General features: G+C 42.6%; 1 protein-coding gene across 2 annotated transcripts; it reads left to right on the top strand.

Moving 5' to 3' along the window:
• The first annotated feature begins 34,866 nt into the window (after positions 1-34,866).
• On the top strand, positions 34,867-47,411 carry LOC148522284 (immunoglobulin alpha-2 heavy chain-like). Of its 2 annotated transcripts, none has more exons than XM_088474202.1 (5): positions 34,867-34,906; positions 40,951-41,283; positions 43,188-43,490; positions 44,242-44,285; positions 47,355-47,411. In XM_088474202.1, the coding sequence occupies exons 1-5, from the start codon at positions 34,873-34,875 to the stop codon at positions 47,409-47,411; spliced, it is 771 nt and encodes a 256-aa protein (XP_088330328.1). In that variant the 5' UTR covers positions 34,867-34,872. The 2 variants fall into 2 exon arrangements, with proteins under 2 accessions (XP_088330328.1, XP_088330327.1); XM_088474201.1 differs by lacking the exon at positions 34,867-34,906 and adding an exon at positions 43,882-43,983 and having other exon boundaries at positions 40,965-41,283.
• Positions 47,412-72,089: the final 24,678 nt, after the last annotated feature.

The following is a 72,089-nucleotide window of genomic DNA, read 5'->3' as shown; positions in this document are numbered from 1 at the left end:
TCCATATGAGAGCGGTGTATGACCTGCACTGAGTGACCATGATCACATACTGTCCTCTCTATGTCGTCTGGTGTCCTGGCTGCCTGGGATAAGTTCCTTCTTCCCTCTATACTGCTAATTAATACATTACAGCCAGGGGCATATTTACAGAGGATGGGGCCCGTGTTCACTCACCGTCCGGGGTCCCCTCCTCTCTCACCGGTGGCCACGGTGCACTGACAGGTTCAGTAGACTCTGAGCACTAGTCTGTGCCCGGAGTCTACTGCGCATGTGCAGGACACTGGAAAAATGGCGCGGAAGCCATTTTCCTGGCGATTGCCCTACTGTGCATGCGCAGAATGCTGGGAAAATGGCCATGGTGGCCATTTTCCAGGCATCCTGTGTAGCGCCTCTCCAGCCAATGTGGGACCTCGGAGAAGTAAGTATTACAAAGTTTGGGTGCAGGGTGTGCGGTATGGGCCCCCCGTGTCCCGTGTGCCCCCCACACACCTTGCACCCATTATAGAAATGCCCCTGATTACAGCTGCTGATGGTACTGTTGTCTGCCCTCATTAGCTCAATTCTAACTAATAACAGCGACATTTCAGGGACAAATCATTGAAAGCTGGGACTCGGGACCTGAAATTCGGGATAGTTGGCAATTATAATAGTGTACAAAGCCAGAATGTGAGATAATTACCTGTATCCTAGGTAACCTCAGTGCCTCGCCTGCTGCGGGATGAGGTACCTTCAGGCTATTTGGTTTTATACCCTGTGTCCTCGGGTTTAGTCTCACAGGGTGAACAATGACCTCCAGGTGTGGTGGACATCCTGTGGTTCTCCGATGTAACTGAGAAACCTGTAACACAGGGACACAGTTACCATAATAATAAATACACTGTACAGCAGAACACAGGTAGGTGACCAGCACGGTGTCACCATGACAATGTAACTTGCTACCTCTCATCAGGCTTTTTATCTGCCCTAGTAACACTCTGGCTGCACAAGCTGTATGGTGCCACCAGTTAGGGCCACAGCAGCTATGAGACCAGGTATCTGCCAGTTATTGATGCCAGACCTGAGCGTATGCTATACATAATTATACATAATGTAGTATATAGTTGTGCTCACTGTCATTTATCAGTAGGTCTATGGCATGAGATCCTGCACAGTTTACAGATGCAGAATTTGTGATGAATATATAAAAACAACAGGGAAATAACATTAATCAGCACAACTTACCAGACTGGAAGTCTGAGCTCCTAGAAACGAGCGCAGGAATCCTGGGTCTCGTCGTTCCGAAGAGAACTTATCAATCGCTTTCGCAGCGGACATCGTTCTGTGGCCATTCGGCCTGAATTGAGGAAACATCCCTCAATCAAAGTGTTGTGTCCTTCCTCCTCCACTACTAGACTCACACTCAATGGTGCTTTGTATGGTCAGGTGCTTTGGACAACTCTGATCAGCTGCCCCTGTGACATCACAATACTGCAGAACATGCTGTGATGTCACAAGGCTCTATTGATGGATTACATACTGTAAGAGACATTATACAGCATTATGTACAGTAACACACAGGGGCAGATTGGGAATTTACAGTGGCCATGGAGATATTCTAAAAAAAAATATATATATATATATATATATACAGTATATATATATATATATATATATATATATATATATAACATTTATGTTAACTAGCATTAATAAAGGAAATAAACTCTTAACCCAAAACTTGTGATTGCACTATAGCTATTTATAGTTTTATTGATGTTATAGATTAATATTATGGGGCCTATTCATGATGTTAATTATCTGGACCCCGATAATTAACATTCTGACTCGCCGCGGCTACCGGAGCAATTCATCATTGCTCCGGCCAGGTGACAGCTGATGCGATATCCGCTGACCCCGCGAGCGGCTTCACTGCTCCTTGTTGTTGTTCCAAATAAAGTTTCTCTCCCAAAACCACTTAGATTAATGAAGCTTGGAGTAACTCTGGTCCACATGGCTGATCTTAGTGTCTGTAAATAATATCTTTCATAAAATGATAAAGTTATGGTCAAGGATCAAATCAATATTTTCTAAACTAACTGACTTCAAAGTGTTCTAAATTACCCTATTTTTATTTATAAAATATTTGAAGCCTGGTGCTCCCTGAGAGTGTTTGATACAGTTATATAATGAGGATGGGTGTGGTATGATTGGTCGGCACACAGCATGTCAACATGGTCGACACACAGCATGTCAACATGTTTAGCATTCGGAGCTTGCGCAATTCAACAGGACCGCAGCCGATATCTCTGATATACATACACAAGGCCTAATTCATTACCGATTGCAGCTGCGTTTCCACACGCAATTGGGCGATTGTTGCACGCGCATTTGTATGCATCGCAGCGTGCGAAGTCTCCACTGCGATCAAACTGTGATTGGCAGGAAGTGAGCATTTGTGGGAGGTGATGGGAGGGGGGGGTGGACCACCGGTTAAAAATCACTGATCTATACCCTAAATTATAAGTTGTCCACATCTATACAATTCAAAGTACGCATGTGCAATTACAGTATGTGGCCGCGTTGTTCTGCGTATGTTTGGCCGCCGTTTTTTGTGGCCAACGCTAAATCAGGCCTTTTATGTTACATATATTATATTCTCAATAAGTATTATGCAGTAATGTTACCAGTATTAATGCACTAGCTAAATGTTAAGTATTATTTGATAGCTTCAATTCCTTACTGTGTTGTTTGTAACTTATAGAAATGTTCCCCTCTCACACAAGGCTCACAGAACAAGACGGGCAGATATGTACTGTACCATGATATAACTATATAATGATTTTCACATAAGAAATATTCCACAAGTAGAAAGTAGATTCCATAAGAACAACCTAAGTGACCTCTAGTGACCTGAACACCTGGGTCATTTATCAGGGCGCAGTGCAAACACCTATTCAGTGAGGACACGCTCCCCGGGTGATACTGGTTTCCCACCACAGTGCTATGGTTTGCAGGGTCCGTTGGTGGCGTTTACACAGACTAATGGAAGGAGCTGATTGGAGCTGGGATCTACCTTGGTAAGTGTGTAAGGAGCATAGTTGCAGACCCAATTGATATTCTGTTACTAATGCTGGGTACATACTAGATGATATTATGAATGATTTGGCCGATTCCGACGCATCGGAACACCAAATCGTTCGTATCACCCAGTGTGTATGCACTATGTCACTGACGATGCTCGTTCCCGCATGCAGGTCTGATGAGCGATATCGTCAGCGAGGCCATGCCACCGCCACTGTCATTCCGTCACTGCTGGCATCGGCAATTGTGTATGCACTTGCCGATGCCGGCACCCCGACGCTAACAAGGTCGGTACACAATAGACATCGTTTCATGTGTACCGGCTCTTAGAGTGAGATTACATAAAAGAGGATTGATGTTAAAAAATATAGTAAAATGTCAGGCGCTACCCATCAATGTAACCCAATATATTACATAACACTATAATAACTAAGACCCACAGAGCTGGCTGCTGCTTCTAATACAAACAGGGGATAACTGGAACCCCAAAAAGAAAAAAAGAAAAAGGGAGACAATAGAACCAGTCAGCACTAATTATTTATTAAAATGTACTATTAAGAAAACAATACATAAATCTCATGATGTATTAAAACTTAATACATATAACTAACTGGGTGACCAACTTGTGTCTCACCACTACTTTCCATGGTCATATAGAAAATAGGTACCCGCCTGTGGTTGTATCCATGGAGACCCTGGACGTAAACACAGCTTCCTGTTATTTAAGATACATGTGAGTGTTTAACTGAAAGCAGTAAATATGGTCCTAAAATAGACTCATTATTACCTGAATTACAGTTTCCATCAGCTATTACAGCCAAGTCCCTTCTTTGTGACCACCTTACTGATATACTTTTTATATACAGGTTTACTTACAATATTTGCCTATGTGGGTCTATGCTAGTTGTGTTTCTGCACTTAAAATATGGGTTCAATATGCTCCATATATTCTCTCTAGTTCTTCCCAATGTTGCTAAAAAGAAATGAATGAAACAAAATATATATTAATTTCTCTATGGAACAACTCGTACATTACGTTACTGATAATATATCATTCTTGTTGCATTGCTGTTCTATACAGTTGGAGCAGATTTTATTGCATGTTCGATAAATACACATATATGTCATATTAGTACTAATACTGAATGTTGTCCAGGGGGCATGGGAGGCACCAAAGGGGACTACAGTATGTACCTGCAACCCTAATGAGATATTAGGGCTTCCCCAACCCTTAGGGTACAAACTGAAATACAAGAGGACTCTCCAGCGCTGGGATGGTACAAATATAAACCATGTTTCTATGACACAGAGCTGTCACCCATCTAGTGAGGGCACATAGGGATGTATCTGGGAGGAGCCACCAAGATGTCACAGATTAATAAAGTGCAACTGGAAATCTCAGAATAAATAACCAGATCTTAATAACATAAGAATTGCCCAAATAGGTTTAAAAATTATTTATTTATTTATTTATATATTTATAAATGGCATTTTTATTAGAGATGTGCGCCTAACCCAGTGTTTTGGTTTTGGATCTGGATCTGGTTTTGGATTTTTTACCTTGGTGTTTTGTTTTTTGGTTTTGGATCTGTATTTTTTCTAAAAAAAATTATATAAACAGCTAATAGCACATAATTTGGGCCTGTTTTTGTTCCTACAGTATTATAAACCTTAATAACAATTATTTTCAGGCATTTCTAGGCACTTTTAACCACCTCACAGCTCACAATATTGATTTCACTATTTTTCACCAATATAGGCCAAAGGCTGCAGCGAGCTGGCTGGCTAAAGTAAGCAACAGAGCAGCGGCACAAACGCACGGCAGGTTAAAAAAATATAGGACATCTATGAAACATTGCCACACAGCAGTGGCAGACAGGATGGCAGTTTAATAAACTATAATAATGTCAGTCGGCAATGCCCCAAATTGTGCCAAATATAAAGGAAAGAGGTGCAGGATGGAATTGTCCCTCCCACCCACTCTTATGTGGGATATAGGACATTCACAGTTTAACAAACCAAGCACTTTAGAGACTAGGGGCTATATTTACTACAATCCGCATATTGAATGCGGATTGTAGTGTGATATTACCAAGTGAATTCGCATTGCGAATTCAGGCAATATCACAGGGATTTACTATAAATCCCTTGCAGGGACAGAGCTTGCGAAAAAGCTCTGTCCCTGCGGATACTATCCGCACTCTAGTCGCTGTATTTTCGGAAAAAATACCGTGACTAAGAGCCCGCGCATGCACCGTCCACCCACCGCTACTACCCCCCCACCGACGCTAAGCCCTGCACCCGGCACTAAGCCCCACCCCCCGCGATCACGGACCCCCCCCGCGACCCTCCCTTCATTACACTTACCTGCATCCTCCTGGCCTCCGGTGATCTTCTCCGGGCTTCCCGATCAGGTGATCTCCCATACTGCACTGGGGCCCGATCACCTGATGACCGGGCCCCAGTGTACTATGGGAGACCAGCTGACCGGAGAGGAGCCATCACCGGAGGCCCGATCACCGGTCCCTGGATTCAGGTAAGTAAAAAAAAAATGTTTAATTTTTTTTTTCTTTTTTGTACAGCAATCAGCTTGCGGTCTGCTTAGACCACATAGCTGGTTACTGGTACCAGCTCCGAGCTCTGCTCTCCCCGTTAGAGCAGAGTGGGAGCCCAGTAACTGGGGGAGACCCTGGATAACGCCACCTCCAGGTGGCGTTATTATCACATGGCTTCCCCCGGTATTTTTTTACAATTTATTTTTAGTAACTGTGGTCGGATCACATTTCCCATTACAATTATGGGAAATGCGATCTGCTTTACTAAAAATAAGTGATACTGGGGGTTGGAGTAGAATTTTACTAATTCTACTCCAATTGCCCTGTAATAACTACAGGTGAAACTAAAATAATGTGAAAAGGGTGTGAAAACACCCTTTTTCACTTTATGTTAGTAAAAATAATGTTAATAAATAGAGCCCTAGGACTGACACTTTCGTGGCTGAACTCCTTGGTTTATTTGTGCCCCCACAAAACATTTTTTGGAAGGACTACCTTCAATTATTAAGGAGGAGGTTGATGATGAGGTTGTTGGTGGTGGAGATTGCATGTGCTGGTCCAAACTGCTGGTAGCTGATACTGGACTGCTTGTTATTAATTTACTAATTATTATAATTTGGTTAAACAAATTGCATGAACTCGCTGCAAATGACGTAACAGGGAGGAGGTGCCTAGATGGTTAACGTCCCTTCCTCTGCTAACTTTGGCTTTACAAATTCGGAGACAATTTTAATTTTTTTTGTACCTCTTCTACAAGCAGAAGGGCTTAAATCATCACAACTAGAACCACCAGTCATAAATAAAGGCCAAGGCCTTATCGTTTCCTTGCCACTCCGTGTAGTGAATGGCATATTGCCAATTTTTTGTTTCTCTAAAGCTGACTTAGCTCTAGGTTTTTTTGCTTTACCAGGGTAAAAGTTGATTTTTTTTAAGCCTGACTTTTTGGCCTGACTTAAGCCCTGGTACATTGGCCTTCATAGATGACGTTGACGGCCTTGCATCGTCTTCATGACTGCAGCCGACAGGTACAAGAGTGGTATGTGGATCCTGCTCTCTGGTCATGTGACTGGCCTCCATTCTCACTGCGGTCTTACAGCAGTGTCACCAAGCAATTATAGCGCAGCTAAGTTGGGGCTAACGCACTCAACCACACACAGAAAAAATTGTTGTTGTATTTTTTCACACTGGGGGTGAAGAGTACCCCTGAAAGAGGCAGCAGCCCCTTGACAGACAGCAGTACAGCACCCCTGCGCACCTACATTGCTGACAAGTGTGGCTAACACACACAGAAAAATTTGTTTTTATTGTTTTTTTTTCACAATGGGGGTGAAGAGCACCCCTTATGGACAGAGCAGCCCCATGGACTCGAGTCAACTCAGATCTGAACTCGGATCCCCTAAGTTTGGGTGGGTTCGGTCCTCAAGGAACCAAACCCGCTCATCACTAATTTTTATAGTACTTTACTGTTCTATACTGGACAACTATACTAATAGCATAAAAACAGTTTTCAATATAACAGACAGTATGCAGCTAAGTATAAAATTTATTTTTAAAAAAATACAGCATCAAAAAGTAACAGTATAGGCAAAAATCATATAAACCAAACAGTAAAGTAATATAAAAATAGAACATAAGAATAAGATAAAATATTGCTCTGATAACAAAAACTAGATGCGTTTCATGGCTCTTGGCCGCTTCCTCAATTCACCCTTTTACTGCTTGAGGAAGTTATTATAAAGCTAAGGGAGAACTTGAAGAGAAGAAAATACACACATATTGTATAGTGCCAGTAGCAAATTTACCGTTCGGCAACCCAGATGGCTGTTTAGGCCAGGGGGCCTACTGACAGTGGCGAATCACGGAGGGCATTTCTAATTTCCGACGTGTGACCAGTCATGATGCACGCGCGTATGACATCACACGCACAGTGAGAGGAGCCGTCCAGGAACGTGCCAAGAGGAGAATGACGAGGGTGAGCCTGAGCCCTGAGTTATGGGGTTCTGGTGCAGTGGTTGACAGACTGGGCTTGCCTGCAGTGTTTGAGTGGTGTAGCATGTGCCACAGCACAGGGCACTGCAGAACAGGGGGACGCTGCTCTGGCCTGTCAATTCTGTTTATAATCATTCTCACTTGTAGCTTATTCTTCTTTTATCCCCGACATCTCCTGGCCGCCCCTATCTCCTCCCTGGCCGACTCCCCCTCCATCTGGCCACCTTCCCAAAGACCTTCAGTCACATCTTTTTTTCATTTAACACACACATTTCAAAATACTGTCATACCCGGGACTCAAACCTTTCACCTCTCACTTGGCTGTCAGACACTTTACACATAGAGCTATGGCTCACATTCAGAGACCCGCTTACAAGCGGGTCGATGTAGAGGCCCTACACACGCGCAGTGGCAGCACTGCACGTGTGCAAGCCCCGAAGCGAGAGAGAAAATCTCTCGCTTCAGGGCTTACTACAAAAGGGGCGGCTGTTGATGGTGATTGACAGCTCGCACCTTTTTGTAGGCGGGGCGGGGGGTGGCTTGATACGTGCTCAATCATGTCATTGTAGCTCCGCCCTCTGCATTGTGAAGAGGGGGCGGGGCCACAATGATGCAATCGTGCGGTCACATCCCTGACCCCGCTCCCCATACGGAGTCATTGCCCGGCCACGCCCCACGGAAGGAGGGAGCTGAATGTCGGCACTGATTTCTGTCAAATTTGATCTCCATATAAGGTATTAGAATAGAGAAGTGCACATATAACATTTTCTATGTGAGATTGCAGTTGGTCTCCTCTCCCCCCTTTTTAACTATATAGTAAAAAGTACAGTTATAAGGTCCATCAAGAAAATATATAAAGTAAAATAAAAAAAAACTAGATTAGGCTAAGTGGGCCTTTATAATGCTGGCCACACATGTTATTAGCAAATTAGTCCAATATTCACGTTTCAAGATGCTTGAGAAGGATCAAGCAAAACATTTTCCAGTTTTCAAGCAAATTAGAAAACCTGGTCAGTTTTGTTTTCAATAAAAGATGCTTTAGAATTTGTAAACGAGAGCAGGGCAGTGTCACTGACAGTGATTTATATATATATATATATATATATATATATATATTAGTGTAAAGTAGACCAATGTTTAATGCTGCAGAGAGAATAAGTGTCTCTATTATTTAGCTTTAATCTAAATTTCCAGATAAATTCTAGAAATCTCAACAAACGTGTAATAAAAACACTGTAGAGAGTCTCTAAAAAGGTCACTATGCACTTTTGGATGATAACATTATACCAGGGGGGCGGAGTTCCAGCCCCTGTAGATTTGGCACTTTCTGGGGAAGACGTACTAAACCTACAGTGTACAATAGAATCTACTGTATATTAGTATACTGGACACCTGTACTGGAGACCAGACATGACTCTCCTTACCTTACTCCTGTTTTCTGAAGGTAAGAACATTTTTTTTTTACTCAGTGTTACATGTTTCCTTACAGCGATTAGACTAAGTAATAACAGCAAACTACAAAGGAGAAAAACATTGACTTTATCCACTAAATAAATTAGGCTTAAACTGAATATATGTAACTACAATATATTTATTAATGTTTAAAAATGTTTTTGTATCAGTTACGATAAGAATTATGACTGATATCACGGCAGATTATTATGCCAGTATTGAGAGCTACTCTATATAACAAATTATTATTTTAACAGTAAAATCTACATTTTAGTAATATTCAGAAAACATTGGCATTTTATTAATGTATCAAGATAACAAATTAATGTATAAAACACTAAATATACCCAGCTAGGGGCAGCATTTTATAAAAATAATCAAAATACCACCAAAACGTCATGTTTCACAGGTAATTTCCAATTTAATATTAATTTTACTAAATTTGTTCCCTGTAATAGCACAAGTAATAGCACTTTGGAGAGTGTCCCTGCTCTGTAATGCCCACCCTGTGTTGTATTTAGCTTTAAATCTAGCAGCTATATCGCTCTCATTGCACCGGGATCAGCAAATCGGAGGCTATTACATATGGGTTTAAGAGCCAATCCGCCGGATCTGTAGACAGCAGAGGTCCTGGCTATTTGTAAATGTTAGGTCATCAAAGTATCTACTGTTTGGAAGGTTGGGGATTAAGTAAAGTGCTAAGTGAAAACAAACTTCTTATTTGTTATGTCGAAGCCGGATGATTGGCTGAGACAGAATCTGTTTAAAACCAAGATCTGCAAGACGCCATTTTGCGACTGGTCACAAAACGCCATTTTAGCTACAACTAAAAAAAGCCTTGCATTAAATATTCAGTGATGACAAGACAGCTTTTGTTGATTTGTCTGTGACGAATAATTAAAGAATACACAAAGATATTTGGAGCGTTTGCTCTGCATACAGAACAGTATGCCTATGAAAATTTAAGTATAATACAGACATTAATATACTCAGAAAGAATGGATTGGGAAACAATTGTTAGACATCTAAGCTATCGTTAGCCATTGTAGGCCTTGTATCTAATGTTATGTGGTTAAGGAGAAATGAATTTTATTCTGGGTAAGCCATTGTCTTTGAGTCTGGTGCTTAAACAGATTAGCCTTGCCTTTCTGATCTCATCAGGCATCTTTTGATCTCCTGTGTAAACCCCCATTGCCTGTCATTTTTGTAGTCCAGACAAGTAATATCAAAACCAAGTAAAGCATAGAGAAATATATATATATATATATATATATATATATATATATATATATTAATTCAGGATAAATACATGCATGCACATAGACAATCGCATGTGTATTCACAATGCGTGCAAATATACACACAATTACATTAAAAGGTTCCGCAGTATTTTAGGTTAATATTCAGGGTTTTATTTATATCAGCAATATTGTGAAATGTATGTATTTGATATTAATGGTATAGAACATCGTAGACATTTCATGTTTGGTACTGTACTGATACCCTGTCTATTTCCAGATACCCGGTTATATCGGCAAGGGAATCGGATCATGCGTTCGGGAGTTATGGACCATAGTGAATTATTGGTTGAAATATAAAACTCTGTATGCTGAGCCTGTGGTTCATTTACATCAATTAAAGAAAGACAATACAATCTGAAGAAATGGGACATACCCCTAGTGAACTGCCCTATGAACTACAGTGTACTACAAAGACCGAGAGCAAGAACCAATGGAATTATGTTTGTCTGTCTACATTGCTGTTATCATGATCAGTTCGGGTATATAGCCTGTGTACTGGTCCCAGTTAGGAGCCATTCTTCTTCTTGGATGACCGCAGGCTTCTGGATTGATGACTGTAACTGGGACCGGTGCACTGGCGTATGTATATCGACTGTACCTATATTGAATGTAACCTTTGTACATATTGTCTAGATCATGTCCGTTTAAGTACCTTTTTCTTTTATGCTGAATAATAACTTTTTGTGCTTCGGAACCACAACCAAAGCCTGAAAGTGTTTATTGCTGTGTGCGACTATTCATAGCGCTAATTAGCGTCATATAAGATTTAGAGGTTATAGGCAGGATTCCATAGAGGTTATAGGCAGGATTCCATAGAGGTTATAGGCAGGATTCCATAGAGGTTATAGGCAGGATTCCATAGAGGTTATAGGCAGGATTCCATAGAGGTTATAGGCAGGATTGCATAGAGGTTTTAAATAGTATTCCATAAACTTATTTAGTTTCAATATAGTCAAATTAAAAAAATAAAAATTGCTTCCGGTGGTGTATACTGCAACAGCGTCCCAATCCTTTCCTATATAGAAAAAACATTAATCTTCTTCCACTAAAAAAAAAATATTCAATCAGCACTTTCAAAGACCACAGAAAACTTTTTTATTAATAACAATAATTAAAATGCCATAGTGTGTTTAAACTTCTTAAACCAGTGTTTCTCTTATATCTTACCACACTTTAAACAAGCCTAATGAAGTGAGGCTAATATATGTGCTGTGGTGTACTGATTTTGCTCTAGAGAGGACTTCATATAAGATACAGTACTATATAGCTACCTCCGTACGCCCCTCGGTGTGCAAGATAGAAACGGCTCACCGGCTTCTGATCATGTAAGTCATACAGCGGGACAACCGGCAAGATGTAATTCTCTTGGGATCTCCGAAAACCCACTGATTCACTATGAATATATCATGCTAGCAGAAACGGATGGGATTTAGGAACATGTCAATCCCAAATGGTTGGATCACCTCCAGATATGCACCCAACGCGTTTCCACTTGAGGTCAGGTCTTTATCAAGGCATAATCTGGGGTGGTCACATGATCTATATATACCTGCACTATTAACCAATGCAGATTCCTGATATATATACCTTAAGCTTCTAATAGGGTTTAAACACATTATATAATAGAGAAATACAAAGTTGCCGATTCTCTTTTTAAAATAAAGTTATACCACTATATGTCAATCAAGTAGGGCTAAAATATATGTAAAAAACAATATATAATACATCAATGCAACATGATAGCTGGATCAAAATGAGTAAACTACAAAATGTTGCCAATACTATCTAGATACAGTGTGACAAAATCAAGGTGAAATAAAAATATATAAAGTAAGCTCAAAATAGTCTCATAATATATAATTAGACTACTATAATTCCATGCATTATATCTTCAAATCGAATAGCACTCAGACAGTAAATAGAGAGAATGTAAAATGTACAATGCTAAAAAAGGTGACGATACAAGGGGTCATAGCGATATCTCACCTGGTGACACATTAATTTTCCTAATATATTTAGCAGATTGATTTTTTATTTTTAAGTTACCCACCCTGTCCGGTCTTCAACATGGAAACTACTCTCAGTTCTGTAAAATAGCAGAGTCCACCTGGATGTCCGTGGTCATAGTAGACAATAATTTCTCATATTCTTGCATTATACCCATTAATATAATAAATCATTCTTGTTACAGGGTCTGTGTCGTACTCTGCTGCTACCTGCCAGCCTGAGGAAGCTTTGCCTGCCCTCCCCATCTCCATACTGTAGCTTTTGGACTTGTATTCTATGTTGCTACAACTTAGTGCAGCCATTTATGGACCAGTTGGCATTCCACCAATTTTATATTTACCTCTGGGCACCTTGTTTCCCTGGGACTTCTAGTTCTCCTCCACCTGATATTGTGCATTGTATAGTTCCAAGCTCTCTGTTGTGTTCTTACTAATATACTGATAAAAACATATTTACTTTTTTGCTGCTCTTCTTTAAAATTGTAAAACCCAACAACAATTCTTTGTTTTGTATATTGTTTTACTTTTTAATTATTTTTGATTTTTCATAGGGTCATCATTGTCGTATGGGGGGGGCTTGTGGTGTGTGGCCTAATGTAAGGAGGCTTAGCCACACATCCTTACAAAAAATTATATAAAAAAAAGTCCAGATGTGAGACGATCAGTGTGACCCCCTCCCATACACAGGCAGAGGAGACTGTTGCGTGTGCTAGGCTGGGGAGACACAGGCTGCTGCTGATAAGTAAGGGGGGCCCCTCCATACAGCCCACTTGCTCCTGATCAAGGTGTGGGTACTTCCACACGGAAACGCGTTGAGCCTGGTACCATTCACTTGGATCTGGTACCATTTACCTGTATGAGAATTTGACTTCATTCATTTGTATGCTGAATTGACCTGAGGAGGATTCTATAAACTTTTTGGTCATTTGTCATCAGTTCCGGACCGACTTATCTATTCCCACAGAGACACCACTGGACATCCCTGCATATGTGGACACTCTTGCGAGGACACCTTGCTAACCACTATAGGATTGGTAATGTCTCTTTACATTGCTGGACAGTATTCCGGGACTTAACCACTAATAACTTTTCCTCCACAATAGGATCCAACATACAGTTAAGAGATATACTCAGTCAATTGGTGCACACCTATACTCTCACATGCGATTATATATAAGTGTGTATTTATACCACTGTTCCTATTTAGGAAGTGATTCATTGTTAAATTGTGTTTTATATGTCTGATTAAATGTTTTTTTTATCTGAGCCAGATGCCATTATGTTTAATAACATTTAGTACCACATAGGGTTGATTTCTTAAACCCCACCCAATAGACCTAAATGCTCCACACTTGCGCTGTTTTTTCTATTTTTCTATTTTGATTCCATATTGAGGAGACTCACACTCTCCTTACAGCTGCTTTGTTGGTAAGCGCCACACCTTTCCTTTTTTTTGTATCTATAACCCTCTTCCTATCCCCTGACGCTCTTGGTGCAGAGAATAAACACATTTTTGTTCACAATATTGGGTTAAAGTATATACAAATGCTCACACACAGGCTCTCCCCGCAGGGTGTTACATGTCATACAGGAGAAATACTGTAATTAGGACAAATACAACAGACAGGCAATGTTTCCATACATTGGAATTTGCTTATGTTTCCTTTTTACACCTATATTTATATGTTTCTTAGGGCTCTCTTACACAGGTGCTATACCCAGGCTCCGGGGTACCACACATGGGGTGATGGGAGCAGAATGATTTCCAGAGTTGGTTGGAGATTTTTGCATTTATTAGGAGTTAGACAGCACAGGGGATAATGTGCCATTGGCCTGGGAATGGAGACAGACAGCCCTGTATATGCCCAAAGCAGCATCTAAAGTAGCCAAAGGCTTCAGCCTGGGGGACAGAGATCTCTATAACACATGGAATAGGAAACACACAGACAGAATTAGAATAAGCTTCCAGAATGAGCTCTTGGAGCAGGTGGCAGATCCCAGGGTGCCTCAGTGCCTCCCTGTGAGCAGATGCTGTACAGGGGCAGCAGGAAGTGTAATCACACAGGAAGCTCTGTACACACAGGATCAGGCACATGCTGCAGCTGCAACCTAACATGGAGGAGAGGAGAGACACACACACCCACTGCTATCACACAGCCTGGGTGACCACACCCCCTATCTACCTTCTTTTACCTAACTTTATCAGCAGCTGAACATCATCTGCATGTGTACACTAAGCACAATGGAGAACAGTGATTGCAGCATCAAAGTGACACATGTCTAACACAGAGCCAGTTAGCAGAGTGGAGTTTTCTCCCCTTCAATCTGTGTCCGGCCAGGGATTAAATGAAGACCCTTAGCCAGATAGTGTAATGACTGTAGCCCATCCTGTATTTGCCTACACCCCCTGGAAGTGTAGGCAGATCTCCCGCATCTTGCCCACTTCCTAGTGTAGTGGGCAGGATGGGGAGATTTAATGGGGATTTCAAGGGTCCGCATAGAAGGGCAGGGCTAAATGGAGCAATTTGCGTAATTTAGCCCACCCCTCTTAGCGGGTCCACGAATTGCTGACTTTTTCGTGAAAGGGCCGGGGCCTAATTGCATCATCAGTCCGCCCCCCCCCCAAGCTTCAGCTCTTAAGGCTGCTCACGGAAAGGATGCCCATAAAGTAGGTAAGTATGCTGTAACCAGATAGTGTAATGACTGTAGCCAGATAGTGTAGTGACTGTAGCCAGGTAGTGTAATGACTGTAGCCATATAGTGTAGTGACTGTAACCAGATAGTGTAATGGCTGTAGCCAGATAGTGTAATGACTATAGCCACATAGTGTAATGGCTGTAGCCAGATAGTGTAATGACTATAGCCATATAGTGCAGTGACTGTAGCTATATAGTGTAATGACTGTAGCCAGATAGTGTAGTGACTGTAGCCAGATAGTGTAATGACTGTAGCCAGATAGTGTAGTGACTGTAGCCAGATAGTGTAATGACTGTAGCCAGATAGTGTAATGACTGTAGCCAGATAGTGTAGTGACTGTAGCCAAATAGTGTAATGACTATAGCCAGTTAGAGTAATGACTGTAGCCAGGTAGTGTAATGACTGTAGCCAGATAGTGTAATGACTGTAGCCAGATAGAGTAATGACTGTAGCCAAATAGTGTAATGACTGTAGCCACATAGTGTAATGACTGTAGCCAGATAGTGTAGTGACTGTAGCCACATAGTGTAATGACTGTAGCCAGATAGTGTAATGACTGTAGCCAGATAGAGTAATGACTGTAGCCAGATAGTGTAGTGACTGTAGCCACATAGTGTAATGACTGTAGCCAGATAGTGTAGTGACTGTAGCCAGATAGTGTAATGACTGTAGCCAGATAGTGTAATGTCTGTAGCCAGATAGAGTAATGACTGTAGCCAGATAGTGTAATGACTGTAGCCAGATAGAGTAATGTCTGTAGCCAGATAGTGTAATGTTTGTAGCCAGATAGAGTAATGACTGTAGCCAGATAGTGTAATGACTGTAGCCAGATAGTGTAATGACTGTAGCCAGATAGTGTAGTGACTGTAGCCAGATAGTGTAATGACTGTAGCCACATAGTGTAATGACTGTAGCCAGATAGTGTAATGCTCGGTTGCCTCACACACCAATGTAATTAATCAATTACATTTTTTAAACTGTTCTTCTAGCGGCCATCCCTGTCCTGTTATTCTAATGCAGGTATAATAGTGTGTCAGTGGCATCTGGCTTGATAGGACAGTGCAGCTGGAACCATGGTCCTCTAATTGATCAGGGGAATAAGTTATTTTTTAGACTAATATTTGCAGTATATACTGATGCACACTCTTGTAGCTAGCACTGATTTCTATAAAACTAGTGTATTCCTTTACTGTAGGTGAACTAGTCAGCCCTCAAGATGCCGGTGTCCTCATCGAGGGGCCTATTCATTATCGTCAGATGTCCCCCGATGATTAAGTATCCAACTTGCTACGACTATGTGTTTGCTGAATACTAGGCAGCCCCATCGGGCCTCTACTAATGAATGGGGCCCGTTACTAAAACATGCAGAAACTAGCTTTTCCTGGATGTGTAACCATTAGAGATGATGAATAGGCCCCCAATTGTCTTCTCCATTTAATGTAGGTACAAATGATCACTAAGAATGCACATGTACTGCTTTCATGTTCATTACTGGACCCTCAAACACAAGGTGGAGTCAGCTGACCCTGACAAATTATTATTGAGAAATATTCAGAAGCTTCACATAATCCATAAGTACTGTATCTGCCACAAGTATCTAGCAAGGTAGAAAAAGATGGCGTCCTATCACAGCCTATTAAATACATGTCACAGAGCTATGTTGGATGATATAAGTTTATCTGAGCATTCAGATTTTCAGCAGGAACCCTGGGGATTCATATTTAGCTACTAAGGAACCTCTGCCCTGAGAGACATCACATTCTCAGACGAGCTGACCTGCTTGTGGTTGGACCATGGAAACTCTGGACAGTGTCTCGGCTTCCTGTTTTTTATTCTTAGATAGCTGTACTAACAGAGGTGTTACCCGTAAACACAGCACCCATGGTCTTAAAATAGAATTTTTACTTTACACTTTCCACCAACAATTTCCTAACGATCACTTAATATACTGTAGTTATGACATACGGCTTATAGAGAGTATTTGTCTTTGTGCACTGAGGCTAATTATGTTTCTGTCCCTTGTAACCCGCTGCAGTCATTTTAGTATTAGAGACGTCCTACTTTAAAAACAAACAAAACATAAAACACCATTAGTTTAAATTCCCTGATTAGACTGGTCCCAAAGTTAAAATAAGCGATTTAAATAAAACAGATCTTATCTCTCCCCAATAATTGATACATTAAATTCTTCTTGGAAATGAATAATTCCCATTGCGTTCCGTTACAAGTGGGGGCACGTTTAATTTCAGTGTGTACCGTGGGTCTGTTTCGAACGTAATGGGAATGTATTGCTGGATGCAAACTACGCATCAGATGCAAATGGAGTTCTAATGCTACCATAGGCATGTTCTAATGCGCAGGCATCTATGTGATTGTACCGCCCCGTATGCGAGAGCCCCCGTCATCATGAACTTACACCAGCCCCATCCTAGGTGCAAGGCATAGATCAGAATCTGGTGTCCTTAATGTATGCGTATGACTCTTTCTTAATGTATTTCCTGTATTGTAATAATAATAATAATTAGGGGTGAGCGGGTTCGGATTTCTGAAATCCGAACCCCCCCGAGCCCCCCCGATCCGAGTCCGATCCGAATCAGGCTCGACTTTTCCCGCCTGACTCGGATCTGAAATCGAGGCAAAACGTCATCATCCCGCCTTCCGAGTCTCGCGGGTTTTGGATCCTATATAAGGTACCCGCGTCGGCGCCATTTTCTCACTCGGCTGTGGACAGTGAAGAGGGAGGGTGGGAGTTAGGGCTGGCTGGGCTGTGTAGTGTAGTGTAGTGTAGTGTAGTGCTGCTGTTGTCCACTACTTCAAAGTCCATAGGGGCTGGCTGTGTTGTGCTGTGCTGCTGTTGTTAATAGGGGCTGTGTCCACTACTTCAAAGTCCATAGGGGCTGGCTGGACTGTGTTGTGCAGTCAGTTCTCCATAGGGGCTGTGTCCACTCCAAAGTCCTGTGCAGTGTCCCAGTCCTAAAGGGGTGCTGTAGTGTTGTCCAGGGGGTGCTCTGTCCATCAGGGGTGCTCCCCCCAAGTGCTAAAAAAATAATATATTTTCTGTGTTTGTGAATTGTGTGCGCAGTAGCCGCACGTGCATCAACAAAGTACTGCCAAGCGTGCGCCTGTGTCATAAGTAAAGGGCCGGCTGGCTTGACCGTTAAAGGGTGCTGTAACCCCCGAAAGTACACTCCAGTCCAAAAAAAAAAAAAATATTATTTTCTGTGTTTGTGAATTGTGTGCGCAGTAGCCGCACGTGCATCAACAAAGTAGTGCCAAGCGTGCGCCTGTGTCATAAGTAAAGGGCCGGCTGGCTTGACCGTTAAGGGTGCTGTAACCCCCGAAAGTACACTCCAGTCCAAACCAAAAAAAAAAATATTTTCTGTGTTTGTGAATTGTGTGCGCAGTAGCCGCACGTGCATCAACAAAGTAGTGCCAAGCGTGCGCCTGTGTCATAAGTAAAGGGCCGGCTGGCTTGACCGTTAAGGGTGCTGTAACCCCCGAAAGTGCACTCCAGTCCAAACCAAAAAAAAAATTATTTTCTGTGTTTGTGAATTGTGTGCGCAGTAGCCGCACGTGCATCAACAAAGTATTGCCAAGCGTGCGCCTGTGTCATAAGTAAAGGGCCGGCTGGCTTGACCGTTAAGGGTGCTGTAACCCCCGAAAGTACACTCCAGTCCAAACCAAAAAAAAAATTATTTTCTGTGTTTGTGAATTGTGTGCGCAGTAGCCGCACGTGCATCAACAAAGTAGTGCCAAGCGTGCGCCTGTGTCATAAGTAAAGGGCCGGCTGGCTTGACCGTTAAAGGGTGCTGTAACCCCCAAAGTACACTCCAGTCCAAACCAAAAAAAAAATTATTTTCTGTGTTTGTGAATTGTGTGCGCAGTAGCCGCACGTGCATCAACAAAGTAGTGCCAAGCGTGCGCCTGTGTCATCATAAGTAAAGGGCCGGCTGGCTTGACCGTTAAAGGGTGCTGTAACCCCCGAAAGTACACTCCAGTCCAAACCAAAAAAAAAATTATTTTCTGTGTTTGTGAATTGTGTGCGCAGTAGCCGCACGTGCATCAACAAAGTACTGCCAAGCATGCGCCTGTGTCATAAGTAAAGGGCCGGCTGGCTTGACCGTTAAAGGGTGCTGTAACCCCCGAAAGTACAGTCCAGTCCAAACCAAAAAAAAAATTATTTTCTGTGTTTGTGAATTGTGTGCGCAGTAGCCGCACATGCATCAACAAAGTAGTGCCAAGCGTGCGCCTGTGTCATAAGTAAAGGGCCGGCTGGCTTGACCGTTAAAGGGTGCTGTAACCCCCAAAGTACACTCCAGTCCAAACCAAAAAAAAAATTATTTTCTGTGTTTGTGAATTGTGTGCGCAGTAGCCGCACGTGCATCAACAAAGTAGTGCCAAGCGTGCGCCTGTGTCATAAGTAAAGGGCCGGCTGGCTTGACCGTTAAAGGGTGCTGTAACCCCCGAAAGTACACTCCAGTCCAAACCAAAAAAAAAATTATTTTCTGTGTTTGTGAATTGTGTGCGCAGTAGCTGCACGTGCATCAACAAAGTAGTGCCAAGCGTGCGCCTGTGTCATAAGTAAAGGGCCGGCTGGCTTGACCGTTAAAGGGTGCTGTAACCCCCGAAAGTACAGTCCAGTCCAAACCAAAAAAAAAATTATTTTCTGTGTTTGTGAATTGTGTGCGCAGTAGCCGCACGTGCATCAACAAAGTAGTGCCAAGCGTGCGCCTGTGTCATAAGTAAAGGGCCGGCTGGCTTGACCGTTAAAGGGTGCTGTAACCCCCGAAAGTACACTCCAGTCCAAACCGAAAGAAAAATTATTTTCTGTGTTTGTGAATTGTGTGCGCAGTAGCCGCACGTGCATCAACAAAGTAGTGCCAAGCGTGCGCCTGTGTCATAAGTAAAGGGCCAGCTGGCTTGACCGTTAAAGGGTGCTGTAACCCCCGAAAGTACACTCCAGTCCAAACCATTTCTTAAAGGGTGGTGTAACCCACAAAGTGCACTACTCTCCAGCAAAAATAAAAAAATATTTTCTGTGTTTGTGTGCGCTTTAGCCGCACGTATATTATATATCAATATAACATAAATGGAGGACCAAACTTTCTCCGATAAAAATAAAATAGGGAAAGATCAAGAACCACTTCCTCCTAGTGCTGTTGCTGCTGCTGGGAGTTGTTCATCATCCCAGAGAGGAAGTAGGAACATCACTACTTTTACTAAACAATTGACCCTCCAACAGTCCCTAGCGATGAGGATGAAGTACGACAGCAGTCATCCTGAAGCAAAACATATAACTGAGGCCTTGACTGCTATGTTGGTGTTAGACGTGCGTCCGGTATCCGACATTAGTGCAGTGGGATTTAGACAATTGATGGAGGTAGTGTGTCCTCGGTTCCAAATCCCATCTAGATTCCACCTGCATCCTCAAAGCAGCAGCGACAAGCGTGCGTCTGTCTGTTAAAGGGTGTTGTAACTCTCAAAGTGCTCCAAAAAAATCAAATTTTTTTTTTTAATGTGTTTGTGACTTGTGTGCGATGTAGCCACACTTGCATCCTCAAAGCAGCAGCGACAAGCGTGCGTCTGTCTGTTAAAGGGTGGTGACACCCTCAAAGTGTGCTACACAAACAATTAAAATATTGTTCTTTTTTTCTGTCTTTGTGAATTGTGTGGGCTGTAGCCGCACTTGCATCCTCAAAGCAGCAGCGACAAGCATGCGTCTGTCTGTTAAAGGGTGTTGTAACTCTCAAAGTGCTCCAAAAAATCAAAAAAAAAATTTAAATGTGTTTGTGACTTGTGTGCGATGTAGCCACACTTGCATCCTCAAAGCAGCAGCGACAAGCGTGCGTCTGTCTGTTAAAGGGTGGTGACACCCTCAAAGTGTGCTACACAAACAATAAAAATATTCTTCTTCTTTTTTCTGTCTTTGTGAATTGTGTGGGCTGTAGCCGCACCTGCATCCTTAAAGCAGCAGCGACAAGCGTGCGTCTGTCTGTTAAAGGGTGGTGACACCCTCAAAGTGTTCTACACAAACAATTAAAATATTGTTCTTTTTTTTTCGGTCTTTGTGAAATGTGTGGGCTGTAGCCGCACCTGCATCCTTAAAGCAGCAGCGACAAGCGTGCGTCTGTCTGTTAAAGGGTGGTGTAACTCTCAAAGTGCTCCAAAAAATAAAAAACTATTTTTTTAATGTGTTTGTGACTTGTGTGTGATGTAGCCGCACTTGCATCCTCAAAGCAGCAGCGACAAGCGTGCGTCTGTCTGTTAAAGGGTGGTGACACCCTCAAAGTGTGCTACACAAACAATAAAAATATTCTTCTTTTTTCTGTCTTTGTGAATTGTGTGGGCTGTAGCCGCACCTGCATCCTTAAAGCAGCAGCGACAAGCGTGCGTCTGTCTGTTAAAGGGTGGTGACACCCTCAAAGTGTTCTACACAAACAATTAAAATATTGTTCTTTTTTTTTTCGGTCTTTGTGAAATGTGTGGGCTGTAGCAGCACCTGCATCCTTAAAGCAGCAGCGACAAGCGTGCGTCTGTCTGTTAAAGGGTGGTGTAACTCTCAAAGTGCTCCAAAAAATAAAAAACTATTTTTTTAATGTGTTTGTGACTTGTGTGCGATGTAGCCGCACTTGCATCCTCAAAGCAGCAGCGACAAGCGTGCGTCTGTCTGTTAAAGGGTGGTGACACCCTCAAAGTGTGCTACACAAACAATAAAAATATTCTTCTTTTTTCTGTCTTTGCGAATTGTGTGGGCTGTAGCCGCACCTGCATCCTTAAAGCAGCAGCGACAAGCGTGCGTCTGTCTGTTAAAGGGTGGTGACACCCTCAAAGTGTGCTACACAAACAATTAAAATATTGTTCTTTTTTTTTTCGGTCTTTGTGAAATGTGTGGGCTGTAGCCGCACCTGCATCCTTAAAGCAGCAGCGACAAGCGTGCGTCTGTCTGTTAAAGGGTGGTGTAACCCCCAAAGTACACTCCAAACCAAAAAAATATATATTTTCTGTGTTTGTGACTTGTGTGCACTGTGGCTGCACGTGCATCAACAAAGGAGCAGCGCCAAGCGTGCGCCTGTGTCCCATAAGTAAAGAGCCGGCTGGCTCATTTCTTAAAGGGTGGTGTAACCCACAAAGTGCACTACTCTCCAGCAAAAATAAAAAAATATTTTCTGTGTTTGTGTGCGCTTTAGCCGCACATATATTATATATCAATATAACATAAATGGAGGACCAAACTTTCTCCGATAAAAATAAAATAGGGAAAGATCAAGAACCACTTCCTCCTAGTGCTGTTGCTGCTGCTGGGAGTTGTTCATCATCCCAGAGAGGAAGTAGGAACATCACTACTTTTACTAAACAATTGACCCTCCAACAGTCCCTAGCGATGAGGATGAAGTACGACAGCAGTCATCCTGAAGCAAAACGTATAACTGAGGCCTTGACTGCTATGTTGGTGTTAGACGTGCGTCCGGTATCTGACATTAGTGCAGTGGGATTTAGACAATTGATGGAGGTAGTGTGTCCTCGGTTCCAAATCCCATCTAGATTCCACCTGCATCCTCAAAGCAGCAGCGACAAGCGTGCGTCTGTCTGTTAAAGGGTGTTGTAACTCTCAAAGTGCTCCAAAAAAAATCAAAATTTTTTTTTTAATGTGTTTGTGACTTGTGTGCGATGTAGCCACACTTGCATCCTCAAAGCAGCAGCGACAAGCGTGCGTCTGTCTGTTAAAGGGTGGTGACACCCTCAAAGTGTGCTACACAAACAATTAAAATATTGTTCTTTTTTTTTCTGTCTTTGTGAATTGTGTGGGCTGTAGCCGCACTTGCATCCTCAAAGCAGCAGCGACAAGCGTGCGTCTGTCTGTTAAAGGGTGTTGTAACTCTCAAAGTGCTCCAAAAAATCAAAAAAAATTTTTAAATGTGTTTGTGACTTGTGTGCGATGTAGCCACACTTGCATCCTCAAAGCAGCAGCGACAAGCGTGCGTCTGTCTGTTAAAGGGTGGTGACACCCTCAAAGTGTGCTACACAAACAATAAAAATATTCTTCTTCTTTTTTCTGTCTTTGTGAATTGTGTGGGCTGTAGCCGCACCTGCATCCTTAAAGCAGCAGCGACAAGCGTGCGTCTGTCTGTTAAAGGGTGGTGACACCCTCAAAGTGTTCTACACAAACAATTAAAATATTGTTCTTTTTTTTTCGGTCTTTGTGAAATGTGTGGGCTGTAGCCGCACCTGCATCCTTAAAGCAGCAGCGACAAGCGTGCGTCTGTCTGTTAAAGGGTGGTGTAACTCTCAAAGTGCTCCAAAAAATAAAAAAAATTTTTTTAATGTGTTTGTGACTTGTGTGCGATGTAGCTGCACTTGCATCCTCAAAGCAGCAGCGACAAGCGTGCGTCTGTCTGTTAAAGGGTGGTGACACCCTCAAAGTGTGCTACACAAACAATAAAAATATTCTTCTTTTTTCTGTCTTTGTGAATTGTGTGGGCTGTAGCCGCACCTGCATCCTTAAAGCAGCAGCGACAAGCGTGCGTCTGTCTGTTAAAGGGTGGTGACACCCTCAAAGTGTTCTACACAAACAATTAAAATATTGTTCTTTTTTTTTCCGGTCTTTGTGAAATGTGTGGGCTGTAGCCGCACCTGCATCCTTAAAGCAGCAGCGACAAGCGTGCGTCTGTCTGTTAAAGGGTGGTGTAACTCTCAAAGTGCTCCAAAAAATAAAAAACTATTTTTTTAATGTGTTTGTGACTTGTGTGCGATGTAGCCGCACTTGCATCCTCAAAGCAGCAGCGACAAGCGTGCGTCTGTCTGTTAAAGGGTGGTGACACCCTCAAAGTGTGCTACACAAACAATAAAAATATTCTTCTTTTTTCTGTCTTTGCGAATTGTGTGGGCTGTAGCCGCACCTGCATCCTTAAAGCAGCAGCGACAAGCGTGCGTCTGTCTGTTAAAGGGTGGTGACACCCTCAAAGTGTGCTACACAAACAATTAAAATATTGTTCTTTTTTTTCGGTCTTTGTGAAATGTGTGGGCTGTAGCCGCACCTGCATCCTTAAAGCAGCAGCGACAAGCGTGCGTCTGTCTGTTAAAGGGTGGTGTAACTCTCAAAGTGCTCCAAAAAATAAAAAACTATTTTTTTAATGTGTTTGTGACTTGTGTGCGATGTAGCCGCACTTGCATCCTCAAAGCAGCAGCGACAAGCGTGCATCTGTCTGTTAAAGGGTGGTGACACCCTCAAAGTGTGCTACACAAACAATAAAAATATTCTTCTTTTTTCTGTCTTTGCGAATTGTGTGCGATGTAGCCACACTTGCATCCTCAAAGCAGCAGCGACAAGCGTGCGTCTGTCTGTTAAAGGGTGGTGACACCCTCAAAGTGTGCTACACAAACAATAAAAATATTCTTCTTCTTTTTTCTGTCTTTGTGAATTGTGTGGGCTGTAGCCGCACCTGCATCCTTAAAGCAGCAGCGACAAGCGTGCATCTGTCTGTTAAAGGGTGGTGACACCCTCAAAGTGTTCTACACAAACAATTAAAATATTGTTCTTTTTTTTTCGGTCTTTGTGAAATGTGTGGGCTGTAGCCGCACCTGCATCCTTAAACCAGCAGCGACAAGCGTGCGTCTGTCTGTTAAAGGGTGGTGTAACTCTCAAAGTGCTCCAAAAAATAAAAAACTATTTTTTTAATGTGTTTGTGACTTGTGTGCGATGTAGCCGCACTTGCATCCTCAAAGCAGCAGCGACAAGCGTGCGTCTGTCTGTTAAAGGGTGGTGACACCCTCAAAGTGTGCTACACAAACAATAAAAATATTCTTCTTTTTTCTGTCTTTGTGAATTGTGTGGGCTGTAGCCGCACCTGCATCCTTAAAGCAGCAGCGACAAGCGTGCGTCTGTCTGTTAAAGGGTGGTGACACCCTCAAAGTGTTCTACACAAACAATTAAAATATTGTTCTTTTTTTTTTCGGTCTTTGTGAAATGTGTGGGCTGTAGCCGCACCTGCATCCTTAAAGCAGCAGCGACAAGCGTGCGTCTGTCTGTTAAAGGGTGGTGTAACTCTCAAAGTGCTCCAAAAAATAAAAAACTATTTTTTTAATGTGTTTGTGACTTGTGTGCGATGTAGCCGCACTTGCATCCTCAAAGCAGCAGCGACAAGCGTGCGTCTGTCTGTTAAAGGGTGGTGTAACCCCCAAAGTACACTCCAAACCAAAAAAATATATATTTTCTGTGTTTGTGACTTGTGTGCACTGTGGCTGCACGTGCATCAACAAAGGAGCAGCGCCAAGCGTGCGCCTGTGTCCCATAAGTAAAGAGCCGGCTGGCTCATTTCTTAAAGGGTGGTGTAACCCACAAAGTGCACTACTCTCCAGCAAAAATAAAAAAATATTTTCTGTGTTTGTGTGCGCTTTAGCCGCACATATATTATATATCAATATAACATAATTGGAGGACCAAACTTTCTCCGATAAAAATAAAATAGGGAAAGATCAAGAACCACTTCCTCCTAGTGCTGTTGCTGCTGCTGGGAGTTGTTCATCATCCCAGAGAGGAAGTAGGAACATCACTACTTTTACTAAACAATTGACCCTCCAACAGTCCCTAGCGATGAGGATGAAGTACGACAGCAGTCATCCTGAAGCAAAACGTATAACTGAGGCCTTGACTGCTATGTTGGTGTTAGACGTGCGTCCGGTATCTGACATTAGTGCAGTGGGATTTAGACAATTGATGGAGGTAGTGTGTCCTCGGTTCCAAATCCCGTCTAGATTCCACCTGCATCCTCAAAGCAGCAGCGACAAGCATGCGTCTGTCTGTTAAAGGGTGTTGTAACTCTCAAAGTGCTCCAAAAAAAATCAAATTTTTTTTTTTAATGTATTTGTGACTTGTGTGCGATGTAGCCACACTTGCATCCTCAAAGCAGCAGCGACAAGCGTGCGTCTGTCTGTTAAAGGGTGGTGACACCCTCAAAGTGTGCTACACAAACAATTAAAATATTGTTCTTTTTTTTTCTGTCTTTGTGAATTGTGTGGGCTGTAGCCGCACTTGCATCCTCAAAGCAGCAGCGACAAGCGTGCGTCTGTCTGTTAAAGGGTGTTGTAACTCTCAAAGTGCTCCAAAAAATCAAAAAAATTTTTTAAATGTGTTTGTGACTTGTGTGCGATGTAGCCACACTTGCATCCTCAAAGCAGCAGCGACAAGCGTGCGTCTGTCTGTTAAAGGGTGGTGACACCCTCAAAGTGTGCTACACAAACAATAAAAATATTCTTCTTCTTTTTTCTGTCTTTGTGAATTGTGTGGGCTGTAGCCGCACCTGCATCCTTAAAGCAGCAGCGACAAGCGTGCGTCTGTCTGTTAAAGGGTGGTGACACCCTCAAAGTGTTCTACACAAACAATTAAAATATTGTTCTTTTTTTTTCGGTCTTTGTGAAATGTGTGGGCTGTAGCCGCACCTGCATCCTTAAAGCAGCAGCGACAAGCGTGCGTCTGTCTGTTAAAGGGTGGTGTAACTCTCAAAGTGCTCCAAAAAATAAAAAACTATTTTTTTAATGTGTTTGTGACTTGTGTGCGATGTAGCCGCACTTGCATCCTCAAAGCAGCAGCGACAAGCGTGCGTCTGTCTGTTAAAGGGTGGTGACACCCTCAAAGTGTGCTACACAAACAATTAAAATATTGTTCTTTTTTTTTCTGTCTTTGTGAATTGTGTGGGCTGTAGCCGCACTTGCATCCTCAAAGCAGCAGCGACAAGCGTGCGTCTGTCTGTTAAAGGGTGTTGTAACTCTCAAAGTGCTCCAAAAAATCAAAAAAATTTTTTAAATGTGTTTGTGACTTGTGTGCGATGTAGCCACACTTGCATCCTCAAAGCAGCAGCGACAAGCGTGCGTCTGTCTGTTAAAGGGTGGTGACACCCTCAAAGTGTGCTACACAAACAATAAAAATATTCTTCTTCTTTTTTCTGTCTTTGTGAATTGTGTGGGCTGTAGCCGCACCTGCATCCTTAAAGCAGCAGCGACAAGCGTGCGTCTGTCTGTTAATGGGTGGTGACACCCTCAAAGTGTTCTACACAAACAATTAAAATATTGTTCTTTTTTTTCCGGTCTTTGTGAAATGTGTGGGCTGTAGCCGCACCTGCATCCTTAAAGCAGCAGCGACAAGCGTGCGTCTGTCTGTTAAAGGGTGGTGTAACTCTCAAAGTGCTCCAATAAATAAAAAACTATTTTTTTAATGTGTTTGTGACTTGTGTGCGATGTAGCCGCACTTGCATCCTCAAAGCAGCAGCGACAAGCGTGCGTCTGTCTGTTAAAGGGTGGTGACACCCTCAAAGTGTGCTACACAAACAATAAAAATATTCTTCTTTTTTCTGTCTTTGTGAATTGTGTGGGCTGTAGCCGCACCTGCATCCTTAAAGCAGCAGCGACAAGCGTGCGTCTGTCTGTTAAAGGGTGGTGACACCCTCAAAGTGTTCTACACAAACAATTAAAATATTGTTCTTTTTTTTTCCGGTCTTTGTGAAATGTGTGGGCTGTAGCCGCACCTGCATCCTTAAAGCAGCAGCGACAAGCGTGCGTCTGTCTGTTAAAGGGTGGTGTAACTCTCAAAGTGCTCCAAAAAATAAAAAACTATTTTTTTAATGTGTTTGTGACTTGTGTGCGATGTAGCCGCACTTGCATCCTCAAAGCAGCAGCGACAAGCGTGCGTCTGTCTGTTAAAGGGTGGTGACACCCTCAAAGTGTGCTACACAAACAATAAAAATATTCTTCTTTTTTCTGTCTTTGCGAATTGTGTGGGCTGTAGCCGCACCTGCATCCTTAAAGCAGCAGCGACAAGCGTGCGTCTGTCTGTTAAAGGGTGGTGACACCCTCAAAGTGTGCTACACAAACAATTAAAATATTGTTCTTTTTTTTCGGTCTTTGTGAAATGTGTGGGCTGTAGCCGCACCTGCATCCTTAAAGCAGCAGCGACAAGCGTGCGTCTGTCTGTTAAAGGGTGGTGTAACTCTCAAAGTGCTCCAAAAAATAAAAAACTATTTTTTTAATGTGTTTGTGACTTGTGTGCGATGTAGCCGCACTTGCATCCTCAAAGCAGCAGCGACAAGCGTGCATCTGTCTGTTAAAGGGTGGTGACACCCTCAAAGTGTGCTACACAAACAATAAAAATATTCTTCTTTTTTCTGTCTTTGCGAATTGTGTGCGATGTAGCCACACTTGCATCCTCAAAGCAGCAGCGACAAGCGTGCGTCTGTCTGTTAAAGGGTGGTGACACCCTCAAAGTGTGCTACACAAACAATAAAAATATTCTTCTTCTTTTTTCTGTCTTTGTGAATTGTGTGGGCTGTAGCCGCACCTGCATCCTTAAAGCAGCAGCGACAAGCGTGCATCTGTCTGTTAAAGGGTGGTGACACCCTCAAAGTGTTCTACACAAACAATTAAAATATTGTTCTTTTTTTTTCGGTCTTTGTGAAATGTGTGGGCTGTAGCCGCACCTGCATCCTTAAAGCAGCAGCGACAAGCGTGCGTCTGTCTGTTAAAGGGTGGTGTAACTCTCAAAGTGCTCCAAAAAATAAAAAACTATTTTTTTAATGTGTTTGTGACTTGTTTGCGATGTAGCCGCACTTGCATCCTCAAAGCAGCAGCGACAAGCGTGCGTCTGTCTGTTAAAGGGTGGTGACACCCTCAAAGTGTGCTACACAAACAATAAAAATATTCTTCTTTTTTCTGTCTTTGTGAATTGTGTGGGCTGTAGCCGCACCTGCATCCTTAAAGCAGCAGCGACAAGCGTGCGTCTGTCTGTTAAAGGGTGGTGACACCCTCAAAGTGTTCTACACAAACAATTAAAATATTGTTCTTTTTTTTTTCGGTCTTTGTGAAATGTGTGGGCTGTAGCCGCACCTGCATCCTTAAAGCAGCAGCGACAAGCGTGCGTCTGTCTGTTAAAGGGTGGTGTAACTCTCAAAGTGCTCCAAAAAATAAAAAACTATTTTTTTAATGTGTTTGTGACTTGTGTGCGATGTAGCCGCACTTGCATCCTCAAAGCAGCAGCGACAAGCGTGCGTCTGTCTGTTAAAGGGTGGTGACACCCTCAAAGTGTGCTACACAAACAATAAAAATATTCTTCTTTTTTCTGTCTTTGCGAATTGTGTGGGCTGTAGCCGCACCTGCATCCTTAAAGCAGCAGCGACAAGCGTGCGTCTGTCTGTTAAAGGGTGGTGACACCCTCAAAGTGTGCTACACAAACAATTAAAATATTGTTCTTTTTTTTTCGGTCTTTGTGAAATGTGTGGGCTGTAGCCGCACCTGCATCCTTAAAGCAGCAGCGACAAGCGTGCGTCTGTCTGTTAAAGGGTGGTGTAACTCTCAAAGTGCTCCAAAAAATAAAAAACTATTTTTTTAATGTGTTTGTGACTTGTGTGCGATGTAGCCGCACTTGCATCCTCAAAGCAGCAGCGACAAGCGTGCATCTGTCTGTTAAAGGGTGGTGACACCCTCAAAGTGTGCTACACAAACAATAAAAATATTCTTCTTTTTTCTGTCTTTGCGAATTGTGTGGGCTGTAGCCGCACCTGCATCCTTAAAGCAGCAGCGACAAGCGTGCGTCTGTCTGTTAAAGGGTGGTGACACCCTCAAAGTGTGCTACACAAACAATTAAAATATTGTTCTTTTTTTTTCGGTCTTTGTGAAATGTGTGGGCTGTAGCCGCACCTGCATCCTTAAAGCAGCAGCGACAAGCGTGCGTCTGTCTGTTAAAGGGTGGTGTAACTCTCAAAGTGCTCCAAAAAATAAAAAACTATTTTTTTAATGTGTTTGTGACTTGTGTGCAATGTAGCCGCACTTGCATCCTCAAAGCAGCAGCGACAAGCGTGCGTCTGTCTGTTAAAGGGTGGTGACACCCTCAAAGTGTGCTACACAAACAATAAAAATATTCTTCTTTTTTCTGTCTTTGTGAATTGTGTGGGCTGTAGCCGCACCTGCATCCTTAAAGCAGCAGCGACAAGCGTGCGTCTGTCTGTTAAAGGGTGGTGACACCCTCAAAGTGTGCTACACAAACAATAAAAATATTCTTCTTCTTTTTTCTGTCTTTGTGAATTGTGTGGGCTGTAGCCGCACTTGCATCCTCAAAGCAGCAGCGACAAGCATGCGTCTGTCTGTTAAAGGGTGGTGTAACCCTCAAAGTGTGCTCCACAAACAATAAAAATATTCTTTTTTTTTTTCTGTCTTTGTGAATTGTGTTGGCTGTAGCCGCACTTGAATCCTCAAAGCAGCAGCGACAAGCGTGCGTCTGTCTGTTAAAGGATTACATCGGTGACAGCATCCAAGTAGGCATGTCAGACAGTCCGTACCTGTACTGGCAGGAAAAAGAAGCAATTTGGAGGTCCCTGTACAAACTGGCTCTATTTTACCTGAGTTGCCCCCCCTCCAGTGTGTACTCCGAAAGAGTGTTTAGTGCAGCCGGGAACCTTGTCAGCGAAAGGCGTAGGAGGTTGCTTCCACAAAATGTGGAGAAGATGATGTTCATAAAATGAATTATCAACTCTTCCAGGGAGACCAGCCTCCAGAACGTACAGAGGGACCTGTGGTTCCAGCAGGGACGAATTAATACTCTGTGAGGATGAGGATGTACACACTGAAGAGGGTGAGGAATCGGTGGATGAGGAGGATGAGGATGACATCTTGCCTCCGTAGAGCCAGTTTGTGCAGGGACAGATTAATTGCCAGCTTGTTTTGTGGGGGCCCAAACGAACCAATCATTTCAGCCACAGTTGTGTGGCAGACCCTGGCGCTGAAATGATTGGTTTGTTAAAGTGTGCATGTCCTGTTTATACAACATAAGGGTGGGTGGGAGGGCCCAAGGACAATTCCATCTTGCACCTCTTTTTTTTCTTTGCATTATGTACAGTTTGGGGCCTAGTTTTTAAATGCCATCCTGTCTGCCACTGCAGTTTCACGCCTAGATGGGTCACGTGTTTGTGCCGCCCACTCGTGTCGCTTAGCATAGTCATCCAGCTACCTCGGTGCAACCTTTTGGACATAAAAACACTATTGTGAGGTGTGAGGTATTCAGAATAGACTGGAAATGAGTGGAAATTAAGGTTATTGAGGTTAATAATAGCATAGGAGCAGAAAAACCTACAAATTCTGTGATTTTAGCTGTTTTTATGCTTTTTTAAAAAAAAATACAGATCCAAAACACAAAACCCAGAACCCAAAACACGGAAGGGTGGTTTTGGCAAAACCAATCCAGATCCAAAACACGAAGAAAGATCCAGATCCAAAACCAAAACACAAAACACGAAAAGTGGCCGGTGCACACCCCTAATAATAATGTAACTAACTCTAATCCTGTGTAGTTTAGTTGCTGAGGATAAATGACCTAATGGCTTAGGGTTATTTCATATACAACGGATTTGTCCATCCGGCAAAAAAACGGACATATTTTTTTTTCCGTTGTTTAATTTCATTGGAAGTCACAAATACATTAGGGCTTCCACACGGCACGAACATGGCATGGTCACCGTGTTACAGCCGTGATATCCACTGACTAGGACGGCTGCCATCCACGTTTTTCAGTTTTACAGATTGAGAAGAGATCAAACACACAGCTAAAGCATTACACATGGCACAAAACCATTGCAGGTGAAAGGGACTGATCCATAGGACAAAAAAAGTAATGCTTTTCTGCCATCCGGACAAAATCGTAGTGTGTGACACCAGCCTTAGGATTGTCTGTCTTACACCCTTCTAGTCACACTGCATTCTGTGTTACCTTCTCCGCAGCTGTTTACTTTGTGCAGATAGAACAAAGACTGATGTGTCCGCCCAGGCTACAGACATCAAAGGGGAGAATCTGTATCCAGGGCCAGGTCGCGTAGAGCACCAGACTGAAGAGGGCACCGCGGCAGGTCCCGATGGGCACGCTCACCGGACACTGACAGACTCCTCTGAGCCGAGATGATAGGTGGTGAGGTGCGCCTGCTGCCATTACTCTTCTAACCAGTATTCCTGGTTCTGAGCTCGGGCCAGAACCCAGCATTTTTGCCCAATATTATACGCCTCAAGGGTGCACAGTGTTGTGTTCTAAATAGAGAATTGTTGCCCGTCTGCTTCGACCACCATCGTCATCCATAGCTTCTGTCATTTGTTAGATAAGTTAGAGAAAGACACTGGTACATACTATATGTTTCTGGACCTTAGAGAGACTGGTGTGCGGACATCCTGCTGGCAAAGTGCAGACCGAACCAGAGCCGGCTGTACACACCCTCAGGGATGCCAGCATCACAAGAAGATACAATGTTCAATTACTCCTGGAAAAAGTACACTACGGTCATGTGTAAAGTTATGACTGTTTCCTGGTTAATGTATGGGCGGTTAGTTCACCCCAGCATTAATATTCTATATCCACTTCTCACAATTGATGCATTGGAGATAGAACCACAAACAGATCACAGTCGTACGTTTTCTTGTCCCATAGGCTCTCGGTGAAGTATGGCTTCAGCTGGTGTCATCCTATCCACCATGTTTTGTATTACGATACTTTCCTCATTGTTTGTGTGTACTCATGATTCACTGTCAGATGATGAAAGCCTGCTTCATTCCATCCATCCATCTGCCATGTAGGCGCACCAGGAATCAGACTCTATGTTAGCTCCTTCAGCAATGTTTTACTTTATAACACTCACTAGAGTTCTGGCACTTCTATCTGGTATTTCCGCTACCAATATGTCACCAGTTTCTGGACATATACAGCCAAACACCCATCGCTGTAGAAGAATCCTCCTAGCGTTGTTTTAGTGCTTTGTAAACGTCATCAATTCTGGTGATTTTCTGTTGCAGCAGGTTCTCCCTAACTATGGTGCAGACTATCCTGAGGTAACTGTTCCAGTCAATGGCCGTCTAGTCAACTAAATTGTGTTGTAGTTGACACCACTTAATTCAACATCAGTTCCTCAAACCAACAGTAAATTAACCTCACAGCAGTCACCAAAGGAATGTGACTTCCTTCACACCAATTGCCTATCTGCGTGGTGACTGACAGTTCTACGCCTTACATTGCTAGAAAAACTTAGCACCAAAATTCAACCTCACAGTGATGCCATTTCTTCACCATAATGCCTTTCTGCTGGAAAACAACAATGGCTTCCCTTTCAGTTGGTTCGTTTCCCACCAAACTGTGTGGAGTTTGTATGTTCTACTCGTGTTTGCATGGATTTCCTCCAGGTGCCCCAGTTTCCTCCCATGGTCCAAAAGCATACTGATAGGTTAATTGGTTCATGACAAAATTAAACCTACTGTATTTTAGATATGTGCGGTTCAGCTCTCCAGAAATCCGAACCCACCCGAATTTCGTGAATCTGCATAGATCTGAGTGGCGGTTCTGATCTCCTGAGGAGATCCGGATAAATCCGAGTTGTGGTTCTAATCTTCCAGTGGTTCGAAATACAGATTTTAAATCAAAATTTGGGGTTTTGGATTGCAAAAAATTACATAATTTTTGCTGTTTTTAAAAACTTTTTATCATTAAAAAATAACACTTGAGGGTGGTTTTGCAAAACCAAAATCAAAATATGAAGATGAATCCAGTTCCAAAACCAAAACACGGGGGTCAGCGCACATCTAGTGTATATGTGTGTTTGTACATTTAATAGAGAATATAGATTGCAAGCTGCACTGGGGCAGGAACTGATGTGAATGGCCAAATATTCTCTAGTGTTGTAGAATATGTGTGCACAATATAAATAACTGGTAATAATAAAAATAAATATTTCTTTTTTGTCTGAGAATAACCAATCAGATCAACCCCAAAGAAAGTAGCAAACACGGTGAATGTTATTAGCGCATGTGTGAGGTCATCTACCAGTCTCACTGACAGGTCCCACGTGATCCAACTACTCAGCCAGAACGTGGCCCAACTGGGAAAACATTTCTGGTCATTAGGTTTGTATTATATGTTTAAGCTGTATTATTACCGGAAATCTTCAGGATTTTCTAAAATGAATATATAAAGTGCGCCTTTAATAGGAATTCATAACTGATACACAACTAACTGTAACAGAGGAATCTGCTCAACTTGAAATTGCCGTCTTACCTTGTTTTTACATCAACTGTGTGATTGGAGAATGCGCACACTTACATTCATTTACTGTATTTTAAAATGGTAAAACATCTGTAACGGCGCACATCCACTACCCGATTAAACAGAGCGATTGAGCGATAAATCGAGCACAAATCGGGCATGCACGTTTCGTAAACGACCAGCGATGCACGTTCCCGCCGGTCGTTTCTGACATCAATCATCGCCCGAACATGCCGGTCAATCTGCCAATAACGACAGATTGGCCATGTTCGGGGATGAGGGAGGGTGCCTACACTGAATGACAGATCGTCCAGTGTAGGCACTGCAGGGGATGGGGAACGACAGTACAATTGCGATGTCGCAATCGTACTGTGTTTCCCTAGTCGGCATGTGGATGTGCGCCTTAAGAGTATGGTTTGTTTGTTTTTTAAATCCCAGTTGTTTTTAAACTGACAAAACATATTCAGAACATGGAGAGAGGAAGATGTTAAAATCACAATATTAAACATATTATATAATGGTAAAACTTAGAATTTTAGTTATTCCTAACAAGTCAAAACTTGTAGCTAAATTCACAACAAACTTGCGTTAAAATCACTTTACTGAGTCTCTATAAAGAACAATGTACAGTATTGGTGGCATCAATGTGCTAAAAAGGGCGGGGATTCACCCCTGTAGATTTAGCTGTGCCTGGGAAAGACGTACTGTATTAAGACACAGTGTAATGTATTATACGAACAGTATATCACTGGGGGACAGACATGAATCCTCTCCTCTTACTCCTGCTTTCTGACAGTAAGAAACCTTTATATTATCCTATTAGTGTTACACCTGTCTTCTCTCCGTGATTACACTAGCTATATATGTCATGTTATATAGGACATTTTTGTCATTATTCACTACTGTTTTAAAATGCTTTATATTAGTTTTGCAATAAATGTTGACTCATACAAATATACATCATTACTTCAACTGTAAGGTATATACATATAGAATTTGTTTCATTGTAATATTGGACAGTGCAGTATAATGTATATAAACACTCACAGTTACTGTAAGATATATACATATAGAATTTGTTTCATTGTAATAATGGACAGTGCAGTATAATGTATATAAACACTCACAGTTACTGTAAATCTGGTTATTACACATCTTCATTCACCCAGACATCACCGGCTTACACAAATGGCTAAGAGCACATTAATAGTAAAGTTTGATAATTACATGGGATTTCCACATGAAATATCCCTTCCCTTACAATAATACCCTGCCCTTACCTTGTTACAACTATATTTCTTTTTGGTAAATGGAAAATATCTAAGGGGCAATTCAATTCCTAGCGATGTGCGTCCACAGGGTGCAGCTGGGCGCATCACTCAGATCTGATAACATAGTGATGTTGTGGCCGTGAGTTACCCACAAACCGGTCGGATTGCTTTGCTTCAAGCACTGTGCTGATTGCTACATGTGAATATCTGAAGTGAATATTGGTATATGGTACTGTAGTGATTATTGCCATTTGTGTGATATGTTTACATACTAATATCATTTATTGGTGTATAAGTGTAAGTTTTATTACATCAGCGCAGATTTCTATATTTCATATTTCTATATTTTAGTATATCCATCTTTGTATGAAGTTGACGATTCTTCGTTTATCTGCTGCCGGTGTGATTAGGAAGTTTGCACTTGATACTATCTGTGTGTGGGGGGAGCAGGTGCTGAGTCTGATTAGTTTTATTGTCACTGAATTGCCCCCTAAGTGTGGTACATTTCTGTATGATGTACAGTACAGTACAGTCAATACTATGAAATGTTCTATACTGTAGAGATCATCTTGCCTTCTCTGTTGTATTTAATGTACATATATGTTACACACAAGCAGAGCATATAGCACAATAACGTATAACTTTAAGCATTCTGCACATTGAAGCACCGGTGTATGGGAGATTTAGGGGTCAATGTACTAAGCCTGGGAGGGAGATACAGTACAAACCAATCATCTCCTGTCACTTTACAGGCTGTGCTTGAAAAATGACAGTTAGGAGCTGATTGGTTGGTACTTTATCTCTCTCCACTTTACCTCTCTCCAAGGCTTAGTACATCTCCCCCTTACAACCCTTCTAGCCATGAATTGAGAGCAAATAAACTCATTACATCTGCTGTGGCAAAAGTACAGGTGCAGGAAAGTCACATGTCTATTGTCACATTGCCAAATTTACCAGGGCGGATCCACATGTATAACCATTAAAAAAAGATTTATACAGAATATACTTGTTAGTAAATAGCATATTTGTACAATGGCTTATTGAACAATGAACAACTATGAGCATTTTTTTCAAACTTAAATCAGGAATGGGCAATGAGAACTATCTGCCCCAGGTTACTGGATGCCGTACCATGAGGAAACACCTACAGCATTTGTGTAAATAGGTCAAAAGTCTCCATCTGGATGATCTGGACACAAACTTGTATTAATAAGATAATTAGACTTTTTAGTAACATGTTCCCAGATTGATGCTAGAGACTTGTTGTTACGGTGTCTGATTTGAGTTTCGTTACTTATGAATACATTTCATCCTAACAGTGCTACCTTTGTATATTTATAGAATTGACTGCTTTTATTATTATTTTTATTTAATCATTTTTTCTTATTGATATGTTTCTATTGTTATTTACTTTAACACTCCCGGGAGTTATCTACTTGTGGATTTAATTTAATCCTAATTTAAATCCTATATCTAATAAATATTTGAAGTCTGTTTATATTGTATTTTTGAGTGCCACCAAGCACTGTACATGTTTTCTGGTTTCTGATCATATTTAAAATGTCCAAATGTTTCAAACATGGTGGAAAAAATTGATCCTTTGGACATAACGTAAAATCATATGTAAGTTTAGGAATACTGAAATCACTGGCGTATAAACCCTGAGAGGTCCTGCAACAATAATATATGCAAAGTGTATTCCCCCCCCCAAAAAAATAAAAAAAATAAATATATAAATATATTTATTTATATATATATATATATATATATATATATATATGTATAAAATAAAGTTGATATGTGTAGGGCCTGAAAGTGCTTGATGCCGTGTGTCATAAAGAAATAATAAATTCTCACTTAAGTGAATATAAAGTGCCTGTGTGCAAACTATAAAATAATTAGTTCGTGTTCAGCAACCATGTAAAGTGTTTTATTGGATTGTTACAATCAATTTAACAACAATCATGTAAAGTATTTCAGTGCAATTGATATTTAATTGAAACATAAATAAGTATATAAATATATTATTATATTATGCAAGTTTGGGAGGCACCCAGGTGAGATGGACATGTAAAGTATTCAGTGCCAGCCATTTTTTGAATCTAAATATATAAATATATATAAAACCATATAAGGTGTTGATAGTGCAACAAAATAAATATATGAATATATATAAAAACCCACAAGTGTTCACTGAATTAAGTATAAAAATGCTATTTATTTTCAAAAGAGGGTAACTGTGCAATAAAGGTTTGCACAATTAAAAACACATAAATAATACAATGAATATGGTAAAATGCATAGAAAACATAATGCAAAGACCAAGTTAATGTAAACAATAAAGGATCAATAATGAGCTTATCTCAATTTCAAGTTTTTAGGAAGGTCCAGGAAGGCAGGATAGCAGAGGGTTATTTTTATCCATTTTTCCACAATGCAAAATTGAAAAATAAAAAATAAAATAATTTTTTTTGATGCAAGATCATAGATGCCGATAGGCAATATGTGATTGCGGCAGAAAATCGGTTAAATTCGTGCTCATTTAGGTTAATCTCTTGCTACAGGAGTGCTATTAGTAAATACAGGAAATCCTAATATTCTCATTTTAATAAATTCCCAGCATCCTGAAGTTAATATATGTCTTGCACTGTAGATTAACAAAGACGTACATAAATATGCTATGCAGATCGTGGCTCTATATGACACTAGTGATAAAATGTATAAGGCAGTTTTTATTTACAGCAGCTGTGTTTGCTTTCTCTTGCTCTGGGGAGACCTACCGTAAGCAGTGTTTCCACTTTCAAAAATTCAGATTGCCTGGTCTCTACCTGTTTTTTTTTGTCTTTGTTTTCCAGGAAAAATTCCCTGACACTTTTTTTTTTTCTTAAGATGATGTGGTAATTACATAACAGGAGATCTGAGAAAACTAACTACAGTAAAAAAAAAAATTCAAAACAGTAAAGATAATTCTATCCTACTAGGAAAAAAAATATCCAAAGGGGGAAACAGTATACCATAACTTTGCCAAAAGCCAGGAAAAAAATCCTAAAGTGGAAACACTGAACCTAGGGGTTACCATGGTGAGGGCAATGGTGATATTACTGCTCTACTCAATAATTAGTTGATGTCTGCCAAACTATCAGTCCATCTGGCAGCAATTTGCCCACTACCTTATGACGTGTGGTGGCATCTCCATGCCCTTCCTCTACATCTAAATGATAATCTCCAGCCTCTTGATCTCTTGGGGTCAGCCGTGTTTGCTCTATGAAGTTTAGAGAAAAGGTTCCCAACAATGTCTCTCAATCATACAGATCAAAACCTGCAAAATTTCAAGACAGTGCAAATGTTGACAAATGAAATATACATACAGTCAAAATCTCAACAATAGAACTTTTGAGGTTGGGGATAGAGTTAGGGCTAAGGTTTGGGTTAGAGTTGGGATTGGTGGTAGCACTGGGGTTAGTGTTAGGCTTAAAATTGGGCATCAACAATTATGTACCAATTGACATTTTGGTTGTCTACATGTTGAACATGTCAACATTATGGTGTCTACATAATAACTGTCGGACCCCAACCACATGGCAATAATTAAAAGCAATAGGGAATTGTCACTGTCATTCTCCCCATTAAGAGAAGGTCCCAGGCTGGTTTACTGCTTCTATCTGATACCCCTCTCTCATCACAAGCAGGGCCGGATTAAGGGTCTCATGGGCCTAGGACTGAAAATGTCAAAGGGCCTATTTTGAGAAGCGAAGGTGTGGCCAGTGCTGTGTGGGTGTGGCCAGTGCTGTGTGGGTGTGGCCAGTGCTGTGTGGGTGTGGCCAGTGTCATGTAGGCGTGTACATCCCTATAATATCAGCCCCAATGTCTCCCTAAATATGTAAAGGTAAATATACATTGCATCATTTTGTGAGAACAATAGAAATGCTATGTAAATGCCATTGTAACACTTCCCCACTATAGTGTAACACTCACCAGCTGTGTAAAGAGGATTGGGTAAGTCCAGATAATCATGTACACTGCAACATGTGTGCCTTCTCTTTCTTCTATGGCAGAGAGGTGACGGTAACCTGACCCCAGACACAATATAAATACAGCAGGTAAGCCGGGTACACACTAGACGATATGTCACATAGCGTCCACATTGGCCAGTGTGTACCGGCTATGTCGCTGATGATGCTCGCTCCTGCGCGTCATCAGGGACATCGTCCGTCGGGCCTGCATGCACCAGCCTCCCTGTATAAGTAACAGGGGCAGATACACCAGGTATACAGCAGAGGGCGTGGCTTCACTGCGAGCACAAAAGATGCGCAAAACACAGTGTACAACTCGCGCACATTACAGTAAGTGGCCGTAATGTCGGTAAGAAGTTCCCCAGTCACTTGGAGCACGTTAAATGCTAATTGAACAATACACAAGTATAACATTTTATTTTTTTTAGAGTCCACCCTAATAAACATATCAGCATCCGTCCCCTTCCCAAACAGAGGAGGAACCACACACACTTTATATTTTAAAATGAGTGTTCAGTACTCTATAATCCTACTATTAGATCGCAGCCGTAGCAATTTTACTAACAACATATAGCAAGTGTGACAGCAGGTGTGTACAGAAGATACGTCTGTGATTTACATAGTTCACAGACATATCTGGTTGGCTGTGCTGCAGAGCTGATACCATATATATCTTGCAGATGGGTTGGGTATGGGATGCCGGCAGTCTGGATACCGCCGGTCAGAATCGTTACCGTTGGTCGGTATGCTAACCCTCTCCCTACCTTCACCCTCCCTCTTTTGTGCCTAACCCTAACCTCCCCCCCTAGTGCCTGTATCTAACCACCCCCTCTCCGTACCCTAACCCACCCCCCCAGTGCCTGTACCTACCCTCCCCCTCTCCGTACCCTAACCCTCCCCCCCAGTGCCTAACCCCTAGCCATTACCCTCCCCCTAGTGCCTAACCCCTAAACCTAACCTTCCCCCCCAACCCCGCTGCTTACCGTCGGCATCCTAATTTGCGTCAGGATTCCAGGGACAGTAATTTGAGTGTCGGCATCCCAACCACAGATAAATTGGTACATCTGCCGCTGTCCCCCACTAGTATGGGGACCTAAATTCATCAAGCTCAGAAAATATAAAATTTTCGGAGCTTGACTGCGGGAGCATTCGCCATTTTCAGATGCCATTTGCTCCCGCACCCCTGCTCCTTCCATATGGGAAGGAATCTGCCCCTGTCCAGGCTCCTTCTGCCAAACACCGGGGCTTTGTGTGCCTGCATCACACCCAGGTCACACAGGCGCACTAGCACTGATGAGTTACACTCGGCACTGCTAAGTTTCACTGCTCCTTTCGGAGATCAGCTGCCTCTGTACCGGAGCAATGTTGATTTGCTCCGATGTATATGTAGCCACTGCTGCTACTTGAAGATATGTAATAATTGGGGGGCGCCCAGCCTCTGATAATTAATATGATGAATGAACCCCTGAATGAGGTCCATAATGCATTAGTGCTATCTACCATTAGACAAGTAATTTAAATATTTTATATGTAACATTGATCTTTTATTTTGCAGTGACTGTCGCTCGGATGGTTCTGTACCAGCTGCAGGACACGGTGTTTGCGGATGTTAATGCTGCTGCAGTTATCAGCTGTTTTTCTAATAAAAGTCTAGAAGCTGGAACTCATATCTCCTGGTACAGAAAGAGCTGGAGATCAGGAGAAGCTCCTGTGCTTGTTAAATCTTGTGCACATGATCATAATACACCCAAATATGCCTGTAAAAATGATAAATACACAGCTAAGCTGGAGATACACAATATACAGGCTACTGATTCCGGAGTTTATTACTGTACTTCAATGTATATCTTAGGAAAATTTAGCAATGGGACAACTCTGATTGTGGCAGGTAAGATATTGAATAACATGTTCATGATCATGCACTAAATATTCCACAAGAGGTGTTGTGAGTAGGGAGCCCTTCAGTGGCAGAGCTATAATCTACTGTGCAATAATGGAAACTCTGAACCCCGAGTGATCCCCGTTGCATAGGGACCACCCTTGTACAACAAACAGCAAATTTCCCAAAGATCTTGTACAGAGACCCTGTTTCTGAGTTTCCCATCTTACAGTAGAGATGTGCGCGGGCCCCTGTGTTTTGTATTTCGGATTCAGTTTTGGATTGCCTAAAAATTGCTAATAAAACGCTAAAATCATGTAATTTGGACCTGTTTACATGCAACCCAGAACCGAGATTCTGTTTTAAATCCAAGTTCTGAACTTACAGCAGGCCTGAGGTGGGACTCTGATCTACTTGGAACCCCAAAGTGATCTGAACTGGTACTCGATTCAGCTTGGAACCCCAAAGTTCGGGTGTGTTAGTTTTTCAGGAAGAAACCAAGTGTATGGATGGGGGCTGTGAGGTCACAGAGATGTATACAGCTCAGTCTTCTGATGGGTGGATTAATCTAGTTCCATGTGTGCAACGTGAATCTTGTTATGTCTGATTTTTGTTCAACTCTGCAGTGACTTCTATGGAGTGGCGAATTACAGCCCAAATCACTGCTCCCAGCATAGTTGTATCAAAACCAGAACAGATGAAATGATCAGTGAAATAAGAAATGTGATGACTGCCATAGGTCGTAACCAAGAGGACCCGGCTTAGGTCTCTACTTTTAGGAATTCTGGGAATATTAGACCCACAGACACCAGTGGGTAGACAATCAGTTGTAGGGAAATAATGGGGTAACTACAAAATCTTCAATAGCTTCTGCTTCACCTGGGTGACAGTATTGTACTTAGAAATCAAATAAAGATGGTGCCAACATTGTTATAGTTTCAGCGCCAGTCCCCCATATATTATTGTCAATGACTGTAATTACATAACAGATTGACAAAGAGAATACTTGGTGTGCCCTCTTGAAATTCGTGGCCATGGGATCACGCTCTCTGCCCCCACTGTAGATAGACAGAGCAGACACATGTAGAGGGTTTTCATGTTTGAGGATGGGATGGGTGTGTACTCTGGGCCTCATTCAGCATGGATCATTATTGCGATAACGTACGGAGGCGGCCGATTGTTGCGTAATGTGCATGTGTATGAGTTAGCATTGCTATTGCTCTGCGATCACTCACGGAGATACAAAACCATTGCAGAGTGAGTGATGTCAGGTCAGCGTTTGGGTGGTGATGAAAGGGGAGTGGTCGGAGAAACACAGGTCCGTTTGGACGCCATCACTTGGGCGTGCATAAATTAACCACTGCGACGGCATACGCAGCTTGAGTTCTTACTCCATGCGACGAGGTTAGCAATTTCTGAGTAAGATCTGACCTGTTTTAATTGTGCGTGAGGGGCCGATGTTACTCCATGTTCCCGATGTATATGCAGGACTGCAAGGTATTACGAGAAGTGGGAGGTAGTGGGCGTCTCTGTGCTGGCTGTGCAATGGCATTGCGATAGCATTCATTAGCATATCTTCGCAGCAGATCTGCGTGTGTAATCGCACCTGCGATCGCAATAGTGATCTGTAATGAATCAAGCCCTGTGACCATCCCTAACACATGACACAAGGAATAACTTACGGAATCGGTATTATTGATTCCCCTCCAATTTGGATGTATGGAAAATGCTAAAAAGGTGACATTGTGGTTGTGTGGGTCAGTTCCACATAAGCCAATGCTGCTAGATGACTATTGGTGATATACAGCAAATGTGAAATGAAAGACCATATTTATTAACATATGTTGTTAAGTCAGTATAAATGTAATTAGCACTATATAGTTTATGTAACACTGCCACCATCTACTTCCCAGACAGCTCCACACCCAGCAGCTCAGTCCATCTCCTGGCTCCTGCCCGGCCTCCTCTCCCTAACACCACTGTACAGCTGGCCTGTGTGGTACGTGGGGCTCGTCGCACAGTCCATGTAACCTGGAACATCTCTGGCACACATCACAGGGGCAGGATGATCTCTATGGAGGAGCCAGGTGGGACCTGGACTTTCCTGAGCCTCATCTCACTTCCCAGAGGCACCTGGGGCCATGGGGTGCCTGTGACCTGTGACGTCTGGTTTCCTTCCTCCCCTGTCAGCATCCACTGGGAAATACCAGAGAGAGGTAACAATGCATCATGGGAGGGGAAGTATTTTCAAAATGTTTGTGTAAAATTAAACTGCAAACTGGCGAAATGAACATGGATTTACTCTTGTCATTGCGCAAAAAGATATTTACTATTTTACTATATTTATGTGTGTCCTAGCTCAGATCTAAATTGCAGTGTAATAATAAAGATGTTTAGCATTTGCGGGCTACATGCAAAAGCAGCCAGTATTTACCCTGCATGCTTAAAAAAATAAATATATTTGCTCCCCTTGTATTGCAACATAGTTTATCCAAGTGCTCAGTCTTTTTTTTTGCCTTGGTCCCACCTCAGAATAAGCCTCATATTTGACCATGACCATTGGAATGTGTTCTGTACCATAATGTAATGTTAACTTTCATTCCATAGGTGATCCCTTCCGTGATTGTCAAACATACCTGATACTTGTTGTGATTTTTGTACTGCTGCTAACTCTGTCTGCTCATCTCATCTGGACCTACAAGCAAACAGGTAATAAACACATTTTTGAAACACAAAACCCAGAGAACCAGACACCTCCATCACCATCACACACATGTACAGACAGATTTACCTATATAAAAACTGTAGGCAAACAACCTTTGGCACTTTAGCACTAAAACTTACAGTAGGTAACATTTCCAGTTGTAGGATATGACTATTTGACATCTTGGAGCATATTTATTAAAGAATATTTGTGGGCAAAAACCCCTATATTATATATTAGTTATGTATGTTTCTATATTCCAGATAGTAAAACTTGCAGCTCCAAGCCCCAGGATTCCGTTGCTGAGGTAAATATAATTGCGCACACATACTTTGAACAGACTAAAATGACTTTACGCGAAAATATTTTGGGAGAATGTTTTTGAATTTGGAACAATTGTCCTAGAAACATCTATAGCTATTTACATTCTGATACAATGCGTGCGCGTTTCCTTCACAGTTCTCTGCTTAATGCCTTCACTTAGTTTTGAAGAAACTTAAAATGTAAAATAGCCGTATTTTGGGGGCCAATCTCCATGCAGAAACATAGTAAGATACAATAGGTAATGTTAAAGCAAACAAAAAACAAATACTAATACAAATATTAAGGACTTGTTGCTTAAAGAGGTTTGGCCACCTTACACCATTAAATATGGTCAATAATAATAATAATAATTCTACTACTAATGCTAATAGTAATAATGATATTAATCAGCCTTGGTGAAATTTGAGAAGAACAAGGTATTTTGGGGTGAGTAGTAGAGATGTGGGGTTTGGTTTTCCTGAAAACTGAACACACCCCAAATAAGGGGTACAGAGACGAATCAAGTCCCAGCTTTGCATTGCATTTAAGGTCAAAATTGACTGGAAATGAGCATAAATTAATGTTATTAATGTTAATAATACTAAAGGAATAAAAACAGGTCCAAATTAAATTATTATAGCTGTTTTTATAAATTTTTTAAAGAAATCCAAAACGAAAACCGACTTCGAACCAAAACACTTGAAACCAAAACTTGATGATGAATTAGAAGCAAAACCAAAACGTGGGGGGTCTGCGCACATCTCTACTGATAAGGGCAGCTTAGGATTTCATGTGCTCTAACCAATCATTTCCCACCACCTCTGACTCCTCTTCCAATCATGTCCATCCCTCTGTGGACGGAACACTGATGAGAGCAGCATAGGATTTGTTGTGAGCTAACCAACCATTTCCCTCCACCTCTAACCCCTCTTCCAATCATGTCCATCCCTCTGTGGACGGAACACTGATGAGAGTAGCGTAGGATTTGATGTGAGCTAACCAATCATTTCCCACCACCTCTGACTCCTCTTCTAATCATGTCCATCCCTCTGTGGCCAGAACACCCCCATTCACTTTCAAATAGAGATGTGGACAAAAAAATAAGTAAATTAGCATCAACCAGCATATTTAAAGTAAGGGCTTACACGCAGCTCATGCATTCATTAAGTAAATGACATCTAGTATGTTCAGGGTCATGAATAAGGTTTATACTGGATTTCCCTGGTTGCCTGTAATAATGGCTTTGTTTGGCTGAAAGATCAGACCACAGCATCTTTGAAAGAGGGCTGAGTGTTAGCCTGCATTTGGCAAGGGCTTCAGTGACCAAGACATGTCAGTTCACTCTGCAGGAGAAAGACATTATCAACAAAAACAGTGGGAGGTAGGCATACTCCCAGATCATGATATCCACGCAATTATTCAAAGTGCAATGACAGAAAGGCAAGCAACTGCTGACCAATTATAGTACATAAACCCCACATCACACCTGGAAATGTATATTGCAAGCTCAGTGGTTCACTGAGCATGGACAATGTACCACCAAGCATTGGAGGAAGGTGCTTGGATAGATTAATTATTCTTAAATATATTCTTGAAAAAGTTAAAGTGTGGCACCAATGAAAGAAGAACTTCAGAATTTAGCCCTTGTTATAGCAGTGAAGCGTATGGTGGTTCTGTAATGTTGTAGAGGGGATGTATACGCTCCGTTGATTGATAAGCATGACACAGATGTTACACGACGTGGCCTCCTCTTTTTCCAGATCTGAACACACTTGGGACATTATGGAAAACACCTGAGCCTGTGTTTTTTCACCGCCATAAGTCAAATCTCCTTTGAGAGACTTGCTTGTGGAAGAACAGTAGTGCATCCTTTCTGCACTATTCCAGACACTGGTAATCCATTCATATGTCCCGGTGCATTCAGACCATACTAGTGGCAAGCAGCGGCCCAACACATTAAGTTATTTTATATTGGTTTCCATTTTTGTAGTCCACTACCTGTGATTCTCAAACACAGCAATCGGCTGTCTTGCTAAGAGTTACATCATATATTATACCAAAATCAAAAATGTATATCCAGATGGAATCAGGTGAGGTAATTAAAATAAGAAATAATCTCTCACCTGTGCTCCGCAATGCTCCAGTTATATGGGGGTCCCATGGTGTCTTCACAATCCTGGGCAAGAGATGCTGTCTCCCACTTGGAAAATGTTGTGTAAGACTTCTGTTAGTGCTGCGTGAGGTCCTTTACCTATTAGCTGCCAATTAGGAGAGCATCACAGGGGAGGATAATGAATTATATACTTGTAACGATCACCACCTGTTTATTACCTCTCTAAGCTGTCTATTGCTCTCTGTGCTAGCCGTCCGATTCAGTGATTCACGATAAGATCTGTGCCTGACGGTCTTGCTCAGACGTATAGTGAGTAGCAGAGGAGGTGTGGCCAGTGTTGTGTGGGCGTGAACAGTGCTGTGTGGGTGTGGTCTGTGCCATGTGGGCCTGTACACACCCCACACTATCAGCCACACTGTCTCCTTAAACACATAAAAGTAGGAGAATTGCATCATTTTGTGAGATAAATAGACATACAAGTGTAATACTTAGCAGCTAGGCAGTTTTTCTCATCATACTGTCAAGATGATAGGTCTATTTCTATGTGGAAGCCTGGACCTTGTAGCCCCATCTGCCCCATTATTAATCTGGTCCTGTATTACATTGGTATCATTACCCATGTTGATAACAATTAATTCATATTTTGATCTTGCTGATAACATTCTTGTGCAGTGAAAACGCCAATGCGTGTTTTTTGCTTGTTCAACTTTTAGAAGGCAAAGCGGCTAAGGGAATTGCAATCAATATACAGGAAGGAGGAATTGTACTGTGCATTTTGACAGTATTAAAAGGTTGTTTTGAAATTTTTAAAAACCAGGGATACTCCTCTATATTGTTGCTAATTGGCAAATATACATTAAAATATACATAAATGGGAATAACAGTATTGGAGATATAGAACTCACACATTATTTTATAATGCCTTTATTGAATTTTTTTTTTTTCATGTTATTTTTTTAGGATGCGATTGTGTATTCACAACTGGATATTAATCACCTCTTGAGGGGCAGAAAGTAATTCTGGAACACTCAACAATATTATATCAATAGCAGCATCTGAAGAGAAGAGAGATTCCTGGCAACTATACATTCAGAGTATTATCGAAAATGCATCTAAGTTGAAATGCAATAAGACTAGGACACACTAGCAGTCTGTTCTAATTAATTTGATATGTAACACTTGTATATCTATATATGTTCCCTAAAAAAATAGTTAAAAGTGGCAATACTGTACAAAATCAACTGTCCCTAACTGAGAATCCAACACCCCTTTTGACTTTATAAAATTGTTGTTGTCAGGACACTGTTGGATTGTTGGGGTGTATGTTGGCCTCTCCTATATACCCCTCCATAGGAGGAAAGCAAATCTTTCTAATTTCATTCATATTTTCTATTCTGTTTTCATCATCATGGTCATGATTCATTAATTTGTGATTTATAAAGATTATACATATAGCACTTATATGTAATAAATTTGGATAAATAAAAAAAATAATAATATTTGAATGTAATGTGTATATTGAAAATTGGAAAATAAATACTGAATCTAGGAAAATAATTATTTAATGTATGGTACACAAATATAAAATACACTACAAAAAAATGAATGGGAAATTAAAATAAAAAACAAATATACATATAAAATGCCTGTATAATAAATGTATAGTGCATGCAATAATAGCATAAAAATTCTCTATCCTTTAGATGCCCCACATAGTATAAGTAAAATAATGTTAATTCAACATGTTTACAAAACAGTATATCAATATTCAGCAGCTGATATGTTGCAATTTTTCAAAAGTAGAGGCAATAAATTAGTTTGATATGTAGATGTATAATAACTTTAGTGTGCAGCAGTCTTCCAAACGTCTACAATAGCCGCACATAGTAGCAGTCTTTCTGTATTTGTTGATAAATGATCAGTATGAAATGACAAAGCCATTGTGATTTCTACATGCATCATATTATCATATAACCTTTTTGATACTTGGCCATTATTACACATGCTCCTTAAAATTCACAAGGACCCCCTTCACCCTCCTGGTCATCCAATTATTGCTGTATGTAATAGTTTAACCAGTAATCTCTCAGCTATGGTTGATTTTTACCTACAGCCGATTGTACAGACCACAAAAACATATTTAAAGGATACAGGTAATGTGCTTAGAAAAATTTCAGATTATACCTGGCAGGAGGGTGACTTTATTTGTTCAGCTCATGTCAGCACTTTGTATACAATTATAGAACTAGATAAGGGTATAACTGCAGTTTCTTATTTCCTAACTTTAAGTGATCTTGGGGACTCGTCAAAGTCTTTTATTCTTGAAAGCATTAAATTTATTTTTACTTTGATGGGTCATTTTAGTTACAACAGGTTGGCACTGCCATGGGCACTAGTTACACCAATTTATTTATGGTATACTGGGAGGATCACCACATTTGGCAAGGTGGTAATCTAGTGGTGGGCCTAGTGTCCTGGCAGCGCTTTATAGATGACCTGTTTATCAGGCGAGGTAGTGAAGGGTCTCTTTTAGAATTTTATAATAATCTTAATCTAAATTATTTTAATATTCATCTGAGTTTTAACTGTAGCATTGAAGAGGTATCATTTTTGGATCTGAGCATATATGTTAAAAATGGCTTAGTGAACACTAAAACTTTTAGAAAATCTACTGATTCCAATAGCTTTATAGACAGACCGAGTCAGCATCATTCAAACTGGCTGGATGGAATCCCTTATAGTCAATTTTTAAGAATCAAAAGAAATTGTACAGAGGCAGATGTCTGTGAACAACAAGTTAATGAGACTGCAGAACGCCTCATAATTAAGGAATATCCAAATGATGTGTTAATAAAAGCAAAAGAAAAAGCTACTAGGATGGATCGTGCTGATCTTCTGAAAGCTAGAGTTAGTAAAGAGCTAATTGATGATAAGTTTCAATGGGCTTTTGTTACGCAATTTAATACATCTTTTAGAGAGATAGAAAATGTTTTTAAGAAAAACTGTAAGCTATTACGACAAGACCTAGTAATAGGTACTGCATTGCCTGAGAACCCAGTATTTATTTATAGATGGGCACCAGTCTTAAAAGATCAATTAGTGCAGAGCATTTTGGATGATGAGACTAGGCAAATTGTGAGATCGAAAGGTTTATCGCATGCAACTCCAGGAATGTGGTATATCTCCTGGAGTGTGCATGTGGCCTCCTTTATATAGGGAAAACAAGCCATAACCTTAAAGCCAGGTTAGCGGAGCATATTTACAATATCCGTAAGGGAATTATCTATGCATACAGTCTCCGCACATTTTAAAAAACATCATGATCGTAAAGAGTGTTATCTTAAAAAGTTTTTGGGGATTCAACAGATTCTCCCAAAATGTAGAACTAGAGACATAGAAAAAAGACTTTCACAAGCCGAAATTATGTGGATTTTCCAATTAGGGACCCTTGTACCCAAGGGCTAAACGGGCAATTCAAACTTAAATGTTTTTTAACTTAAAAGCCCTCCTCTAATTATAGAGGTTTCCTTTAAACATATTTGCTGCTTTGTAACTATTTGCACATTCTCTATGCCTATTTGCACATATATTCTTTTAAGATTGATTGTTATGTATATTTACATCTTCATTGAACATTTTTAGCATATTTGCACATATTTATTATCAAAAGATTTTTTGTGTATATGAGTTATTTATGCATTTTTAACTTTATTTATTTGTTATTTTTGTGGGTTTCGATGGATTTTACCTGGAATGGATTGACTAATGAGGACATGTCTATTTGTATGCGTTCCTATGGAACAATAAAGTTTCCTTCAATTTGAAGATTTTACTGTGGAGAACTTTAATACAGCGTCAATGGAATATAAGACTTCCGGTTGCTGGAATGCATGACTTCCAGGTACCATGGAACACATCTAGGATAGCGACTTCTGGTTTCCGGGGTCCAGTACGTCGGCACGGCTCCTGATATTCGCCGGTTAGTGGCAAGTGTAATCAGGTGTGACTATTTGGTTAGGGTATATTAAGCAGGATTCATTTGAGCCTATGACGCATCTGACGATGGACCAAGTGTCCAAAACGTGTAAAGCGGGGCTCATCTGGTGGACTTCTGATAGCTTATGCATTAACGCGGTGTGTGTTCTCCAATTTGGACCTGAACATCCAGAGTTACGGTCCTACTATCCCTGAAAACATCTGGGACAGAAACTTACATCCTGACTGATGCCTGCTGCTGCTGTTGCTGTAATTGCCACTGGGATATGTTACTTGCTTTTTTTACTGATCTATTGTAAGTGCATTTTTGTGATTAAAATTACTGTTTTAAAAGGCTATCTGCACTATTATCCTATTCTTCTTCTGTGTCCCCCTATGCTCATATTGCTGGCTAGAGCATAAGGGAGGGTGGGCACATTTTTCCGCAGATTCATCCAGGTGGAAAATTCATTATAGAAGTTGGACCTTTTTATTCTAGATTAAGAACTACCGTATTTATGGTGATTATTGTTGATATTTTTGTGAGTTCTACACTTTGGTGCTATATACATTATGTTACAAACATGTTAAATGGAGAGCGCTTCTAGAAGTTTTGCACTTTTTCTCTTCTTTGTTACACAGTTGTTTAATAATTCTGCTGCTTTTTTATATTTACATTTTTATTGAGTTTTTATTGAGTTTGATATAAATACAATATTAGGATAATTTTGTGGTTATGAGAAAAGTGCATCAAGTTGCCCACAAGAGCATTGGAGGTTCTATATAGCCTAGAGAGATTTATAGGTCTGAAAAGGAATCATATATTTGGTGGTCTCGATAGCCACAGGAGATGTAGAGGTCTGTTTTGCTAAGCCACCAGAGATTTATGCTATATACCATCTAATGGTCACTAGAATGTTCTCAATATTTGATAGAGGTCATACTATATGCTCTCTTTAGTGTATAGTTATAATTAGAATGTTTCCTGCATTGTACTGTAAATGGATGCGTAGAATGCACTCTTCACCTGTTTCTCTGGACCTAACCGATGTTTGTATTAATGTCTTCATTATGCTACACAGACGCAATGGGCACCTGTCCCAGGTGTACACCACAAGGGATGGCTAATTTGTTATCCTACCCATGTTCCTACGCTGATCAAGTTATCGTATAGTTTCAAATTGTTACAAAGGTGTTTTATGATTAATTACATTTATTGCAGTTCTACCAGTATTTCTAGGTATGCAGTCATTATATCGACTTAAATATAATGTTGACATTCTTAATGTCATGGGTACATTTTAGAGTATGCTGTGGTTATGGTTAGGCTGTAATTAGGGTTAGGTCGGGGTTAGAGTTACACTGTGGTTATGGTTAGGCTGCGGTTAGGGTTAGACTGTGGGGTGGGTTATGCTGTGGGGTGGGTTATGCTGTGGTTAGGGTTATACTGTGTTTATGGTTAGGCTGCAGTTAGGGTTAGGCTGTGGTTATGGTTAGGCTGCAGTTAGGGTTAGGCTGTGGTTATGGTTAGGCTGTGGTTAGGGTTAGGTCGCGGTCAGAGTTAAACTGTAGTTATGGTTAGGCTGCGGTTAGGGTTAGACTGTGGTTAGGGTTAGGTTGCGGTTAGGGTTATGCTGTGGTTAGGATTAGACTATGGTTAGGTTATACTGTGTTTATGGTTATGCTGCAGTTAGGTTTAGGGTAGAATTAGGGTTAGGTCAAGAATCATCTTAAAACTCTTATAGCAATCTAGTTGTTTTTCTGACATATTGGTTATCACATACGCATTCCAATAGATAAATGCATCTCTTACTGTGGCAGGTAATAAATATATATACTTGTTTGAATGGATTGATATTCTGTAATTTAGCTTTGTTTACTCTTACAATGTCTACACATCACACAGGATATACAGCGATAATAGCCTCTGGATTTAATATTTTTTGGAGGAGCTGGGGTGGATAAAGCACATTTAACAAGTTGATCTTTTAGATTTTTTTGCCTTCCTATATATAAAGAGAGGATTTTTTGTAATGTGTTTTTCTAACAAGGGGTTACCTGTCAAGATGCCCCAATGCTTCTTAACAATCCCCTCAATCTGTTTATGTTGCCCACAGAATCTAGTAATAAACAGATCTTCCCCATGTCCAGAGGGATGACTGTCTTTCCTAGCTGTGGGCATGTTGTGGGCTTCTACTCTTTTCAAATTGCATGCTTTCTTTTAAGCCCTCTCAACCATCTGTCAGGGATAACCTTTTAACAAAAATTGTTCCTTTGATAAATTAGTGTTTTTAATTGTGTGCAATTCCTCTTTATTCTTTGAAGCTGCCCAGCAGGAACACTACACAACCAATTGGTATAATGGTTGCTGTTATAATGTTTAAAGGAGTTGCAGTCTGGTGTAAATTTTGGTCATAATATTACCATTCTCAATTTAAACATTAATATTTAGAAAAGTAACCTCTGCCATGCTGAGCATAAAAGACAACATACTTTTCCTGCCTTTAGAACTGAAATGTGAGCAAAATTTCTCTAAAAATAGTCTCTCCCCACTCCAAATAAAAAGATGTCACCTATATAGCAAGTATACAAAACCAGACTCGCCCCACATTCATGTCAACTCCAAATGGGCTATAAATAGATTAGTATAGCTCGGGGTGAGTCTGGTCCCCATTGCTGTGCCTGTTTGTTATAGAATCTAAGAACTAAAAAAAATTATTGTTAAGGATTAATGAGATCTCATCCAGCATAAACTCAGATCATCACCAAAATCTTTTAACTGTAAGAAGTATTTCACAGCATCTAACCCTAATTTATGCTGTATGTTGGTATACAGCGATGTGACATCTGCAGTAACCACAAACCAGCCTCTTTCTACTCTATCACTGCTAATTTATTAATGAAGTACGTAGTGCCCTTCAAATATGCAGGGGTTTTGATCACCAAAGGCTGAAGTAGGTGGTCAATGTATTGGGACAAATTGGAAGTTATAGAGTTAGTACCTGCAAAAATAGGGTGTCTTGGTGGTCTATCTTTGTCTTTATGTGCCTTTGGCAAGATATACAGTATATAACACTGGGACATATGGTTTTTCTATTTTGATATGCAAACTCTATTTTTCTGATAAAAACCTTTTTTCCAGTGTATAATGCTTAGTAAGACATGCAGTTCTTTACTTATCCTCTTCGTGGAATTGTTACGTTATTTTTTATATGTAGTCTCATCCGTCAACTGTCTTAAAATCTCGTTGTAATAGTCAGAAAGGTTCAAAACCATCCATCACACCTCCAACCTTGTCAGCCAGTTTCAATACAATTTCCTTGTTATTTCTTATTTCTGGATCACCTGTCTTTCCTTTTTCGACAGGTTCATACATTTGTCTTTACTAATAGTCAGTCTATCAAAATCCTCTCTAACTATCCTCTCAAAAATGTCAACAAAGCACCCCCTTTTTTTGATTTGGGGAAAAAAACCTCACAGGATTTGCATTTAAACATAGAAAAGTCCTTATTAGTCCCAGGGATTGTATTTCCCTCCATTTCTTTTTCCTCAAAAAATATGTTAAGGGCTAACTTTTTAATAAACTTTTGAAGGTCAATAAACACCTTGAAAGAATCCATCCTATTACTTGGGCAAATTTTAAGCCCTCTTCTAATACCCTTTACTCAAATTCATTCAGAGTATAATTACTAAGGTTATAAATCTTTGTTTTAGCCCCATTATCATTCTGGCTGAGGATATTGTCATAATTTTCCATCACTCTATGTGCCTTGATGGCCAGTGTAGGTGAGTCAGGGGTAGTGGAAGGCAGCTCAGCAATCAGTGAGACTGTACCAATTACTATCAGGATGGCAAAAGTATAAATTTGAACTTAATTAGGAAGGACAAGTTCTATTTCTGGAGAAATTATACTCTAGTCCAGAAACTAAACATAAAATACATTGTATCAAAGACTTCATTTTGTATGATACAACTCCATTTTACTTTTTCCATAATACCTACATGGTGTGAAACTTGGTGTGTTATTCTTATAAAATCCCTTGTTCTGCTTTGGAAGACTCTGAATATTGGGAGCTATGCCTTCTCTCGTTCTGCTTTGGAAGACTCTGGATATTGGGAGCTATGCCTTCTCTCGTTCTGCTTTGGAAGACTCTGAATATTGGGAGCGATGCCTTCTCTCGTTCTGCTTTGGAAGACTCTGGATATTGGGAGCTATGCCTTCTCTCGTTCTGCTTTGGAAGACTCTGGATATTGGGAGCTATGCCTTCTCTCATTCTGCTTTGGAAGACTGAATATTGGGAACTATGCCTTCTCTTGTTCTGCTTTGGAAGACTGAATATTGGGAGCTATGCCTTCTCTCGTTCTGCTTTGGAAGACTCTGAATATTGGGAGCTATGCCTTCTCTCGTTCTGCTTTGGAAGACTGAATATTGGGAGCTATGCCTTCTCTCGTTCTGCTTTGGAAGACTCTGAATATTGGGAGCTATGCCTTCTCTCGTTCTGCTTTGGAAAACTCTGAATATTGGGAGCTATGCCTTCTCTCGTTCTGCTTTGGAAAACTCTGAATATTGGGAGCTATGCCTTTAAAAGTAACTAATAGTGTACCTTAGTACAGCCTGCAATATTACTAATCACATAATCAGTACATAATAAGTAGTTCCTAGGGTCAAGCATTAGTGACCCCCCCTGGAGGAATCCCTCACTTGTCCCTGATGCAGTAACTGCTATAATATTGTGGTATTGTACTGTTAGCACATGAGAGAGGATCTGGTTGGAATAGACTGTGCAGTATGAACAGTGAGATCGGATGCTTGCATTTATATACTGCAATTGCTAAAACTAAACTTTAATAGAGATATAAAATGTTCTAGGGTGACAGAGCACACTTAATAGTGTTACCAGCTGTGTGGCTCCATGCTAAAGTTTTGCATTGCAAAAGGTCCATATTCCAAAGGATTGTTCTACTAAACCTTTATAATTTTATTTTTTAATTTTGTGCCGGTTTATACTTCAGAATATTTTTACGATGGTAAAAAAGGAAAAACAATGAGACTTATCACACTAAACACAGACATGCAGCAGTGATATTATATTTAGCAAACTCTCTATTATATTCCAAGGAAAAGATCCCCATGACAATGGTTATGTGTCTGAGCTAGAGGAATACCATCAGCTGCTTGGGGTTCTTGGGGCTGACTCTAAGTTCCTCGGATCTCATTCCAAAGATGCAAATGGCGAGTTTTGCATACAGCGCACGTGCAGAAGCGATTTTAGGCATCTTTGCATATTCTCCATCAGATGGAAACTGTCGGAGAATAGCACAGATCCACCCTGACACGTGGGAATGCTCAGAGTGATTAGGAGTCATGCGTGTGCGGTAGGGAAGCCTGTATCAGACGGTTTTCTTGCACCTTGCATTGGGCTGGTGAATGTGCCGATACTAATTATGATGGTTGCAGCGTTGACATAAATACAATGGCCGACACTGGTTTCTACTTGCACCGTTGCACATGAATCAACACCCACTTGGTTGAACAGATTCTCCCATTAGCCTAAAGTAATAGATCAGGTTGCCACGACTGCCGGCAGCTACAGCCCCTGTGTTTGTGTCTCAGCATCGGCCATGTAGCCGTCATTGCTGTTGCCAGTTCAATTTCGACTTTGGTGATCTCAGTTGCCTCCTTGGCGGCAATCACTAGCACAACAATGTCTGTGAATATTGCTCTGTGCCTAGGGAAGCAGCAGCAGGTAACCTATGTCTAGGTTGTGTTATTACTGATTCTAACACTGACCAGCATTAGTGAGACACGGTACGATGAGCATCAGTACGGTGTTTGGCTACAAAAAAAATCATATTTATTAAACTCACATTGTGTTTGAACATTTGAATGTGACGTTTATGCTCAGATGCTCTTTGTCAGGAATAAGGGTCTTAGATACCTTATAAACTATTCATCCATTTCTGTCTCCAAGACCTCCCAGGAACACCTCCCTGTGATTAGCTGACTGCACCTGTGTGCTCACCTGGTCAGCTGGACCAATGGCCGCTGATCACATGCTATTTAAAGCAGTTGCTGTGATCAACCCATTGCTTGAACAACGTGTTTCCTTCCCAGGATAGGGCTAGGCTCCAGGGGTACACATGGTACGATTTGGGTAATGATCCAATCTTGTTCACGATTTTTCTTGCACTCCTGAACACTCCCGGACAAACTATATTGTGCCTACACGTGGAACGATTGTACAAACGATATAGATGAGTCATTAACGACTGTAAATCGTTAACGATATATCATTTGGCGGCAAACAACCTCACGATGCATCTTCTGTCTCCCCGTCGGCTGGCACAAAATAGTGGAGGGGAGTGGCCAGGAAAAGTGACGACAAATCGTTCATCGTCCATCACATCATTCATCGTACGTACACACGGAACGATGTGTGCCAAATCTTGAAAGATAGGTCAAGATCTTTCTGCATGTTCAAGAGATCAGCGAGCACGATCAACGACAGCGGGAGCGCACATGGCATCATTATCATCCCCACACACGGCACTTTTTAAACGATTTGTCGTTCCAATCAATCAAAATTGGCCAAATCGATAAAAAATCGTACCGTGTCTGTGGGAGGACTTTTACTCCGTATCCTGTGATCGTGTCTTCTCAGACTGGGCTATATTTACTAAGCCTTGGAGAGAGATAAAGTTTACGGAGATAAAGTACCAACAAATCAGCTCCCAACTGTCATTTTTCAAACACAGCCTGTACAGTGACAGGAGCTGATTGGTTGATACTTTATCTCTCGCCAAGGCTTAGTAAATAGACCCCTCTATTACACTATTTACCATCTGTGCTGAGTATCGTCACCTGCCGGGATCGCAGCTTCCATGCTGATTACTGACTTGCTATTTCCACTGCAGTCAGCTAGTGAGCTACTACCATCATCTCTTCATCTGCCGCTAGGTAACATCACCTGCTAGTGCCGCAGCTTCCATGCTGCACACAGACCTGTCTTCCATCTGCCGCTATGTAACATCACCTGCTAGTGCTGCAGCTTCCACGCTGCACACAGAACTGTCTTCCATCTGCCGCTAGGTAACATCACCTGCTAGTGCCGCAGCTTCCACGCTGCACACAGACCTGTCTTCCATCTGCCGCTATGTAACATCACCTGCTAGTGCCGCAGCTACCACACTGCACACAGAACTGTCTTCCATCTGCCGCTAGGTAACATCTCCTGCTAGTGCCGCAGCTTCCGCGCTGCACACAGAACTGTCTTCCATCTGCCGCTATGTAACATCACCTGCTAGTGCCGCAGCTTCCACGCTGCACACAGAACTGTCTTCCATCTGCCGCTAGGTAACATCACCTGCTAGTGCCGCAGCTTCCACGCTGCACACAGAACTGTCTTCCATCTGCCGCTATGTAACATCACCTGCTAGTGCCGCAGCTTCCACGCTGCACACAGAACTGTCTTCCATCTGCCGCTAGGTAACATCACCAGTTAGTGCCGCAGCTTCCACGCTGCACACAGATCTGTCTTCCATCTGCCGCTATATAACATCACCTGCTAGTGCCGCAGCTTCCACGCTGCACACAGAACTGTCTTCCATCTGCCGCTATGTAACATCACCTGCTAGTGCCGCAGCTTCCATGCTGCACACAGAACTGTCTTCCATCTGCCGCTATGTAACATCACCTGCTAGTGCCGCAGCTTCCACGCTGCACAGAGAACTGTCCTCCATCTGCCGCTATGTAACATCACCTGCTAGTGCCGCAGCTTCCACGCTGCACACAGACCTGTCTTCCATCTGCCGCTAGGTAACATCACCTGCTAGTGCCGCAGCTTCCGCGCTGCACACAGAACTGTCTTCCATCTGCCGCTAGGTAACATCACCTGCTAGTGCCGCAGCTTCCACGCTGCACACAGAACTGTCTTCCATCTGCCGCTATGTAACATCACCTGCTAGTGCCGCAGCTTCCACGCTGCACACAGAACTGTCTTCCATCTGCCGCTATGTAACATCACCTGCTAGTGCCGCAGCTTCCACGCTGCACACAGAACTGTCTTCCATCTGCCGCTATGTAACATCACCTGCTAGTGCCGCAGCTTCCACGCTGCACACAGAACTGTCTTCCATCTGCCGCTGTGTAACATCACCTGCTAGTGCCGCAGCTTCCACGCTGCACACAGAACTGTCTTCCATCTGCCGCTATGTAACATCACCTGCTAGTGCCGCAGCTTCCACGCTGCACACAGAACTGTCCTCCATCTGCCGCTATGTAACATCACCTGCTAGTGCCGCAGCTTCCACGCTGCACACAGAACTGTCTTCCATCTGCCGCTATGTAACATCACCTGCTAGTGCCGCAGCTTCCACGCTGCACACAGAACTGTCTTCCATCTGCCGCTGTGTAACATCACCTGCTAGTGCCGCAGCTTCCACGCTGCACACAGAACTGTCTTCCATCTGCCGCTATGTAACATCACCTGCTAGTGCCGCAGCTTCCACACTGCACACAGAACTGTCTTCCATCTGCCGCTATGTAACATCACCTGCTAGTGCCGCAGCTTCCACGCTGCACACAGAACTGTCTTCCATCTGCCGCTATGTAACATCACCTGCTAGTGCCGCAGCTTCCACGCTGCACACAGAACTGTCTTCCATCTGCCGCTGTGTAACATCACCTGCTAGTGCCGCAGCTTCCACGCTGCACACAGAACTGTCTTCCATCTGCCGCTATGTAACATCACCTGCTAGTGCCGCAGCTTCCACGCTGCACACAGAACTGTCCTCCATCTGCCGCTATGTAACATCACCTGCTAGTGCCGCAGCTTCCACGCTGCACACAGAACTGTCTTCCATCTGCCGCTATGTAACATCACCTGCTAGTGCCGCAGCTTCCACGCTGCACACAGAACTGTCTTCCATCTGCCGCTGTGTAACATCACCTGCTAGTGCCGCAGCTTCCACGCTGCACACAGAACTGTCTTCCATCTGTCGCTATGTAACATCACCTGCTAGTGCCGCAGCTTCCACGCTGCACACAGAACTGTCCTCCATCTGCCGCTATGTAACATCACCAGTTAGTGCCGCAGCTTCCACACTGCACACAGAACTGTCTTCCATCTGCCGCTATGTAACATCACCTGCTAGTGCCGCAGCTTCCACGCTGCACACAGAACTGTCTTCCATCTGCCGCTATGTAACATCACCTGCTAGTGCCACAGCTTCCGCGCTGCACACAGACCTGTCTTCCATCTGCCGCTATGTAACATCACCTGCTAGTGCCGCAGCTTCCACGCTGCACACAGAACTGTCTTCCATCTGCCGCTATGTAACATCACCTGCTAGAGCCGCAGCTTCCACACTGCACACAGAACTGTCTTCCATCTGCCGCTATGTAACATCACCTGCTAGTGCCGCAGCTTCCACGCTGCACACAGAACTGTCTTCCATCTGCCGCTATGTAACATCACCTGCTAGTGCCGCAGCTTCCACGCTGCACACAGAACTGTCTTCCATCTGCCGCTATGTAACATCACCTGCTAGTGCCGCAGCTTCCACGCTGCACACAGAACTGTCTTCCATCTGCCGCTATGTAACATCACCTGCTAGTGCCGCAGCTTCCGCGCTGCACACAGACCTGTCTTCCATCTGCCGCTATGTAACATCACCTGCTAGTGCCGCAGCTTCCACGCTGCACACAGAACTGTCTTCCATCTGCCGCTATGTAACATCACCTGCTAGAGCCGCAGCTTCCACACTGCACACAGAACTGTCTTCCATCTGCCGCTATGTAACATCACCTGCTAGTGCCGCAGCTTCCACGCTGCACACAGAACTGTCTTCCATCTGCCGCTATGTAACATCACCTGCTAGTGCCGCAGCTTCCACGCTGCACACAGAACTGTCTTCCATCTGCCGCTATGTAACATCACCTGCTAGTGCCGCAGCTTCCACGCTGCACACAGAACTGTCTTCCATCTGCCGCTATGTAACATCACCTGCTAGTGCCCCAGCTTCCACGCTGCACACAGAACTGTCTTCCATCTGCTGCTGTGCTCCGTTACCTGTCAGCGCGGCAGCACACGCGCTGCACACAGACCTGCTCCAACCACTCGACTTCAGTCAGCAAGTACTGTATACTGTCTTCCATCTGGAGCTGTGTACTATTACCTATCTGCATAAAAGTTGTTTATGCTTTATGCTTAGTGGTTGTACAGGTTATCAGCTTATATTATTGTGCGGACTTGTACTGGTTTCCCTGCACTATGTGCTATTGTCTTGGGCTGGTACAGAGAGGGGTGCTGGTTCCAGGGTTAGGGTACAGTGTGAGGTATACAGTCTGTGCACTGAGGTGTCCAGTAAGCTGTATTACTAATCCCGACTCTCAGAGCCGAATTCAATTAGAAGGGAAGAGTCCGTTTCAGCGATACTTTTTCGCCGATGACGTCATTTTCTACGATTCCATTTATCCCCGTATTCAATTTGTCCGACTTTTCGCTGGTGCAAAAAGTTTGCGCCTTGTAACCAGCGGAAAAGTTTAGTCTATGAATACCCGACGGAAAAAAGTGCAGAATCTGGGTTTTGGGGTGCAAAATTGTGGCAACCCCCCTAAACCCTTTTTACACCCCTTTGACGCTAGTTGCATCAAAAAACACTAAAAAGCCACAAAAAAAACCCCAAAAAAGCAGTTTTAAAAAATGGGTTAAAAAAAAATCAAAGTGGGGGTACAAAATCAAAAGCTAGCGAAATAGTCTTTGGGGGGTTCTGGAAGAATGGGGGAGGTGTTTTTTGGATTGCAGGTGTTTGCTGAAGGTGCGTTTTTTGGTGCTTTTTAATGCTTTACTTTAGCAACTTTAAAATATCCTTGCACCCATTTTCTTGTACCCCAAATTTAATGGGACTTCTTATTTTCCACCCAGAAAATGAATAAGTGGTATTCTTCACCACTGTCACCAAAGACGCTAAATAGCGCCTATTGAGACCATTCAAAGGCCCCAAATACCTTCAGCAGGGCTAATTGGGGGTACCCATAGTGAACCCCCATGTCAGTGCATCTTTTGGGGGGTGTCAGGCTGATTTCCCCAAAAACGACACAACTTTTCGCCTGTTTGCGTTTTGCCGGGTCAAGTTTTTGCCGATTTGGAATTGAATATGGGGATACTTGTTCCTGGAGTATATTCCTGGTCATACTGGCCCTCACAGGTCACGAGGCGTGGGGTCGCCCAGTGGACCTCTTCTGTTCACTCCGGTTTCCAGCCCAGAATCCTTGCATATCCCAAGTCTGTGGTTCCTACACTGTCACTAGTGTACCTAAGATCATACTGTTCATACCCATGAGCCAAAGTATTATCAAGCACCTTGTTTCCTACGCACGTCAGTCATATCCAAGGGTCTCGAGCCAGATCTACAAAATAACCAGACTTACTACTCGTATATCAGTCATACATAAAAGATGTCAGTATAAACACACATATGGCCTGATTCTGAGCTGGGAGTAAAGATTGTGCACATGGACAAACCATGCCGCAATGCAAGGGAAGCAAATACATTTATTATGTGTGCATGCAGGGTAAATACTGGCTGCAGTTGCATGTAGCCAACACATGCTGAACAGCTTTATTATTACAGATTTGAGTTAGGACACGGCCCTCCCAGATCTACATCTATCTGCACATGTTACATCTGCCCCTCTGCTAGTGTTACCCAGGTGCACAGTTACTGCTCTCTTTTGCTGTACTCCCACTTCTGTATCAGCCCTGTAGTCATACATGCCTACCCTCTGGGAATTCGCGGGAGGCTCCCGATTTTTCGGGTAGCCCCCCGCACCCCCGGAAGGCTAGGCATTTCTCCTGAATTTCTGCCCACTTCCTATTGAAGTGGGCAGAATGGAGAGAATTTCCACGGCGATCGCAGTTCTCCGTGTAGTGGGCGGGGCTTAATTTGGCCCCACCCCCTATTTAAATTTGAGGCAATAATGGCAATTTACCTTGAGGGGGCGGGTTTTAATGATGCAAATAACCAGGCCCCGCCGCCCGTCACCACCCTCCTGCTTCTCTTACCCGGGAAAGTATGCTTGTAGTGTTAGTAGTTTCCCAGTCACATGACTCCATCCATTGTGTAAGACTTGGCATATACCATGTAAAATAAAAGGTAAAAAAATATATATATCTCTAAAGTATGTGACAGATATTTATATGTCTGTGGTATTACAAGCTTATATATCTGTTACTGAGGTGAGTTCCTGTCAGTAAAGTTATGTAACTGTTCATCCATCCTGTGGACATAACGAGCCTGATTGTAAGATGGAAAAGTGTGGTGACCGCATGTGACCATCCCCTGTGTACTAGCCGCGGTGTGTCAATGTCATACCACATCTTCTCTCTTCCTATGCTCAGTATATAAATACATAGAGCTCAGTAACATATTTCCCACAATTACAGTGTTGTTAAATAGTTATTAGATGCCACAGTGTGAGATTGGAGCACAGGGGAGACCTTCTTTCCCTATAGTCCTATTCTATGACAGACAGGAAGAGCTGCAGCCATGTCACTATCCCCTGTGCACAGCATAGATCTTAGCCAGGGCTGTACCGGGAGATGCCGGCATGCTACAGAGCCTCAGTCACTGCACAGTGGGATCAGATATGTGTCTCATTGTGTACAGCATAGATCTTAGCCAGGGCTGTACCAGGAGATGCCGGCATGCTACAGAGCCTCAGTCACTGCACAGTGGGATCAGATACGTGTCTCATTGTGCACAGCATAGATCTTAGCCAGGGCTGTACCAGGAGATGCCGGCATGCTGCAGAGCCTCTGTCACTGCACAGTGGGATCAGATACGTGTCTCATTGTGTACAGCATAGAACTTAGCCAGGGCTGTACCGGGAGATGCCGGCATGCTACAGAGCCTCAGTCACTGCACAGTGGGATCAGATACGTGTCTCATTGTGTACAGCATAGATCTTAGCCAGGGCTGTACCGGGAGATGCCGGCATGCTACAGAGCCTCAGTCACTGCACAGTGGGATCAGATACGTGTCTCATTGTGTACAGCATAGATCTTAGCCAGGGCTGTACCAGGAGATGCCGGCATGCTACAGAGCCTCAGTCACTGCACAGTGGGATCAGATACGTGTCTCATTGTGTACAGCATAGATCTTAGCCAGGGCTGTACCAGGAGATGCCGGCATGCTGCAGAGCCTCAGTCACTGCACAGTGGGATCAGATACGTGTCTCATTGTGTACAGCATAGATCTTAGCCAGGGCTGTACCGGGAGATGCCGGCATGCTACAGAGCCTCAGACACTGCACAGTGGGATCAGATACGTGTCTCATTGTGTACAGCATAGAACTTAGCCAGGGCTGTACCGGGAGATGCCGGCATGCTACAGAGCCTCAGTCACTGCACAGTGGGATCAGATATGTGTCTCATTGTGTACAGCATAGATCTTAGCCAGGGCTGTACCAGGAGATGCCGGCATGCTACAGAGCCTCAGTCACTGCACAGTGGGATCAGATACGTGTCTCATTGTGCACAGCATAGATCTTAGCCAGGGCTGTACCAGGAGATGCCGGCATGCTGCAGAGCCTCTGTCACTGCACAGTGGGATCAGATACGTGTCTCATTGTGTACAGCATAGATCTTAGCCAGGGCTGTACCGGGAGATGCCGGCATGCTGCAGAGCCTCAGTCACTGCACAGTGGGATCAGATATGTGTCTCATTGTGTACAGCATAGATCTTAGCCAGGGCTGTACCGGGAGATGACGGCATGCTGCAGAGCCTCTGTCACTGCACAGTGGGATCAGATACGTGTCTCATTGTGTACAGCATAGATCTTAGCCAGGGCTGTACCGGGAGATGCTGGCATGCTGCAGAGCCTCAGTCACTGCACAGTGGGATCAGATATGTGTCTCATTGTGTACAGCATAGATCTTAGCCAGGGCTGTACCGGGAGATGATGGCATGCTGCAGAGCCTCTGTCACTGCACAGTGGGATCAGATACGTGTCTCATTGTGTACAGCATAGATCTTAGCCAGGGCTGTACCGGGAGATGCCGGCATGCTGCAGAGCCTCTGTCACTGCACAGTGGGATCAGATACATGTCTCATTATGTACAGCATAGATCTTAGCCAGGGCTGTACCAGGAGATGACGGCATGCTGCAGAGCCTCAGTCACTGCACAGTGGGATCAGATACGTGTCTCATTGTGTACAGCATAGATCGTAGCCAGGACTGTACCGGGAGATGCCGGCATGTTGCAGAGCCTCAGTCACTGCACAGTGGGATCAGACACGTGTCTCATTGTGTACAGCATAGATCTTAGCCAGGGCTGTACCGGGAGATGCCGGCATGCTGCAGAGCCTCTGTCACTGCACAGTGGGATCAGATATGTGTCTCATTGTGTACAGCATAGATCATAGCCAGGACTGTACCGGGAGATGCCGGCATGCTGCAGAGCCTCAGTCACTGCACAGTGGGATCAGACACGTGTCTTATTGTGTACAGCATAGATCTTAGCCAGGGCTGTACCAGGAGATGCCGGCATGCTGCAGAGCCTCAGTCACTGCACAGTGGGATCAGATACATGTCTCATTGTGTACAGCATAGATCTTAGCCAGGGCTGTCCCGGGAGATGCCGGCATGCTGCAGAGCCTCAGTCACTGCACAGTGGGATCAGACACGTGTCTCATTGTGTACAGCATAGATCTTAGCCAGGGCTGTACCAGGAGATGCCGGCATGCTTCAGAGCCTCTGTCACTGCACAGTGGGATCAGACACGTGTCTCATTGTGTACAGCATAGATCTTAGCCAGGGCTGTACCAGGAGTTGCCGGCATGCTGCAGAGCCTCAGTCACTGCACAGTGGGATCAGACACGTGTCTCATTGTGTACAGCATAGATCTTAGCCAGGGCTGTACCAGGAGATGCCGGCATGCTGCAGAGCCTCAGTCACTGCACAGTGGGATCAGATACATGTCTCATTGTGTACAGCATAGATCTTAGCCAGGGCTGTCCCGGGAGATGCCGGCATGCTGCAGAGCCTCAGTCACTGCACAGTGGGATCAGATGCATGTCTCACTGTGTACAGCATAGATCTTAGCCAGGGCTGTACCGGGAGATGCCGGCATGCTGCAGAGCCTCAGTCACTGCACAGTGGGATCAGACACGTGTCTCATTGTGTACACGGGAGCACAAGCAGCAGTATTTATTGCCAGTCGCCCTTCTGTGACTTCATGCAACCAGAAATCTTTCAGGCCCCAGCAGATTCATGTTTTTGGGCAGGGCCGTAACTAGGGTGGTGCGACATGTGCATGGCACAGGGCACCGCAATGCAGGGGTCGCTGCTCGGGCCTGTAAATTTTCTGTTAATAATCATTCTCACTTTCCTTTTTTTTTTACCCCCTGCATCTCCTGGACGCCCTTATCTCCTCCCTGATCCATTCCCCCTTCCATCTGGCCACCTTTATTTAACACACACATTTCAAAATACTGTCATACCCGGGACTCAAACCCATCACCTCCTACATGGCAGTCAGACAATTATCACATGGAGTTATCTGCCCCACAATTTCTGATGGCAGCCCATGTGGCAACACCCCTATTTTTGGGGCTCATCTTATGTCCCTATTTGAAACTAGGTGGGTGGGGGGTGCCAATGCTCTTTCTGGCCCAGGGCACCAAAAAGTCTATTTATGGCTCTGTTTGTGGGGCCCTCCCCTGTCAGTATAGGCTTCTCAGCTTTTTTTCCATGCATAGTGCATACACCAGATACACTAGGTGCTTGTTCTGTTGTATGAAAGAGGATCTAGCAAATGATACTAAAAATGAAATGCCTGTGTGGCATGTCGGGGAAGCCGTGTGCAATGTGGGCACTGTGGAAGCATTTGCTACTGATACTTGCAGGACCACAATACAAACACCGCTGGATCTCGGCATATGGGCAGATATACGTTGACTTTGCCGCATTGTTTTGGTCGTAACTTGCACCCGTTCTCATCTTGCACAACAGCAGCCCCATAGTGTCCAATTTATTGTAACATTTTTGAGTCCATTCTGCAAATATTGGCAAGTGAGATGTCTGTAACTACTTACCATACTGGAAGCAATGGCCGGTCTGAGAGGATTTATTAATCCTTGTAATTCATGTCAATTATTACATATCTTATCATCACTCTGACTGGGAAAATACAGCATGGGCACAGATCTCACAAAATAATAATGTAACTTTACCTATATGAGACTTTTGAAATATTTTAAGCTGTAAATATCCTAAATCATCTTCAATTTCATCGGTCTTCTATAGTACCAGACACCAGTTTCTGGAAGGGGGGAAAGGGAATTTAACCCACGCCTCTTCAATACAGAAACAATTTGGGGATACTCAGCCAGCCCTGCCTGTGACCACATGCAGTATATTATATGGCCTGCTGTAACCACGCTATGCAACCCTAAATGTCTAGTACATGATATAAGGCTTCAACATAACAGCCGGCCCTACCTGTAACCACACCCAGTGCACTATCATACCAATATATTATATGGCCTGCTATACCCACACTATGTAGCCCTAAATGTCTAGTACATGATATAAGGCTTCAACATAACAGCCGGCCCTACCTGTAACCACACCCAGTGCACTATCATACCAATATATTATATAGCCTGCTATAACCACACTATGTAGCCCTAAATGTCTAGTACATGATATAAGGCTTCAACATAACAGCCGGCCCTACCTGTAACCACACCCAGTGCACTATCATACCAATATATTATATAGCCTGCTATAACCACACTATGTAGCCCTAAATGTCTAGTACATGATATAAGGCTTCAACATAACAGCCGAGCCTACCTGTAACCACACCCAGTGTACTATCATACCAATATATTATATGGCCTGCTATAACCACACTATGTAGCCCTAAATGTCTAGTACATGATATAAGGCTTCAACATAACAGCTGGCCCTACCTGTAATCACACCCAGTGCACTATCATACCAATATATTATATGGCCTGCTATAACCACACTATGTAGCCCTAAATGTCTAGTACATGACATAAGGCTTCTTCATCACTGAAACTTCTTCAATGGGTTGCAGCCGTGTAATATTTCTAGGCCTGAGCTCACATGCCTTTTTGGTTGTATGTATCATATAATGGACACAGTATAACACCCAGACTTGATGTTAATTTTTTTTAATTAGATTTTTTGGAATATATATAATATAAAGATGTCTTCAAGATGTTTTTTTTTTAAATATATATATATGAAATAAAGATGTTTTCCAGATGTTATTGGAATTTTTGCATCCTCAGCGTCTTCCACTAGATGTGATGGGTGGGAATCTGCTCCCGGAGCGCTGAGTACAGGCTGATGTTGCAGCGCGTCTGTCCTGTACAATGAAAACAGCGCAGTGTAAGACACAGTATTATTATATTAGCACAATTTCCCTGGGGACAATAACTTCCCGCTCAGGTTATCATAGTATAGGGGAAAGACGGACTCTCACATAGAGGGTGTAACACCAATAGGCGGCACGGCTTTATACAGGAACCCCCGGGTTAGGCCTACTGACTCTTGCGTTAGCATAGGGTAATAAATATGGCTTCCGAGGCTGCCAGCAACTACGTGCATCTCAGAATCATCCCTTATATGGGAAAGTCCCTCTACATATGTAATTTCTATTCCAGATGTAGGAATCAGCATCGTAGTGACCACTCGGCTAATTAAAACTATGAAACAGGGACAAACCTCTGATACCTGGGACTGTCTCTGAAATTAGAGATAGTTGGCAATAATAATAATGGGGCACAATTAGTAGGAATGTAAAATAATTACCTGAGTGACAGGGAAGCTCCTCCTCTCGCGCCCAGGGGGCTGAGGAATCCTGGAGCTGGTGGTGGTAGTAACTGGGCGCTGGTGTTTCTCTCCCAGCTGTATAGAATGCCCAGTTACCATCAGGTCATGCCGGCTTTTGGTGGGGCGGAATCCTGCATTAGACAGCTGCAATGTAAGCACATAGTTACTGCCTTACTAAAATACCCTCCATATGATAATGGGTTATGTCCTGCACTGAGTGACCCTGACAATGTGACGTCTCATCTCTGCCATCCAGCTTTCTGGCTGTGTGTCACGGTTAGGCCGGGGGTGTCATTTAAAAGCCTGACCTTTGTATTGGTTACAGCGAGTGGTGGCTCCAGAGGTGAGGCTGCAGCACAGTCCAAAATTCAAATATTGGAGCCACACCAACTGCCAGTGAGTCCCAGTTGGCAATGTTTGGCAGCGTTTGGGGTGGCAGTTGGTGTGGCTCCTCTATATGAATTTGGACTGCGCTGCAGAGCCACCTCTGGAGCCGCCAACTTGTAACAACTAAAGGGGTCTAGTTACTAAGCAGTGTTAGGAGACAGAGTGAAAAGTGATGTCTGTGATAAGGTGCCAGCCAATCAGCTCCCAACTGTCATCTCACAGGCTGTGTTTGAAAAATGACAGTTGGGAGCTGATTGGCTGGCACCTTATCACAGACTTATCACTTTTCACTCTGTCTCCTAACACTGCTTAGTAACTAGACCCCATAATGTCATTTTGTGGCATTTACTGAATACTAATCATTTGGTCAGTACATAAAAACAGGGACATTTTCAGGGAGAAATCATTGAAATCTGGGATTATCCCTGAAATTAGAGATAGTTAGCAATAATAATAATGGGGCACAATTAGTAGGAATGTAAAAGAATTACCTGAGTGACAGGGAAGCTCCTCGTCTCATACCCAGGGGGCTGAAGAATCCTGGAGCTGGCGGCGGTAGTAACTGGGTGCTGGTGTTTCTCTCCCAGCTGTATAGAATGCCCAGTTACCATCAGGTCATGCCGGGGTCTGGTTGTGGGGAATCCTGCATTAGACAGCTGCAATGTAAGCACATAGGCCCTCATTCAGAGCCACTCGCAAGCGGGCGCACGTACGTTAGGCGTACGTACAAAATTATTTAAATTCAATGGCTCGCTCGTATTTTCATTCGCATCTAAAATTCCTCCCTAAACTCAGGCGACCCCTCCTCTAACTAACGAGCGTGCGAAATAGCGAGCGTACATCCCCGAAATGGCTTGAAGGGAACGCACGCACAAGTGAAACCGGAAGTGGCCTTGTCAGATGTCGATTACCTGCTCCTTTATTCTGCCTACCTCCCTCAATCGTATCATGCCAATCAATGTATCAATTAGCTCATTTTTTTTTTTTTTCAACACAATGCAAGAAACTTTACTCTTGTCCGTGTTTGTGTTTACCCGCAGAATACGTACGGATGGAACATTCGCTTTTATTGTTCAAAAAACATGTGAACCACAATTAAACAATTGTTCTATTGCTGTGGATCCCCGCATATTTTCCAGGGTTCATTTCTTTATTTAAATTTGCAAACGCATGTCACTGCATCAAGCCTATCATAACTCTCCAGAGATTTCTGGCCCTGTTGAACACATGACTCATACACTAACCAATAAAATTGCTCCTGTTAATTTCCAAAATACATTAGCCAATCAGAAATTTGGGCCACACTTTATCAAAAATGTTTTGTATGAAAAACTCCATTGCCATCATGAGAGCCTCCGCATTCACCAGGCGCGAGCTGCTGGTGCTTACGGAGGTGATGGATAGGCGGATCACCAGCCAGCCTCCACCCATCACCAACCGGCAGAAGCGCTCCGCGGAGGCACGGTCCCGCCTGCGGTCGATGGGTTCACGCCGCAACATCGGGCAGCTTGAGCGCAGGTGGTCAGACCTGCAACCGCGAACGCCCCGCTTGCTGGCATGCTTTCGCATGCAGATCCTGGAAAGTAAGTGTTATGTATTGTGGTTTTCATGTTTGTGTTTGTGGGGCAAACTGCGTGTGCATGTTTTCCTGTCTGTCCTATTAATTATTTGTCCTCATATCTGCGTGTGCATGTTTTCCTGTCTGTCCTATTAATTATTTGTCCTCATATCTGCGTGTGCATGTTTTCCTGTCTGTCCTATTAATTATTTGTCCTCATATCTGCGTGTGCATGTTTTCCTGTCTGTCCTATTAATTATTTGTCCTCATATCTGCGTGTGCATGTTTTCCTGTCTGTCCTATTAATTATTTGTCCTCATATCTGCGTGTGCATGTTTTCCTGTCTGTCCTATTAATTATTTGTCCTCATATCTGCGTGTGCATGTTTTCCTGTCTGTCCTATTAATTATTTGTCCTCATATCTGCGTGTGCATGTTTTCCCTCTATTTCTGTCTTTTTCATTCTACTCCTTTTTGCATGTTTTTTGTTGCTGGTTTTTTTTTTTAAATTTGGGCCCCGGATTTGCCCAGAAACTAACCTCAATTTGTATTACATATTTTAGGAGGACAGCCAAGACTACGCCGTCACCGTCCGGCCAGACGGCGTTCCCGGCCACTATCCCCAACCCCCAGCCAACACTCCACCCCAAATATTTCCCCTATACCCCACTCCTCCCCAGCCTTCCCAGACCCTCTCCCGGAACTGTCGGGCCTCCTTCCCCTCCGTCCCACTTCCCCCTCTCCTCCACCCACCCCTCTTCCAATTACCCCCTCCCCGGAGTCCATCATTACCCCTCCCCGTTCTTTGGGGAATGAAGGCTCCTCCGAGGAGGAACATGGATGGACTTCCGGAGCTCCCGTTTTGGCTCCCGGTATGTTTTTCTTTCTCATTTTTTTTAACCACAAACTGTTTGTATGTAATCATGTGTCGTGCCTTTATTCGTGCTTGTTTGGTTTACTTTTGTTGATTTAGCAGTTTGCCTTTACCTCTTCCTGCTGATTTCAACATACACATATCACACCTGTGTGAATTTGTACATAGGCCTTGTATTTTTGCCAGCACCCCCTTTTTGTTTTGGATTTTATTTTTTCGGTTTAGGAGTGATTTCGTTGTGTTTTTGTTTTTTTAATGTGGATTCCCTATTGTTTTATTAATCCACACACTTTTCTCACCCACAGAGGAACAGAGGCGTCGTCAAGAGGTGGAGGCTTGTGTTGGCCAGATGTGGCAACATGTAATTGGCCTTCTTGTGGCCCTTGACCGGCTGTCTGGCATCCTTCGCCAGTAGTTTTTTTTTTTTGGATTCGTTTTGTAAATAAATTTTGTAGTTCTAATATACGTTCTGGCTCATTCTTTTTTTTGAAAACACAAATAGTTTTCCCTGACATAAGTAGACTGTTCCTGCACGGATTTCCATTTTTTAAAAGTTAGATTGTATTTTGTATTTGTATGTTAAACAGCCACAAGAAACACATAACAGTAACAATGTCATTTCCCTTTTTGGGTGTAGTGTCAATTAGATCTTTCGCCATTTTACAGGTTCCTAGTTGGTGTGCAAGCTGCTTAGGCCAATCTTCAAAATCCAAAGGTTTGGACAGGCTTCCTTTTGGTGTGGGTTGGGAACCTGCAAACATATTTTAGTTTACATCAACTGGTGTCAGTACTGGATTACCCCTTAGTCAATTGTAAGGTGTGTTAACCTGGTTACACTTGCTGTTAACGTCCAAAAAAAGGAAGACCATTTCACTCTCCAAACATTTATTCACAACTTAAATGAGAAATCAAAGTGGTCAGTCCCAAAACCAAAAAACACTGATAATCTCAAATCCAACACATACAAATAAAATATTTAATTTAAAAAAACAATCAAGAACTGGTTGACGAAGGACCATGCCAACATGAT

The sequence above is a fragment of the Taudactylus pleione genome, unplaced genomic scaffold (assembly GCF_031769625.1).
Source record: "Taudactylus pleione unplaced genomic scaffold, aTauple2 ptg000148l, whole genome shotgun sequence".
Lineage (NCBI taxonomy): Eukaryota > Metazoa > Chordata > Amphibia > Anura > Myobatrachidae > Taudactylus > Taudactylus pleione.
This window is presented reverse-complemented; position numbering and strand designations above follow the sequence as displayed.

Excerpts from the sequence above, each read along its gene's own strand:
- LOC148522284 (XM_088474201.1), top strand. The coding sequence starts at position 40,965 with ATGGTTCTGTACCAGCTGCAGGACACGGTGTTTGCGGATGTTAATGCT. Across the intron at positions 43,984-44,241 it reads CTGGACCTACAAGCAAACAG|ATAGTAAAACTTGCAGCTCC; the intron begins GTAATAAACACA and ends TCTATATTCCAG. Across the intron at positions 44,286-47,354 it reads CCCAGGATTCCGTTGCTGAG|GATGCGATTGTGTATTCACA; the intron begins GTAAATATAATT and ends TTATTTTTTTAG.